The sequence below is a fragment of the Lynx rufus genome, unplaced genomic scaffold, assembly GCF_022079265.1.
Source record: "Lynx rufus isolate CCGP_SWC_20201006 ecotype Redwood Valley unplaced genomic scaffold, mLynRuf1.p SCAF_11, whole genome shotgun sequence".
Lineage (NCBI taxonomy): Eukaryota > Metazoa > Chordata > Mammalia > Carnivora > Felidae > Lynx > Lynx rufus.
Window position 1 is genome coordinate 59,671,735 of NW_025814825.1, and position 58,656 is coordinate 59,730,390.

Sequence of the window (58,656 nt, forward strand, 5' to 3'; positions counted from 1 at the left end):
TGACTTGCATCTGTCCCAAAGGAAGCACCGAAGACTCTCAGGTGGAAGATCAAAGATGAACTCCTTTAGGTAATAACAACGTTTTGAGATAATCATGCACGTGGTGAGAAACTCAGGCGCTACAAAGCCCCTCTCTCACCCAGGACTCCCACACACCCCCCGCCCCGGTGCTACCAGCTTCTCGCGTCTACGCTCCGGAGCTATTCCGTGCATGTACAAGCACGCCTCCCACCCGTTAACAACTTTCCAAAGGAATCTGACGCGAGTGATTGTATTCTAATTACTTCGGCTCTTTGCTTTTTTCACGTAACCGTGGGTCTGGCCGCGGGCTTTCCGCCAGCCCCGCCTTCCTCGCAAGGCTGCACCGGTCGCGCGTGTGGGACGCGGGGGTCAATTCCAGGGAAATGCCCGCCCCCCTCCTCTGGAACGCATGACCGAGGGGCCAGCGGGTCCCCGGCTCGGCAATCTGGGGAACTTCCTCGGGCCCGCGCACGCGCGCGCGCGGGGCCGCCGCAGGTTCCCCTTCGCAGAGTCTCCCTCTTAGTTTTAGGCTGGCGAGGGGCGTGCGAGAACCCGCGGGCGGGAGGGGCGGGAGGGGCGCGCGGAGCCGGACACCGAGCCCCGCGAGAGGGCGGACCCGCGCGCCGCCCCGCCCGCGCCCCGCGAGCCGCGCCGTGCCCGGGCGCGCCCGCCCTGCCCCCGCCGCGGGCGGTCCCCGCTGCAGCCGCCCGCCCGCCCCCCGTCCGCAACCCCCCCCCCCCCGGCCGCCGTGCCCGTCCCCAAGGCGGCTCGTCACCGCCGCGAGGCCAATGGGCTGGGCCGCGCGGCCGCGCGCACTCGCACCCGCTCCCCCTAGTCCCTCCCGCGCTCTCCCCGGCGCCGCTCTCCGGCCCGCGCCCAGCCCGCCGCCGCCGCCGTCGGAGCCGCCATGCAGCCCCCGCGCGCCTCGTGCCTCCCGCCGCCGCCGCTGCTGCTGCTGCTGCTGCTCGCGGCGCCCGCCCCGGCGCAGCCGTCCCGGGCCGGACGCTCGGCGCCTGCCGCCGCCGCCGGGTGCCCGGAGCGCTGCGAGCCCGCGCGCTGCTCCCCGCCGCCGGCACACTGCGAAGGCGGCCGCGTCCGCGACGCGTGCGGCTGCTGCGAGGTGTGCGGCGCGCCCGAGGGGGCGGCGTGCGGCCTGCAGGAGGGCCCGTGCGGCGAGGGGCTGCAGTGCGTGGTGCCCTTCGGGGTGCCCGCCTCGGCCACGGTGCGGCGGCGCTCGCAGGCCGGCCTCTGCGTGTGCGCCAGCAGCGAGCCGGTGTGCGGCAGCGACGCCAACACCTACGCCAACCTGTGCCAGCTGCGCGCCGCCAGCCGCCGCTCCGAGAGGCTGCACCAGCCGCCGGTCATCGTCCTGCAGCGCGGCGCCTGCGGCCAAGGTACCTGCGCGCCCGGGGCTCCCCGCTCTCGCCATCCCGGCCCCGGCGGGCCGGCCGGGCGAGCCGAGGGGCGGCGAAGCGTCGCGGGGTGTTGGGGCTCCCACCTGCTGCGAGAGGCGGGGCCCCGGACCCCCGGTGGGGGAACTTTCCGCGGGCCCCCTGGGGACCCAAGCTTTGCGCCCGGCCCGGGGCCGGCTCCGCGCCCGGCGGGTGCCCCGCGCGCTCTGGGCGGCAGCCCCGGGTCAGGGTGACGGGGCGTCCCGCCCGCTGGCCGGCTGCTGGGTGCCCCGCGAGGCACCACAGCGCCCCGGGGGAACACGGACAAACGAGACAGGAGTGTGCGCGTAGAGTTGAGAGGGATTGGGAAAGGTGCCTTGTGTCGGAGGCGTCGGGACCGCCAGGACTCATTGCTGTCGCTTTGCCTTCCTTCTACTTCTCTGCATTCCGCCCCCCACCCCCCTGGCGCCTTTAGAGTTAAGCGTGCGTTCGTCTTACTATGGATCCTGTCCCGGAAAACTTTCCCGTAACTTTGTATTTGAAAGGAACGGTGTTCCCGCCCGCTCCGCGGTTCCCCCAGATGATCTCGCTGGGTTGGCACCGCTTGAGCCCCGCAGACTTTGCAGCGGCGTGGCCGCCTGCCTGCTTCCCGTGTTTTGAGCCAATCCTACAAAAATGAAAGTGGCTTTTTTTTTTTTTTTTTTAAATAAGCGGAACGGAACTTTGGATCGCGGAATCTGAGGCGGGGAAGGGGTGGGGGCAGGCGGGTTAGGGATGAAGACGTGAACCCCTCCTCCTTACTTTCGCATCATTTCTGGCTCAGCGAGACCCGTCCTGGCTGGGGAGGTGCCGGTGACCCAGCGAAGGGTGGGGGAATTGTCTCTCTCGCGGGACCTTCCAGAGGGATGCTTCTCCGGGCGGAGAGACCATGTGGAAAAACAATACGGAGTTCAGCTGCGGCCAGTCCAGCGGTGGAGGGACGGGCCGGCTGTGCTTGGCAGCGCACTTGGCCGCAGCCTCCTACCGCGGGCAGCGCATGGGGAGGGAGGGAGGCAGGGGAGCCCAGCGCCAGGAAGTGGTCTAGATTTTCTTTGGAGAAATATGGTCCAACACGACCAACTAGGGCCTGGCACAGGTTGGCTCCCACGCAGAGAAAGGTGCCAGAGCCGTGGAGGAGAAATTGGAGGTTGTGTATTCCAGCAGCACAGGAGCAGGGAGCCCGGCCTGCCCTCGGGAAAGAGCCTAGCCAGGGGGGAGGCAGGAGACTTCCCTCGGAGAGAAGTGGTCCAACAGCGACTGAGGTATGGCTGTGACAGTGCACAGGTGTGAGATTCCCGTTTCACAGATAGGGGAACTGAGGCTCAGTTACTTGCCCACGGCCACTCAGCTGGAATTTGAACCCAGACAGCCTTCCCTGGTGCCAGCCCCAAGGCTGAGAAAGAGAGGTCAGACAGGGTGACGGAAGTTTCCCGAAGGCCGGGAAGTGCATCCCGGGCGGCCTGCTCAGTCTGGGCAAAGCCTGAAACTTGCTTGGGAGCTGGTGAATAGATTGGTGTGGCTGGGGACATTAGGGGCGGGCAGTGAGAGTGACTCAGGCTGGTGGCACAGAGTCCCGGGCCTGAAGAGGCCGGCTGTGCTGTGTATTTGGATGTTCTTGGACCAGGGGCAGCTTAAAGAAATCCCGGCGTAGGACTCACCTAGCACCGGAGCGCAGAACTCGCCAGGGTGCGGAGTGAGGGCCACTGCAATAGTCTGGGTGTGGGGTGACGACACTGAAAAAAGCATCTGGCATATTTTTGTCAAAAACAAGCCAGCTGTTCCTGTGTGTAGTCTCACTGCTCGGGGTCTTGAGTCATTGGCACCGTCTGAGCACCTGATTTATTGCTCGTGGAGTCACTTAGCGAGCTTCGCAGTTGGCAGAGGCATTAATAGTCGCCGTGTGGAGAGAAACAGGTCCTTGTCCGTGGGCCATCAGGCCCACAGCAGGCTCCCAGACAGCGGCCTTGAGAGGAGAGAGAGACAAGAGGGGGCGAGGCTATTCTCACCCTTTTTCTGCAAGTATTTATTGAGCGCTGCGGTGTGTCAGACGCCGTGTGCTTCTCTGCCTGGCACACGGGAGGCACCCGGTAGATATGTGGGCAGGTGATGAATGAATAAGTGAATGCATCGGGAAATAAGAGGTGCCTGAGACACAGGGCCATCCAGACTTCCCCTAATGGAAGGCCTTGCTTTTCCCATCTGCTGCCCACCCGCGCTCCACTCCTGCCGTCTAGCACTCCACCCTTGACTTCCCAGAGGTGCCTCTGCGGACCGGAGCCTGGGAGCCAAGACTTCATTCAGTGGAAGCCTGGCCCGCGAGCAGGTCACTTGACGTCGTTGTTGAATGAGGTGAATTGGCAGCCAGTTCTGGCCGAGAGGGTTGGCGGGAATGCTCTCTCTTTTCGCTGGGGTGATCGCGGGAGGCCTGGAGTTGGAGGGAGCCGTGCACGGATGTGGGGAAGGAGCTCCCGAGACAGGAGCGGGCTCCATGATCTCCGAGATCCTCTAGAGGGTTTGTCTGGAGCAGAGAGCGAGCGGGGAGCCAGGAGGAAATGCCCGCAGACCAGCGGGCCCTGAGTTGAGCGGCTCTTTAGAATCATGGTGGATGGTTGGATGGGGGAACGTGTCGCCACTGAAAAGAAAGCACTTTTATCTGTAAGCTGTTTAACGAAGAGTTCAGACAGCGTCTCCTAAAAATGGTTCTGGAGGTGAAGGCAAATCATCTATTTCAGAAATCTCGGGCCACCGGGGTGGCTCAGTCGGTTAAGCGGCCGACTTCAGCTCAGGTCATGATCTCGTGGTCGGTGGGTTCGAGCCCCGCGTGGGGCTCTGTGCTGACAGCTCGGAGCCCGGAACCTGCTTCCGATTCTGTGTCTCCCTCTCTCTCTCTGCCCCTCCCCCGTTCATGCTCTGTCTCTCTCTGTCTCAAAAATAAATAAACATTAAAAAAATATTAAAAAAAAAAAGAAATCTCAATGCTGCTGTCAGGGTTTGGATGGGAAAGTGTCCAAGTATGAGAACAAAGATCTCTCATCTTTCACCACTAGCAGCTTGGATTCATTTAAAGCAAAAATTCGCTGCTGTCAGGAAATTATAACGGAGAAAGGAATTGCAAGTAATATAACAGTATAATAATAAAGGCTAACATATATTTAGGGCTTATTCTGTGCCAGGCATGTGTCAACCCATTTGACCCTCCTAGAATCGTGTGAGGAGTGTGCTCTAATCTTCCCTGTGTCCCAACTGGGAGACAGAGTCACAGAGAAGTTCCTTGTCCAGGACTTGAACCCATGCATCTAGTCCAGGGCGCATTCATAATCACCGTGCTGTGCTGTTGACAGAGAAACTAAGATTATAAGCCAGCTCCAGCTGAGCCGTGGCTAATAGCTGGAATAAACAGTGCTCCAGATGGCCATGGCCTTGAGATGAAATGTAGGACACCTCCCAGCTCTCATTCCACAGGCACGAGAGTTGAAGGACATGGTTGCCCCAGTTGCCGTCAGTGCAACAACGTTTGCTACAGAAAAGCAAAAGAACAGAAGGGGCTGGAAGAGAGGTGTTTCCAAACCAGAACCCTCGGCCCCAGACTGCTGTTGGGGAGAGAAAGTCCCCCCTGGATTCCCAGACATTGCAAAAGTCTAGCCAGCACTACAGATCTCTGCTAAAAATGGACGAAAAGCCAGGAAAGAGGCCCGAAAAAGACTTCTCAAAGGAGCAGGCTACTCCGTTTCTACCCCTGGCACCCACCCCAGGAGAGCCCACCCCACCCCAAACGGCAGCCCAGACAAGCCTGGAGCTCTCCCGTCCTCGTTCTGGTCCTGGTCCCAACATCGCCGTCCCCCCCCCCCCCCGCCCCCCAAATCTCTCCTCCCCCACCCTGATGAGGTGGAGCCTGGCTGTGCGTTCCTGGTAAAGAGCCACCAGCTTGGAAGAAGAACCGTCTTTTCCACGGTTCAGAAGGCTTTGCTCTCTCCGGCTGGTTATTTGCCTTTATTCTCTTGTCGGTTTTGCTAAAGAGTTAAAATATTAAAGTTTCACAAAATTAGTAAGTTAACAGTGTCGAAAGCCAAGCGTTTGAGTTATTTCATTCCGTCCAGAAGAGCTGTAAATAGGTTGCATTAGAGCTTAAAATAACCGCATTCAGTAAGCGATTCTGGTGGGGACCATGGGCTAACTGTGGTCAGGCGTCCGACAGCCTCCGGACTGCGGGGCTGGATTCTGAGTCCATTTGGAGTTGTGTGATCCTGGACACTGTTTCGTGCCTTGGATTGAGAGATCAGACTTTCCATGGGCCTGTATATCAAGTGAATAAATAGCTCTGGTCGGGCTTAGTTTGAAGAAGAAATCAAGCTTGGCAGCGGCTGAGGGTTCCTTGGAAGGCCAGCTGGTGTGGAGGGACTGGCGGGCTGGCCCCTGGCTCTGACCCTTCCTAGACTGTTACCTCAGCAGGTGACCAGCCCCCGACATCTCAGAGCCTCAGCAGTGAGGGGATTGGGCCAGATGATCTCTGAGGTCCCTTCTAGCTGGAATGGTCTGTGATTCTTGTAAGAAAACTAATCTAAAAACCCGTGGTCACGTGGCCCATCTTGGGCCTGGTTCCCTTGTACGTTAGCTTTTGCTGGCTGGGGGAAAATCCCTGGTTGACCATCGTGGTGACATGCCCACCCCTGAGATGTGAGCTCCAGTGAACCTGGTGCCTCTCCCTGCTTTTCCCAGAGGCCCCACGGCTGGGCTGGAGTGGGATCCTTCTCGAGTCATTTCATCTTTCTTTCCCACCTTCCTTGCCATTAAAGAAGAAGGAAAAAGGGAAGGAAGGAAGGAAGGAAGGAAGGAAGGAAGGAAGGAAGGAAGGCTGGCTGGCAGGCAAGAAAGGAGGCAAGAAGGCAAAGAAAGAAAGGGAGATAGAATTAACATCAACAGAGGAACTGAGACGGGTACCAATTCCAAATGCTTTTCCAAAAGGCCCCCAGAAGTGATAGGGAAGTTGGTGTGACCCAGTGCTGCTGGGTGACATGTGTCTAGAGCCACCGATGGTCACCAGCTAGGATAACACAGCACCAGACCGAAATGAGTGGCAGCGAAGAGGCCAGGCCACTTGCTGCTCAGAGGGTACAGAATTTAGCGTTTGGAATTAGTGACGTGGATTCTATTTCTAAGTTTCTTCAGAGCATTTATGGAACACCTACTGTGTACTCAGAAGGGGGTCGAAGGGAGTAAGGCTAGCAGCCCACGATCTCAAGGACTTCGTGCTGGATCACGTGATACCTGGCCTCAGGAGTCGGATCAGCACTTTCTAAACGTGGGACTTCGTGTGTGTGACGTAATCTCTGTAAGCCTCAGTTTCCTCATCAGTGGAATAATAATAAAAACAATAGTACCTGCGTACATATGTCCTTGGGTTGCTGGGGGGTGGAAGCTCTTAATTATGTGAAGTGCTTAGAAGTGTACCTGCTGCGTTACTAGGACCCAATCAGCATTAGCTGTAATAATAGAAACAGTCATCATTTTTGAGACATCTAACAGGGAGTCAGCTCGGCGGGGCGAGTGCTTGTAAGGATCATGTCTTCCTGGGGATGAGGTGGGCAGGTGGGTTACAGAAGGCTTCGCAGAGAAGGAAGGTGGTGGGGGACATGTGTCCTGGAAGCTGACTTGGAATTTGCCAGTAAATATGTTTGAAAGTTTCTCTGGGCAGAGGGACTCAGACGCCACTGTCCCTGTTACCCCGTGAACCCCCTGGTCCTTGCCTATGTGTCATTTGACAAGTGTGTGACTTTTCTTTCTTTCTTTCTCTTTCTTTCTTTCTTTCTTTCTTTCTTTCTTTCTTTCTTTCTTTCTTTCTCCTTCCTTCCTTCCTTCCTTCCTTCCTTCCTTCCTTCCTTCCTTCCTATTTAGTTTTGAGAGAGAGAGAGAGAGCGTGAGAATGAGTGGGGGAGGGGCAGAGAAAAAGGGAGACACAGAATCCGAAGCAGGTTCCAGGCTCCCAGCTGTCAGCACAGAGCCCGATGCGGGGCTTGCTGCACCCACCAGCAGGGAGATCATGATCTGAGCCAAAGTCGGACGCTTAACCGTCTGAGCCACTAGGCGCCCCTGTGTGACTTCTCTTGAGTGAAGAGCTGGACACCTGAGCTTTTACAGATGTCCCCTTGTTAACCCTGCCTGGAGAGACTTTGTGACTCTCAGGAGATGGCAGTGTTTAGAAGCCCTGAGAGCTTCTTGAATAATCCTTGTTTTGGGAGCGTCTCACATGGAAAGATTTGCCACATTGAGGTGTGGGAGCCTACCGGCTACCCTATTATTTGAGATTCCTGGGACAAATTGTCAAGTAAGCGCATTGCATGAACATGGTCCTCCCCAGCATCACGTGACCGTGGCCCACTCCCTCACCGGGGGCTGATCCTGCGCCCTTGGGCACATGCTGGTTTCGGAGGACACGTTGTTGTGGCTGGAATTTTTGATAGTTTTCAGATTTGAATAAACCCTAAGTGAGTCAGAGGCTTGTGCAATGCCTTCAGGCCTCAGGAAACATCTTTTTCATTAGTTGTGCAATCAGATCTTGAGAAGAAGACGGTAGGCCTGTGTGTGTGACGAGCTGTTTTCTTCTCAGGGTTTGGCGAGGTTTGCGGGACGGTTCCCTTTCACATCGTCTCGGGTGAGATTTCAGCAGCTCATCTAGCACTTGAGTCATCTCGCACCCCGTGACTGGGAGAAGCCCTGTCTTCGGTGCCACTATTCCAGGTGGCAGTCACCACTTGGTGGGGATGGATGGACACAGAGTTCTGCCAGTTGGGGTTGCCCAGGCAGGCAGCTGCCAGCCAGATACGGAGGAGAGAAGGCTCAGCGTCTAGCGGTCACATCTGGTTTTCTCTGGCAGAGTGAGCTAGCCGGGGGGCCCAGGGACCCCAGGACGGCCGGGTGGTGGGTCACAGCCCTGGAGAAACAGTGACCCCCAAAGAGCTGCCGCTGGGTGTGCTCTGGGAGGGGACACTGTGCACCCTGAGTTAGGGGCCTGCTGCCTCCTTGGCCACTAGGGCCACCCAGGGAGGGAATGGCATTGTCCTCGCTTCCCGGCTCAGGAAACAAGAGGAGGGTCCAAGCAGTAGGTTGTAACTGACCAAGGCTCCCTGGCAGGACGAAGCAGGGCTGGGATTGGGACCCAACTCTGTCTTACTCCCAAACCATTTTGAGACTTCTTTTTTATTTATGTTTTTTTTTAATTTATTTTTGAGAGAGAGAGAGAGTACAAGTGGGGTAGGTAGGGGCAGAGAGAGAGGGAGACAGAGGGTCCAAAGCGGGCCCTGCGCTGAGAGCAGAAAGTCCGATGCGGGGATTGAACTCACAAGCAGTGAGATCATGGCCTGAGCCGAAGTTGGACGCTTATCCGACTGAGCCACCCAGGTGCCTCAAGAGTTCTTTGCCTCGAGTGTTACTTAGAAGACTGTTACTGAATCTCCAAGTATTTGGGGGGGGGGGTGGTTTCCAGCGATCTTTTCTGTTCTCGATTTCTAGTTCAGTTCCACTGTGGTCTGAGAACATACTTGGTATGATTTCTGTTCTTTTAAGTTTGGTAGGGTGTGTATTCTGGTCTGGAATGTGGCCTGTCTTGGCGAGTGTTCCATGTGAACAGCAGAATATTCTGCTGTGGTTGTCAGATGGAGTGTTTTATACATGCCAACTAGGTCTAGTGGACTGATAGTGCTGTTCAGGTCAACCCTGGCCTGACTGATTTTTGGCCTGCTTGGTCTGTCGGTTCGCGAGACAGGTGTGGCAAAGTCTCCTGAGTCTGCTCCAAAGCCCTGACCCGCTGTCTCCTTTGTGACCTCCCGGTGTCAGGAGACCTGGGTTCTCGTACTTGCTTGGACCTTTTGGGGGAGTTCTGAACTCCCTTCAGCCTCAGTTTCCTCATCTGTAATATGGGGATAACGATGCTGCCTAGGAGACCTCAGAGGGACACTGTGAGAGTCAGAGGAGAGAGCGGCTGTGAAGCTGGGTGGTCATCTGGGAGTCCTGGAGCATTGCACCTGCAAGGAATTAGGACCCTGAATTGGCACTTCCGGACTCTTCCGGGGCTCCTGGTACAACCAGCACCAAGCCGTTGAGCCAGAAGGATGCAAAAAGTAATATGCTTCCTGTGTGTTTAAGACATGGGTCTCCTCTGGGCGTGTTCCCCCATCCCACTGAGACACGATAGCCCTTGGCCAGGGCGACTGAATTATTCGTAAGCACTGATGTTCTGTTTCAGGGAAGCCAAAGGCCAGGTCCACTACCATCAGCTCTTAAGGGAAGAACACTTTGGCTCAAACCACTAGGAATCGGGAATTATGATACCGAGCACACTGCCGTCTCCACTGTGCCTCCTTAGGCTGAGTTTCTGTCGGACATCTGCTGGCCAAGAAGTGGCCTGAATTGAGGTTCTCCAGCTTGAAATTGCTGGAGAAATTCATCAAATGTATGAATCTGTATTCCAAGATATGACACTTTTGACATTTTGGGTTCTGAAAACCAGAGCCCAGTATGGGTTCAGCCCTCACCGGAGAAACCCAGGAGAAGTCTGATAACAGCTCAGAAGGCACAGGAGGAAGGGCAAGGATTGGAGACTGTCGAGAAAGGACCCACGTGCCCTGATTCCTTCCTGTGTGTGTGTGTGGGGGGGGGGGGCAGTGGTTCTGTGGTGTTCTCAGACACAGCCATTTCCTTGGAATGCCCATCACTGGCCAGCCAGACAGTCCTTCGTCCTCTGAAAAATACTGTGGGCTTCCACAGCCCATCTCTGACCACGGCCGCACCTCATTTTCATGTTTTCTGGGGTTTTGTGGACAAGAACAACTCCTTCCCTTCCGAGGGCTGGCCATAGTCCCCAAGTGCCTCGTAGAGAGGACCGAATCCCAGAGCGTGCAGCCTGAGTGTGGAAGGGCCTTGCAGGTCTTGTAGCCCAACCCTTCCCTTTACAGCTGGAGAAATGGGCACCTAAGGGAAACATGACTCACGAGCTGCCCAGCTCGTCAGTGGGGAGCCAGTGTGGACTCCATCCTGAGGCCCTTCCCACGTCAACCACGCCTTCCTGCTGGAAGCAAATGGGTGTTTGGGAGAGGACAGGGCCCATCCATGTGATTTTCCCATGAGGCTGAGAAGCAGTGGGTACTTTGGCTTAGTCTCCCAAAATGATGCTAAAGATAACTGCCCCCCCCCCCAAAAAATGATCTCCCCTCCAAAAGAATGATCTCTTTCAGTTGGAAGATGACCCCTTCTAAGCACATATTATTAATGCTTCTGAACTATAATTATAGTGCTCTCGCTGAGGGGAAAGAAAAAAAAAAAGACCAGTACAAATATCATGGTGGACACGCCACATAAATCGGGGCTGAGATGCTTCCTTGTCTTTTAAGCTGCGGTTAGATTTTCTTTGAGATGACTATACCAAGTTTTCCCTCTCTTAGCATCAAGGCTCTTTTCACTTTTTATTTCTTTTACTGGACTCTGTAGACGTCTCAGGACATGAATTCATACATTTGATGACACGTTTTACCGTATCAGGTTTTAAAAATTATAAATATAGTCTAATTACATCGCAAACAAAGAAAACTGGCAAAAAGAGCCACAGTTTGGCATCTCCATCATTTCTGTCCCAAGCATTACCAGCGTCTGGTTACCGAGTCCCCGCTTTGTGTCTGTTTGAGCTGTGGTTGCTGTGGCAGGGGATACTGAAATGAACACTTTCATGCTCTTGGTTACTTTTGTATCTAGGGTTATTCCCCAGGGCAGATATTAAGAAGTGCGACGACTGGATGGAATAAGGCTTTTTTAATGCCCCTCTGTGTATATTGCCAAGTCGTCTTCCTAGAGGGTTGTACCCGTGTTCGTTGCCATCAGCTGTAGAATTAGCAGCGTCTTAAGTCACTGAAAGTTGAGACGGGCAACAAGAAATTCCCCTAAAAGAAAACCTTCAAGATAAATGGAACAGGATGATGCCAAATGAGTCATTCTTTTCACTGAATAGATCACCTGGTTGGTCTTTCAGTTTGTTTGTTTGTTTGTTTGTTTATTTATTTATTTTTAATGTTTATTTATTTTTGAGAGTGACATAGAGCATGAGCAGGGGAAGGGCAGAGAGAGAAGGAGACACAGAATCCAAAGCGGGCTCCAGGCTCTGAGCTGTCAGCACAGAGCGCGATACGGGGCTGGAACTCACGAACCGTGAGATCATGACCTGAGCCAAAGTCGGATGCTCAACAGACTGAGCCACCCAGGCACCCTGGTCTTTAAGTTGTTTTTATTTTCAGGTGGATGCTTTTAAGAGATAATCAACGTTTGGGGTAGAGTGAACACATCCAAAAATTTGGTTTTTACCCAGTGATAGAGTTGTGATCCCAGACTGTCTGACCTGGAAGCGGTCCTGTGTTTGTTAGGTCATCTTATCTGACCCTACTGTTTTCAGTGAGGAGCCAGGACCAGCCAGGGCATGTGAAGGTCCGAGGTCACAACCTAGGCTGTGACCGAGGACTTGAGTCCCTGGACACCCAGCCCAGGCCTCTCTGCACTGAGCCTCCCAGATATCCAGTTCTGCCCAGGATGCAGGAGGAGGCCAGGATGTTTTTGTTTGTTTTGCAAAGGGAAGAATATGTTTATTCAAACGTTTTGTACACACAGAAATATGACATGAGCCACAAAGATAAAATCCACCTTTCTAGTCGCCCCATTAAAAGAGTTAAAAAGGGGGGCGCCTGGGTGGCGCAGTCGGTTAAGCGTCCGACTTCAGCCAGGTCACGATCTCGCGGTCCGTGAGTTCCAGCCCCGCGTCGGGCTCTGGGCTGATGGCTCGGAGCCTGGAGCCTGTTTCCGATTCTGTGTCTCCCTCTCTCTCTGCCCCTCCCCCGTTCATGCTCTGTCTCTCTCTGTCCCAAAAATAAAATAAACGTTGAAAAAAAAAAAAAAAAAGAGTTAAAAAGGTACAAATGACATTTTTTTCTTTTTTATTGTAGTTGTATTGAGGCGTAATTCGCATGCTGTGAAATTCACCCTTTTAAAGTGTATGGTTCACAGTTTCTGTATATTCTTAGAGGGGTGCAGTTATCACCGTGGTTGAATTCTATAACATTTTCATCACTCCCAAAAGAAACCCAGTACCCAGGGGCACCTGGGTGGCTCGGTCGGTTGAACGTCCGACTTTGGCTCAGGTCATGATCTCACGGTTCGTGGGTTCGAGCCCCCACATCAGGCTCACTGCTGTCAGTGTGGAATCGGCTTTGGATTCTCTGTCCCCCCCCTCTCTCTGCCCCTTCCGTGCGGTCTCTCTCTCTCTCTCTCTCTCTCTCTCAAAACTAAATAAACGTAAGAAAAAAAAAAAAAGAAACCCAGTGCCCATCAGCACACACTCCATACTTTCCCTCTGCCCAGTCCTAGGCAACCACTGAATCTGCTTTCTGTCCCTCTGGATTTGCCTGTTCTGGACATCTCCTACTAACGGAATTGTACCCCATGTGGTTTTTGGTGACTGGTTTCTTTCACTTAGCATAATGGTTTCAAGGCTCATTCACATTGTAGCATGTGCCGGTGCCTTAGTCCATTCTATGGCCACACCAGACTCTCTTGGGTGGATATAGGAAGGCCAGACTTTGTATTCTATCGATTCTCCCTGACGGGGAGTCCTAATCCCAGCTGGGAAAGTCACGTTGAAAGTCTGAACTGTTGAGGTGGCCCTGGCTTGTTCTATTGGAAGAAACCAGAGCACGTGACACAGGAAGCCAGCATTGAAAACAGCAATATATGTATTTTTTAATTTATTTATTTAAATTCAAGTTATTTAACATACAGTGTAGTTAGTGATGGTTTCAGGAGTAGAACCCAGTGATTCATTACTTACATATGACACCCAGTGCTCATCCCAAGTGCCCTCCTTAATGCCCATCCCCCATTTAGCCCATCCCCCCACCCAACACCCCTCCAGCAGCCCTCAGTTTGTTCTCTGTATTTAAGAGTCTCTTATGGTTTGCCTGCCTCTGTTTTTTTTTTAATTCTATTTTTTAAAATTTATATCCAAATTAGTTAGCATATAGTGCAACAATGATTTAGGAGTAGATTCCTTAATGCCCCTTACCCATTTAGCCCATCCCCCCCCCAAACCCCTCCAGCAACCCTCAGTTTGTTGGGTCTCTTAGGGTTTGTCTCCCCCTCTGTTTTTATATTATTTTCCTTCCTTTCCCCTATGTTCATCTGTTTTGTCTCTTAAAGGAAACCGGGAATATTCTATATGGATGGGAATTATATGCTGACAGGAAGAGATCAGGAAATGCACTTCTCAGATTTATTAGATCATATAACTTTGTTGGGAGCTGGAAAGGATGTCGGAAATGGTCTAGCCCACCCCCTCATCATCTTACTGCTGAGGTAACTGAGGCCCAGAGAGGGGAAGTAGTTTGTCTCGGGTCTCAGGCCCCACTTTTCACTTCTTCCTTGAGCCAGAGATTCCCCCTGGCTTCTGTCTCGGTTTCCTAAGTTACCCTCCTTCTCCTCCTTGTATCGGGCTCATCACAGATGGGTATGGGGTACTTCCTGGGAGGAACTGTCCCCTTCCTGGATGGAGGGCCTTGGTTCACAGTCACATCCCTCCCTGTGCCTTCCCGGTTTCCCCTGGCTCCCAGGCCCACCCTCCTCCACCAGGGGGCCGTGGGAGGGGAACCATGACCGCTGAGGGGTGCGTTCCGGGGGGGCCCCTTGAGCAACTCCGCGGTCGCCTCCCAGCCCCACTGCTTACGGAGGCAGAGCTGCCCTGGCCGCTCCAGACATAACAAGTAGGAGCAGTCGGAGCAGGAAGAAAACCCAAATGAGAAATCTGGGAAGGTCAAGACCGGAGCCAGATGCTTATCAAGAGGAACATTAATAGTGTTTTTGTGAACTGAGCGGTCAGCCGTTTCCCTGAAGGTAATAAAAGACACATCATGCTGGGCATTCAGGAGACTTCGGGGGGGAAAAATCGTGCGGTGGAATGGATCGGACACTTTTCCCCCAGCACGGACAATAATAGGTCGGGAAAGACTGTCAGAGGCCGCAATACTGACCAGACCCGAGCATTCACCGAGGTGCGCAGGGAAGGGCTTTTTTTTTTTTTTTTGGCCGATGAAACTGAAAAGTAATGATCAATGACAGGCGCCATGAAAACATAGACACGTTGTTCTGGAAAAGGCACCTCTTTACTAGTAAAGTTGAAGCTGCAACACCGAGCCGCCCTTGTGACTGACGGCACATTTAGGGGTTCGCAGCCAACTGGCCAGGTGCCCCCCACCCCCAGAGCCCGTGGTCGGTCGGGAGAGGCAGGCTCGGGCTCAGGCTTGTCTGGGGCAGGGTCGGAGTGTGCGCGCCCCTTGTCTTACCCCTGCATCATCTGCTGCCCGGCCTCTGCAGGCGGCTCCGTGCTCAGGGCCCCGTGGGGCTGGGGGGCACCTTCGCGGTCTGAGGGCTGGCGTCAGGCGAGCTTTTCCCACCCTCGGCCGTCTGGGAGACTGCGCCGGAAAGGGGGGCTGCCAGCATTTGGAAGCGCCAGTGTGGGCTGGAAATTGAGGCCAGGCTCCCAGGCTCCGCCTCCTCTTCCTCCTTTCTTCATTATGAGGAGAGAAATAGGTCACCCTGGACGCTCCTGAATTTCATTTCTTTATTTCTGTGCAGAAGACAGGGAGCATGGGAGTGCATCATGCAACCTTAAAAAAAAAATAGTAATAATAACAGTGGCTCCTTGTGAATTCAGTGTATTATTATTTTTTATGACTTTTTAAAAATGTTTTTTAATTTATTTTTGAGAGAGAGAGGGAGAGTGTGCAGGATCGGCCAGGGTAGGGATAGAGAGGCGGGGGGGGGGGGGGGGGGGGACACAGTTTCCGAAGCGGGCTCTGCACTGACAGCAGAGAGCCCGATGCGGAGCTCGAACCCCATGAACCGTGAGATCATGCCCTGAGCCAAAGTCAGAAGCCCAGCCAACCAGGCGCCCCGTGAATTCAGTTTATTTTAACAAGGAGGGGTCCAAGGGCCTTTGGCCTTGAGAAGTTTGACTCTAGAACTGTGTCTTCCGTTTCCTTCTTCCTTAGATTTGCAGACGGTGGCCCTGATGATGCACAGGATTTTCAAGTTTATTTTAGACCTCAGCCTCTGCTGCCGTGGCCACAGCCAAGTGATACCTGTCTCCCTCCTGGGCATTTTTCTCTGCAAGGTTCAGAGCAACCTCGTTGTGCAGGGGCCCCTCTGCGTCAGGCCCCCAGCGTCCTGGAATTTGCAGTCACAGCACTGATTAGAATGGGGGTCTGGTTTCCCGGAATGTGCAAAGTCTCACTTCTGTTTCTGCTGCCTCCACACCCCAGACCAGCGCTGGGCCAGCCTCTGGGTTGGAGCTGTTCCTGACAAGCTTACTTGGAATTTAATGGAGTGGGACAGACAGATCGCAGTCGCTCAAACTGAAAACGTGGAGAAAATGAGTTTTTCGGGGCACCTTTGCTGCCTCCACTGGGTTATGCTGCTTCTCCTCCCAGGCAAGCCGCTTGCAAACAGGAGGCCCCATTCCCTTTGCACATCGTGACTCGTTCCCCATTAGGAACCTGTTTAAATTGATTCTCTGCTGACCCTCAGGGAGAAAGTAGTGAAAGTTCACTGCAAGGCGAGGAAGCCTCCTTCTGTTTCTCCGCCCGCCCGCCGTCTGGCTCCTGTAATTCAGCCTGCTGCTTCTCTTTCTCCCCCCCCCCTTGGCTGGTCTGGCCTCTCCCACCCCTCTCACAGTCATTCTTGAATTCATCATGCAACCTCACAAAGAGAGCTTTTCTTAGTGAAAAATCATCCCCCTTGCCCTCCCTGAATGTGGACCAGCACCTCTCCCAGCTGCACGGTGTCAGGTTAGTTACCCGCCTGCTTCCTAGTCCCGTCTCCACGCCCCTACCCAAGTGGGAACAGGTGGCCCGCTCCTGCTTCAGGTGCCCGCACTCGGCAGAGTTGTGGAGCCCAGTTCCAATGCTGACATCAAAAGACCCTGATGCGTTGGGGCGCCTGGGTGGCTCAGTTGGTGAGGCATCCGACTCTTGATCTCAGCTCAGGTCTTGATGTCAGGGTCATGAGTTCAAGCCCCGCGTTGGGTGAAGCCCACTTTAAAAAAAAAAAAAAAGGTCTGATGTGGCAAGCGGGGTGGCGGGGGGACCCGTCATTGAGCAAAAGCACAGCGTCCCCACCATCATAGCGTCGGGCCATGGCTCATATGTGTTGGCCTTGGCTGCAGCCCTCTCATTCTCTGCTTTGTTTTGTCTCTCTGAGATTGATGTCCTCACCCCATCAGAAGTGCGGGGACCTTGGGCGCAGGGCAGTGCAGCGCTGGGGAAGTAGGAGGAGCATCGGCGGGACAAGCTTTGGATCCTGACTGCGTGTGCTACCCACCCCCCACCTCCCCCTGTCCAGGCTCCACTTGGCCTCTCTGTGAAGGTGCCAGACTGTGAGCAGGACAGAGCAGGTGGGAGAGCAGGCCCCGGGCATGTGCAGGTGATGTGCCAGGACTGGAATTTCCTCCTGCAGGTCCCCTCTGGGTTTGAGCCCGGATTTATTTACCCAGCAAGTAGCCTCTTGGTAGTTACTCTTCATCTAGCCGTGCTAGGGACGAAGAAAAGTTCAGATGTGCCCCTCGGACCATCAAAAGGTGAAAAAGAGGCCAGCCTTCAGCATGCAGCCCCCTGGCAATACATTCTGGGGGTGTCCCTGGATCGTCAGCCTGAATTGTGGCTGCTACTTGGAGGAAGGGGGCTCCAGAGGCTGGAACTCATATGGAGTGGGGGGCTCCTGTTCGAGCGTTGGGGCTGTGGGAGGGTGGCTGATGACAGCTGAGAGTGTGTCCCAGACCCCGCAAGCAACTGAGCCATTCCTAAAGACTATTGAAATGTTTCATGACACCCCACTGGGGGCCGATTGACAGTTTCTGAGCCCGTGGGAGCCTGGCTGGAAGTGCCTCTGCTGGTGGCCAGAGTACATTTCCCCAGGCTTTGGGGCTGGCCTTGAATCTAGAGCATGGTGGGTCCAAGCTGGTGTCTTAGGGGTGATTACTTCTCCTGGTCATCACCTGGCCCGGGGCCCGGGGTGTCCCTTCAGGTGAACACGGGAACAGGCTTTCCTCTGGCCTTCATCTCCGACCTCTGCATGGTGCGTTTTGTGCCCTTGCCTTTGAAAGGACTTCGTTTCTTTTGTCACTTGTGCCCGGGCCCGTGTGACAGAAGGAAGAGAAGGGCTGGACCGGAAGCTTGAGGGAGGCAGGGGCGAACGGAGGAGGGCCAGCTATCCCCGCCTGCCCTCCCGCGGTCCCTTGGCGAAGAAGGCTCTGGCCAACTCGGGCCCTGTTGGCTGAGTGTCTCTCTTCACATTTCGTCTTTTCCCCTGCGTCCTGCTGATTGTTGGAGCTGGTCTGTGCTGGGATTTGTAGGCTTGAAAGGACCGGTACCTTTGGTGGCACTTGAAGTGGAAGCAATCAGGTGACACATCACAAGGGATTTCTTCCCTTTCTCCTCGGGGGCAGGGAGGGACCCTGGAAGCCACCCAGTTGAGCCTCCTTATTTTATTATTTTTTTAAAACTCTATTTAGTTTTTGAGAGAGAGAGAGAGAGAGAGCAGGGGAGGGGCAGAGAGAGAGAGGGAGAGAGAATCCCAAGCAGGCTCCGCACCGTCAGTACGCAGCCAGTTCGAGTGGGCTCGAACTCACGAAGTGTGAGATCGTGATCTGAGCCGAAACCAACAGACGGATGCTTCACCAACTGAGCCCCACCCGGTGACCCCGCGCCTCCTTATTTTAAAGTTGAGGAACCTTCAGCCCCAGGGCCTTGCCTGTGGTTGCGTACTTGTCTCACCCACGTGTGAGGCGTGCCCGGCACTTTGGACCACGGAACGGGAGTGCCCGCCTCCCGGCACATGGAGCGCCCGTCACCCCTGACGGCTGCCTGTGGGCTCCTGGGCTCTGCCAGACTCAGTATCTCCATCGGCTCCTGGGCAGCGGGTGCTGCCTCTCAGTACTTCTGCACTTTGGGTTTTAAATCAAATGAAATGAAATGCAGACAGGCCCGGCGTCATGGGCACGCCTCTTGTGCAGTCCGTGCTCCGACGGACCCCACACCCGGGTTAACGCCCCGTGGCCACCGTCTTGGACTTCTCGATAATTCTGGAGCAAGGAGCCCCTGCAGTTTCATTTTGCACAGGGCCCTGCGCGTCGCCTCTCCGGTCCTGAATGTAGGACAGGGCATTAAAATGCCCATGATTTGATCAATCTCCTCTTGCAACTGGTTTGAATTTTGGGAACATGCTGTTCCCTGTGAATAAAGGGGGATTCATTTCTTTTCCCTCGAATACACTGTGTTCTGTTTTCCAAATTAGCTCTACTTCTCGATTCTCTTGAGAAACTGGAAGGCGCGATTGTTCTTGTTGGAAGCCAAGGCTGGATTGTTAGTCCCGAGTTCTGGCCCTGAGCTCTCAGGCACGAAGTGGGAAGCCTCTTCCTACAGCCATGGGGCCGCAGGGGGCTGGAGGCCGAGGGAAGGGGCCGGCGCCTGGAAGGGAGGCTACGGCCGCAGAGCACAGGGGGAAGCTTCCCGCCCGTGCCACCTGCCAGCTCTCAGGACGTGAGCAACATGCTTCGCTTCTCGGCCTTACGTCTCACATCCTTCATTTTTCCATCTTTCCGGAGACTGGGCATGGGGTTCACCCTAGAGGCTTGCAGGAACATTTAGAGATAATGCTTGTTGAGTGTCTCGCATTCTGCTTGCACGTAGTAGATGCTTAGTAAATGAGTACTGGTATTATTCTCATTGGTGTTATTATTTTATTGCCAATATTGCGGGTTAGGTGGGACTGGCCCAGCTGTATGGGAGGAGAATGAGGATTCCAGGCAGGAAGGAAAATAGTGTGAGTGCAGGGGTGGGTGGGGTGGAGCGGAGTGGGCCCGGGGGCTGGTGAGAAGTTTGCAGCAGCGGAGGGTGTATCTCAAGGGGTCCTGGGAGAGCGAGTTGGGGAATCAGGGCAGTGGGGAGCTGTGCTCGGGAGATGCAGACCAGCGTGGGGGTCCTGCAGGAAGTTCACACCCCCCAGGTGGTAACCGTCATTTCGGGGGCAACACTGAAAACGGGCCGGGCATGCCTGAATGAGAATGCAGAAACGGGATTCTGAGAAGTCTTAGGAGTGTGGGAGGAGGCGCTTGGGAGCCCTGAAATGCACCCGGGTGGTGCGCAGGCTGAGAGCTGGGAGATGATAATGGCCTTGAGGGCAGGCTTTGTGGGCACTGTCCCGCTTTGGACTCCCCACCACCTGGACGAGGTGGTACTATCTTCAGGATGTAGAACGGGAGACTGAGGCTCGGACAGAGAGAGAGCCACTGCCGGAAGTTAACACGGCTGGAAGGGGCAGCATCAGGATTTGAGGCCAAGTCTGGCTCTGGAGTCATCCTGGCACTAATGGCAGCCTTGTGATCTTTCCCAGCGTCGCTGACGCTGCTAGGAATCTTCTGGGGCTGGAGCTCAGCCCGGCACCCCATCTGTTCCCTGTAGGTGCGACCCGGAGCTGCCAGGCCAGATTGGGAAACCGCGGAGCCGAGAACAGGGTCAGGGCATCTGAGATCCGTGCTGGGATTCCTGGAGCCAGGTCTGTGGTGGCAGCTGCCCCCGGGGCGGCCCCGGGGCTCTCCTGGGACTGCCAGGAGGGCTCCATTGGTCCTCCTAAAGCAGATGCCTCCCCTGCTAGCCATGGTGTCTGGACGGTGACCGGGAGTCCTGGTGACTGAGGCAGCGCATCCCGTAGATGTAGCTCAAGGGTCCCCCACTCCTCGCCTTACACGGCGAGCCAGTCACGAGCTCCAGAAATCCAGGGAGCTGGGGAATGAGTGGGACTCAGGCCTGCTACTCGGTCAGGAGCTGGTCCTCCCACCTCCCCACTGACAGGTCCAGGGACCTGAGACATAGACAATTCAGGAACCTCTTTGCGGAAAAGAATTCAAGGGGCGCCTTGGATGGCTCAGCTCGTTAAGCATCTGATTCTTCATTTCGGCTCAGGTCATGATCTCACAGTTTGTGGGATCGAGCCCCACGTCGGGCTTTGTGCCGACAGCGCGGAGTCTGCTTGGGATTCTCTCTCTCCCTCTGCCCCTCTTCAGCTTGTGCGTGCGTGTGCGTGCGTGCGTGCTCTAAAAGATTTAAAAAAATTTACAAAAGAAAGAAAAAGTTCAAAATTATAGAGCCTTGGATCACCTTTCATATGACAGTGAGTTTGTAATGTTTCCTATGGAGAGAATAGAATTCTTTATTGTTATTATTATTATTATTAAGTTTATTTATTTTGAGAGAGAAAGAGAAAGCACAAACAGGTGAGGGGCAGAGAGGAGGAGAGACAGAATCCCAAGCAGGCTCTGTGCCATCAGCATAGAGCCCGATGCAAGGCTTGAGCTCAGCTCATACCCTGAGCTGAGATCGAGTCTGAAGCTTACCTGGCTAAACCACCCAGGTGCCCTATTGTGATTATTATTAATTTAGTCTTTCCTCTGGCATATTTCTCTGCTCCCATATACTTTCATACCCTGTACAACCTCTGGCCTGCACTAAGGAGCTGGCAGGAGGGAAGTATACGAGTTTGATCTTTTCCTCTTGCCCCACATCTAATCTTTACCAGACATTTTTGCCTTAAATAGGAACACACGCACACTTTGATGTTTTTAAATTTTTTTTTTTTCAACGTTTATTTATTTTTGGGACAGAGAGAGACAGAGCATGAACGGGGGAGGGGCAGAGAGAGAGGGAGACACAGAATCGGAAACAGGCTCCAGGCTCCGAGCCATCAGCCCAGAGCCTGACGCGGGGCTCGAACTCACGGACCGCGAGATCGTGACCTGGCTGAAGTCGGACGCTTAACCGACTGCGCCACCCAGGCGCCCCGATGTTTTTAAAGCACATGTCTAATTCGGTGCTAAATCTTCGGAGAGGAGCATAGATAAAAGTCCACCTGTTGGTTCGTAGCCCCCACATTGTGATTTTTCATTTTCACTGCAACACATTTTTCTTCACTGTGATCACGTATGTCAGATTCTTAACCTAGTGCCTGGCACTTTTCAGCAAACACTTAATAATGGAAGTGTCTGTTACGCTAATTTTGATACTAATTAATGAAACTGAGCAGGCTGTGTGTATCTCTTTCTTCCCCCCTGTGTAGAAGTTTTTGAAAGTAGGTAAGTATTATCTGTAAAACTCCGAGGAAGATGGGGTTCAAGGAAGCAGCATTTACGGAGCTGTGTGTTTTCCTAGGAGTTTATACAGAGGAAAGAAAAATCATTTATTATCTTTGGATGAAATCCTGGCAGTTTTAAACTCATTAAATAATAGGAAACGTTGGCTGCTCTTAATGGGTCATTTGTTGTGTTAAACATTAGTAATGATAAATATTTATTAGGTAGATGGAAAGGCCTGTCCTGTAAAATGCTGTGACTCATTATTCTAATCCTAGTTATTCACAGTTTTTCAGTTTAAAGTGAAATATTTACCTATTATGTATTTAATATTTTTGATGCTATAATTGGTATTTAAAAAATTTTAATTTCCAACAGTATTTAAAAAATTTTTTTAATGTTTTTATTTATTTTTGAGAGAGAGAGAGAGAGAACATGAGTGAGGGAGGGGCAGAGAGAGAGGGAGACACAGAACCCGAGGCAGGCTCCAGGCTCCAAGCTATCAGCACAGAACCCTACGTAGGGCTTGAATTCACAGACCATGAGGTCGTGACCTGAGCTAAAGTCAGACACTCAGCTAACTGAGCCATCCAGGCGCCCCAATAGTTTATTGTTTTTTAAAAAGATGTTCATGGGGCGCCTGGGTGGCTCAGTCGGTTGAGTGTCCGACTTCGGCTCAGGTCATGATCTCACAGTTCGTGGGTTCGAGCCCCGCATCGGGCTCTGTGCTGACAGCTCAGAGCCTGGAGCCTGTTTCAGATTCTGTGTCTCCCTCTCTCTCTGCCCCTCCCCTGTTCGCGCTCTGTCTCTGTCTCAAGAATAAACAGACATTAGAAAAATTAAAAAAAAAAAAAAAAAAACTTAAAAAAAAAAAATGTTCATGACCTGAGCTGAAGTCAGACACTCAACTGACTGAGCCACCCAGGCGCCCCAATGGTTTATTGTTTTTTTAAAAAATGTTTTATTTCTTTTAGAGAGCGAGCGAGAGAGAGCAGAGGCAGGGGAGGGGCAGAGAGAGAGAGAGACAGAATCTGAAGCGGCTCTAGGCTCTGAGCTGTCAGCACGGAGCCCGATGCGGGGCTCGAACCCGTGAACCACGATATCATGCCCTGAACTAAAGTCAGACGCTTCACCGACTGAGCCACCCAGGTGTCCCCAATAGTTTATTGTTAATACATGGAAATACGATTGTGTGTATTGACCTGTGTTCTCTTGTGACATTGACAAACTCACTCACTCCAGCAGGTATACTTCAGATTCTTAAGCAATTTCCGTATGGACTATCGTGCCGTCTTCAAATAGTGGCAGGTTTATGTTCTCCTTTCTAATCTCTATGCCTTTAATTTCTTTTTCTAGCTTAACTGTTCTAATTAGGACATCAATACAATACTGAATGGAAGAGTGAACGGCCTTGTCTTGCTCCCAGTTTTAGAGAGAAAGCATTCAGTCTTTCACCATTGAGAATGATGTTGGTTTCAGGTTTTTTTATTAATCCCTTTTTATCAGGTCAAGGAAGTTCTCTTTCTGGTTTGCTGAGTGTTTTTGTCACGAGTGGGCGTTCAGTTTTGTCCCATCTTTTTGCAACTATTGGGATAATCGCTTGAGTTTTCTTAGCATCACATTGATTAGTTTTCTGATGTTAAGTCTTATCGATCCTTTCTGGAACAAGCCCCACCTGGTCACGATATGTCATCCTTTTTGCTGCCCTTTGTGCGGGTTAGCCTTGTACGCTGGGGAGCACAGGTCAATATCCAGGCCAGAAACACTGGCCTGCCACACAACTTGCCCTTGATCTCTGCCTCTGCAGCGGCGGCCGTGATGGCCCTGGGAGGAGGAATTTCCAGGACCTGAACAAATTTGCTGAGGTGGGGAGCCTGGTTCTGTGGACAGCCTCACGTCTCCCCTTAACTTCTCTGCTGTACCGCCGAGGCGTGTGGTGTTCACACCTGTCCAGAGCTGTCTCCTGAGCACCTTTACCGTAAAAAGAGCAGCACTGTTTAGTTTTATTTTTAAACTCGACACTGCGACTTGGCCAAACGCTTCATATACAGTAGCTCATACACTCGGCCTCAGAACTGCACTGAGGCAGGTTTATTGTCACCCCCGTTTTCTGGACAAGGGGGATGAGACTTGGAGGAGTGAGGTGACATACCGAAGGTCGCACAGCAGGTAACTGCTGTGCCGAGCGCCACACTTACTCTGCTGAGACCACAGCCTGGCTCTTAGCCATTTTCCCCAGGCTTAGTGGCCTGGATGCCCCGGCCCTCCATCCGTCTAAAATCACCTAGATTGTGGCAGAGCCAGCCGGGGTCCACCTCGGGGAATTCTCCACCTCGGGTGACCCCTCTGGAAGGAAGACAGTTGGCTGGCAGTTGAGATGTGAACAGGTGAGCCAGCCAGGGTTTGTAACGACCAGGGGGCCGTGCCAGCCTCCTCTAGTTTGATGCACAGCCTTTGACATGGAGTGGGACTCTGACCCTGAGCCATGCTGGTCTTAGAGACATTTCCATTCCTCGTTCTGAAATAGCATTTCGAGAAGCCAAACACTTCTTCTCTGGTTTCACATTTTGCCCATCTTTGAACAATCAGTTGATGTTCCTTATGATCATTGTTTCTGCTCTATTTCATTTTCCCGCTGATGCGGGTCCCCTTGGTGATGGCGGGGGGGGCGGGCGGGGGGGCACTGGTGGTTTTCTCATCAAAGCTTCACAATTAAGGCTTGTCAGTTGGGCTCTTCATTATGGTCCGTCCTCCCGCTTTTCCTCCTTTCTGCGTACTCATGTGCAGAGTTTGGAGAGTCCTGTGCCCGGCCTCAAATTCCACAAGTTCTTTATCTTGCCATAGCACATTGGGGTGAGAGGGAGAGACGGGGATTAGATCACAGAATGTTGGAACTGGGCTGGATGGACTTTGCAGCTCATTCTAGAGGCAGTCGGCCCCATTTCACAGATGGGGAAATGAAGGCCACCCAGAAGATGGAATGGGCCCTGGGCCTTCTAAGCACCCAGGCCTGTGTCCTCGCTGATCTCCCATGTTGTTTTCCTGGAATGCACCGTGCCTGGAGCCACTTTCTCTAGTTTATGTGACAAAGCAGCTGGTTCTCACAGGACCTGGAAAAACCCACGTTCATTTTTACCCCTGATGCAGCCAAATTCTCCCATGCCTACTCTGGGAAGTCAGAAAGAGGAAGTGAATTAAGGATCCTTGCTGGTAAGACTCTTGTGATTGAGAGGGTCCCTGAAACGCCATGCTGACCTGGAGGTTGCTGGCCTTTTGGCGCTAAACCTCCTTTTGGCCTTTCCCAGGAAGCTGGCCTGAGGAGGCCCAGATGCGTTTGTTTACAGCTGTCTCTGGGTGATGGTCGCCAGGTTCTGTGGTCAGAAGGAATGTTTCTGTCCCCTTATTTATATCTCCCTTGAGAGCCCTTGGGGAGACAGACCAATCAATTAACCACCACTACCTGGAAACCTGGGAGATGGCAGATATGTCTGGGGCTGGTATTAAGAAGAAAAGTTGTAGGGGTGCCGGGGTGGCTCAGTCAGTTGAGCGTCGGACGTCGGCTCGGGTCATGATCTCGCGGTTCTTGAGTTTGAGCCCCGCATCGGGCTGTCTGCTGTCGCGGTGAAGCCTGCTTCGGATCCTCTGTCTCCCCCTCTCCCTGCCTGCCCCCTGCTCGCGCATGCTCTCTCTCTCTCAAAGCTAAACATTTTTTTAAAAAAGAAAAAGAAAAGTTGTAGATTTGCCCAGATTTCCCCATTATTTATACTCTGTATTAAGAACATGTAGTGGGGCGCCTGGGTGGCGCAGTCGGTTAAGCGTCCAACTTCAGCCAGGTCACGATCTCGCGGTCCGTGAGTTCGAGCCCCGCGTCAGGCTCTGGGCTGATGGCTCGGAGCCTGGAGCCTGTTTCCGATTCTGTGTCTCCCTCTCTCTCTGCCCCTCCCCCGTTCATGCTCTGTCTCTCTCTGTCCCAAAAATAAATAAAAACGTTGAAAAAAAAATTTTTTTAAAAAAATAAAAATAAAAAAAAAAGAACATGTAGTGTCGGGGCACCTGGGTGGCTCAGTCGGTTAAGCGTCCGACTTCGGCTCAGGTCGTGATCTCGCGGTCCGTGAGTTCGAGCCCCACGTCAGTGTCTCTGTTGACAGCTCAGAACCTGGAGCCTGCTTCTGATTCTGTGTCTCCCTCTCTCTGACCCTCCCCCCATTCATACTCTGTCTCTCTCTGTCTCAAAAATAAATAAACGTTAAAAAAAATTAAAAAAAAAAGAACATGTGTCTGTGGAGAAGTCATTTAAGGTCTGTGAGCCTCAGTTTCCCTAAATATAATATGGGAACAATACCTGATTTTCCTCGCCCTTAGGGAGGCAGGGGGAATAAAAGTAGGGTACTGCATGAAGGGGCTTTAAAAGCAAAAATGATAAAATGATGCTACCACGAACTTGTTGAATTAGTTTTCCTTATCTGGTGGGTGCAGACCTTCTGACCTTAGAAAATCAGGATGTGCAAAAAGAGAGTGGATTCCAGCCCTGGAGTAAAGCAGCTCAGAGCCCGGCAGCCCGGCCACAGAGGGGCCCTTTGCTCATCGATGGTCTCTCACTTCTCAGAAGGGAAGCGTGGGAGAGGCAGGCTGGTCCCCTCGATGTCCCAGGGCCCAGCGGTATCGAGTTGCATTGCTGAGGTCTCTGGTGGGGACACGCAGCCGTGGGTTCAGCACAGTCTAGACAGGGAGCCACCGGGGAAACCTGTGGAGACGAAACTCTGAGAGCCACAGGCACTGGCAAGGCTCACAGCTTTCACTGCCGGCCCAGAGCCTGGGAAGCGGCTGCAGCCCTTGCTCACGGGGAGGGAGGCGTGTGGGTGTGTGAGTCTCTGTGTGTGTGTATAAGTATGTGTATGTGTGTGCACATTTATATGTGTATGTGAGTGCATGTGTAAATGCGGGTGAGTGTGGGTGTGTGGTTCTGTGTGTGTGAGTGTATGTTAAGAGTGTGCATATACGTGAGTGTATGTGTGTGGGAGTGTATATATGTGTGCATGTATGTGCACGTATATGCGAGTGGGTGTGAGAGTATACGGGCATACGTGGGTTTGCATGAGAGATGGAGTCTGTGCATGAATGTCTGAGTGTGCATGTGTATGTGTGGGCTCATGGGTATGAGTGTGTACGTGTGGGTGTGTTTGTGTGCACCTCTGTGCACGTGTGTTGGGAGTGGGGCACACAGGCCCTATCTTGGGTTAGTGACGGACGGTTTTGCAGGCCAGTGGTTTCTTTAAAAATATATATTTTTTAACATTTATTTATTTTTGAGACAGAGAGAGACAGAGCATGAACGGGGGAGGGTCAGAGAGAGAGGGAGACACAGAATCCGAAACAGGCTCCAGGCTCAGAGCTGTCAGCACAGAGCCCGACGCGGGGCTCGAACTCACGGACCGCGAGATCATGACCTGAGCCGAAGTCGGACGCTCAACCGACTGAGCCACCCAGGCGCCCCCAGTGGTTTCTTTTTAAGCTGCAGGGTGGTTTGTGAATCCCGCTGAGTGAGCTGTGACAGGGAGTGACAAGTGAGGGGGACAGATCCGTGCTTCTTAGACCATCTGTGGCAAAGGAACAGATTTCGTTTCCTTTTATTCCCTATCCATCATGGATCAATTAAAATGAATTCCTACCAAAATGTCGTAAAAAGGACACAAAATATAAGCCTCAGTTTAAAATGTTTGGATGCGCCAGATGGAAGGTTACCACTGTAAGGGCTCCTGCAGGTTGCCTGTCAGTGTCTGCATGGGACCGAGGGGCCATGGCGCTGGCAGGGCCACTGGTCCCTGGAGCCTGCTTTGTGTCGCATTGGGCTAGGCGACTGGCCCGAGGGAGGCGTGGAGAGAGCCAGGAAGGGGTTCTTTGCGGCAGACTAGCCTAGAACCGCCCTGGTCCATGAAGGCAGAGAGACATGTCGAGGGATGTCAGCAGGTGGCATGAATTTGGGGCCAGAGCAGCAGGCTAAGGGAATAACTTCCTGGGGCTACCCTGCCTCTGTCACCACCCGTGCTAGCAGGATGGGTGTCCTGGGACCTGAGTCTGTAGTAGCTCCTTTCTGCACCAGATGCCATGGTGTTGGCAGAAACCAACTTTCTGGCCTTGCTGGGTGAGAGCCCTACACTGGGATGTGGGATCGCTTTGTCTGAAAGTAGCTTTGAAATGGGGGCTCACTAATTACAGGGTGCATGTTTATATAGAAATTGCGGTCGTTTGATTTCTCTTTCTTTTCCCCCCAACAGTATCAAGGCACTTCTTGTGCCTTCTGGCCTGGGATGTCCCAGGGTGTTGGAAGAAACCAGGCGTAATGGAAAGTTGCTCTGGGGACAGACGGTGGCCTCTGTTCACCTTGTGGTATCAGTGGGAAAGACAGGATCTGTGCCTTTGCCTTAATGCCTTTTCATGATAGTGTTTTCAGTCTATAATGTCTAATGGGCATCTCCTCCAAAGCAACCTCAGCCCTCCCCTCGGTGGTGGCGATGTGCTGGGAAGGGCTGGCAGGGCTGTGGCGGAGGGTGGCGCCGGGACGGTGACCCTGCGTGCCACGGCCTTTGCAGGGGGGCCGCTAGGAGGTCCAGGTATCGGCTGGTGCCTCTGGCTCAGCATTTTTGTAGCGAAGCTGTTGGAAGGAAAGAAGCAGAACAAAGAGGTGCTCTGTGATGGGTGTTGCTTCTTACCTAAGTGGACGTTTCCTTGAGAGCCGCAAGGATCTTTGCAAAGGAGCTCAGGTCTGGGGTCTTGTCCTCGCTTGTCCAGGTTTCCAAAGGCCCCGGGCATATATTTTGGCTCCTCCTCACCCATGCCTTCCCCAGGAACCCACAGCACAGAGCAACAAGGTCTTGAAGTGCCCTGTCTTTGCTTTGTTCCCAGGGCAGGAAGACCCCAACAGTTTGCGCCATAAATACAACTTCATCGCCGATGTGGTGGAGAAGATCGCTCCTGCTGTGGTTCACATCGAGTTGTTCCGCAAGTAAAGAGGGCCTTCTTGTTTTCCCACAACCTCTGATGCTCCCACCGAGATGCACTGCCGTTAGCAAAGCATCAGAGCTATCTCTGAGGCACTTGGATTTGTCCAAGTGCCATTGACTATATTCCTACGGGAAGATAATGTTTCTCCCTTAGTGGGCTTTCCCTTTTGACTCTTTAAGGCTACATTCTTGACCCTCCTAGAGGAGTTAAGAACCTCTAGTGCTGAAGAGAGCCCCTAAGAATATTTTGTAAGTGGAGTTTTTTGGAGCTCGCAAAAGTCAGTAGCCTTCCATTGTTTTGAATGTTAAATAGACCGTTGATTGTAAGGTGTTTCAGGCTTAACCGGGTTCTCCTCTGGGTTCTAGGCTTCCTTTTTCTAAGAGGGAGGTGCCAGTGGCCAGTGGGTCTGGCTTTATCGTGTCCGAAGATGGACTGATCGTGACAAACGCCCACGTGGTGACCAACAAGCATCGGGTCAAGGTTGAGCTGAAAAATGGTGCCACCTACGAAGCCAAAATCAAGGATGTGGATGAAAAGGCAGACATTGCGCTTATCAAAATTGACCACGAGGTACGTGCACTCCCCATCTGCAGAACTCAGTTCCCAGGTCGCAAACCTGGGAGCGTTTAAGAGATGCTGCGAGTATGGCCTGGGCTGGGTGAGAAAAGGGGGCTCACGGAAGCTCCTTTAATAAGCAGACTATAAGATCAGAGTTTTAAAAATAGAAGCTGACGTTTTTATAAAAGAAAGCAACAGGTTTATAAAGACATTAGTAGGTAAGCAGTGAACCTTGAGGCTCCCTTGCATTCCTGACCTCCAGGCAACTATTGTTACAGATTTGTTTTCATTTGTGCATTTCAGCAGATTTGAAAACAAACCAGGTCTCCCAGATTGGTTTTTTTCAGGGTTACTAGAAGTGTTTTAGAACAATGCTCCATTCTTAAAAAAGTTTTGGAAACCTTGAATTAAAGCACCGCTGATGGATTTCTTCCTTACAGAACTTCTCAGAACTTTTAATATGCTCACGGGCACAGGAGTCTCCCACAAAAGGGTGTATACTCCAAATGATAATCATCTGAGCTTAGGACTTTTTTTTTTTTTTGGCAAAACTGAGACATAGTGAGCTCAGTCTGGGAAATGCTGTGTTTGAAAGCGGTTTGCTCTCTGTTTAAGTATTCTCCTTGCCGTCGTTTTTGCTCTGTTGATTTGTTTGGCAAGTCTTCCTACCTGAAATCAAATCCAGGTCTTAGGGGCCATCACCAATTCCCGCTTGATGGTGTGTTGATTGGGGAGGCTTGGTTTGCTCTGTGGTGTGTGCAGTGAGATTGCATTTTCTGGTTGCTTCGTGCCCTTGTGATCTTGCAGACTTCATAGGGAAGGGAGACTCTGGGGAGGCTGGAATCCTGTTGGCCCAGGAAAAGGTCCTAGACTGAGAGCCAGGAGGGGTCTTTTTTCCCACCTCTTTACCTACCTTTGCCTGCTTGTGGGCTCTGAAGGCAGACCAGTGGAGTATGACACAGGCTGTTTGTTGTCTGTGCTGTTTATCCGGCTCCGTGCCTGGTGGCCTTTAGCAAAGTCTCGATTGGATATTATTTCTGTTAGGTAGCTGTGGAATTTCTAGCAACATCTCTCTTTGAAGATGTGTTTATTGGTCACAATATAATCATAATAACTTCTACTCAATGAGCTCCAGTGCTGATCCAGCCTCTGCCTTCATGCATAACTTCCACCTAATCAACAAGATAGCTGTATCGTCCCCATTTTATAGTGGAAGAAACAGGAAATAACCTGCCGGAAGTCACACAGCTGTGCTGCCATGAAACTAACCTTTCAAGCCAAGCCAGGCTCCTGACCCTCAACTGCCCAAGGCTGTGGCCTTTACCGAAAGAATGGAACCCAGCCTTTTGGGGGAGATCGGATGGCTGGGCTTCAGATAGCCCACGGGAATGCTGGCACTTCCCTATTTAGGAACGTGCTGCTCGAAAGGTGTCCAGGATGTGGTAGTCTCATCGGAAGGAGGCTGGCCAGAATAGCACATCCTGTGGCCACAGGCAAGACTTTTCAGCTCCCCCCCAAGCTCCTGGAAGGCAGCCAGCAGTCGGGGCTCTCTGCAGGCAGGGTGCTGGCCCGGATGCTAAGTGAGCTGCCGCCGCTGAGTAATTTTGTGTTTGGAATGCGTGGGCACATAATGTGCCTCTGGCCAGGGGGATATTCTTTTCAGATTTTGAGCCAAGGTGGAGACTGTATCCTTGTGTCATCCCTGACATGTCCAGGCAGGACGTGAAACATCTCAACAGACCAGCTTTGCGGTGTTTCCGACCCAGCCCTTGCACCCCCCCCCCCCCCCCCGCCGCAGCCCCCGCCGGGGGTCCGGCCCTTCGCCCGGCAGCACAGTTTGCCATGTGTTTCCAGCTCAAGAGAAAGGTGCTTAAAATTTAAAAGCTGAGCCAAATGTGGCTCTTTAAAAAGGAATCGGAAATGAATGGATATTAAATTGCAGACACCCACACAAGAGACTCGCTTCCACTTACTAAACTGCTTTTTTTATTTTTTGCTGATAGTAGTGGGAAGCGGGGAGAGTAAAACCATCTCTTCAGCTCTTTCCCTTTTGTTCCCGTAGTTTGATGATTGATTCTTTAGGAGGGGTCAGAGACTGGCTTGGAAGGAGGCTCAATTTAGAAGGAGCCTCTCCTCTGGGCAAACCCAAATCCGCCCCAGCGCACGATTTAATAACCTGCAGGCTGTGGATGGGATGTGAGTTTGCACGGAGTCACTCTCAGGAATAGCAGAAGAGAAGAAAGCCAGTGCGAAAACTCAGAGCAAGGAGGAACAGAACCGGCAAAAACTGGGCCTGAGGATCGAACATCGTTCCAAATGGTGCCTCGGGGGACTGTGGCCCAGCTGCCCCCGGGGCTGTTTCCTAATAACCCAATGAAATTGATGTGATGGCCCGCCAAGTATGTGGGCTGGGTAGCTAACTTGGTGGCTCATAACCCGGGGCCATTTCTTACTCGGAGTCCCCCCCCCCCCATCGTGATTTCTTTTGGAGGCTCTCCATGACTTTAAACAGCTCTTGTCCTTCCTGAGTGTGGTATTCTCAACACTTTTAAGGAATAGAAATTACCATGGACATCTGTTGTCATGCCCCTTGTCATCTATCTGGCCGCCGTCTCCTGGGAACAGCAGCTAGCATCTTCTTTGGGGTCTGCTTCTCCCCCGTTGGGCAGTCTTGGTGGGACCTTATGTCACGGTACCCCACCCCCCGTGGCCCCGTTAGATCAAGCAGGCCCTCCCCTCAGGGGTGCACCTGTCTGTCGCCCTCACAAAAACTGCAGGGGCCACACGGGTGGAGCCCCTGCTGCTGAGACCCCCAGGCACTGTCTGAGTTCCAGCCCTCTCTGAGCCCAGTCTGTCTACTTTTCCTTCCATTCTTGGAGCTCCCCTCGCGTCTCCAGTGAACCCCCTTTGGCTTGAGATTGCCAGCGACATGTCTGGGCTGGCGACCAAGGAGCTCTGTTTTTGCTTCTCACGGCTGAGAAGACACATGTGCACTCACTTTCCCTGCTGAGTTTGGAGACGGGAGAACTTTCGGAAGAAGGCTCGCCAGCAGCCGCGTGGCCCGGTCTGTCCCCCTGTCCCCCACCCCCCAAGCTGGGGGAGGAGGGTCACCCGCCCTTCCAGGCCCATTCTGTGCTTCTGTCCTAGGTTTTGCACCTCCTCTTTCCTGGGGCCAGCAGTGGCCTGGGGAGGGAGCTCCAGCTGCAGGAAGTTGGGACAGCGGGTGCATGCAAACATTTTAATAGAAAGCAGCTTTGAGGGCAGACTAGCTCAGCTTCGGATACAAACTGTTTCCAAGTGTGTTTAACATGACACTGGCCGTGTTTGCAGAACATTTAAACATTTCATCCCCAGGCAGCATTTTGTCCGTGCAGTCTCCTCTCTGAGCGGTTCCGAAAGAGAGAGAGAGTGGGGTGGAGAGACAGGCAGAGAAGGAGAGGGGGTGGGTAGAGAGGCAGAGGTAGGAAAAGAGCGACGTGGTTTCTCTAGGCCAGACTCCAGGGCAGAAACCCTGGGGATGCATTGAGGGGAAATCTCCTTTCGTTACAGCGGTTTTCCAGCCGTGTTGACGAGGAAACACCAGGCGAAAAAGCACACGCCTCCCTCGCTGGTTCTGACTTTCGGACCGTGTGCTGTGTCCCCTTGATGCATTTCCCAGTGCTCTTCCGAAGAGAGCTTAGCTCCTCTCCCGGGGCCTCGGAGACCTGGCCTGATGGGGCGCGCCTCCCCCAACCTCATCTCCCCCCTCGGCCCGCCCGCCACCCACTCTACTTAGCCTCTTTCACACCAGTGCTGTTTCTACCCGGTGTGTGTGGGGGGGTCTTGGCCGTGCCTCCCCCCGCACCCCGGGGTATCTCCCTGCACCTCCTCCAGAGCTGGCCTTCCCATCTCTTCGGGGCTCCTGCCAAATTCTGCCTGAGACAGCCCCTTCCCCGACCCACGATCCGAGGGGATGCCCACATCTCAACCCCCAACTTGTCACTCTGAGGACAGTCACGCGTCACTGTTCATACCCCCCCGCTGCTCCTCTCCTTAGCATAATCTACTGTTGCCTTATTTGTTGATTGAAGTTTTTCCTCGCCGGCGGGAGCGTGAGGGACACGCCTGTCACACTCACATGTCAGGTCGTAGGTGCTGGGCACCCGTGTCCCGGTACGAATCTAAGTGCCCTCTGCTCCGAGGAATGCCAGAGCAGGGAGGCACAGGGCTCCCGTGGTGGCCTGCGTCCCACTGTCAGATGAGGGTGTGATGGCCCACGCTCCCCCCACCCTCCTCAGCCAGTGCTCATCGAATCCCGAGGCCCGTCTGCTTTGGACGGACACCCGGCTTTGCCTGGGCTCCCGCAGCTCTGTGGTCTTTGGTAACTCAACGCGCTGCCGAGGCAGTTAGGTTTCCTGTGGGCGCTTTCCCCTGACGCCAACAACCCGGGAAATACGTGGGAGCGGCCAGGTTGAGGCTTGGGAGGTGTTTTTCTTCCCTCGCCCCCAGGCCCGCGTCCGTCCCCGGCCACGTTGGGGCCGGTTGCCGCCTACAGGCCAGACTCGTTTGAAGTGGCCCAAGAGGAGGACTTCTGGGCAGGGGGGGGCGGCTGCTTGGTTTTCAGAGGGTCGTTTTGCTGCTGAGCCGGCCGCTGGGGCAGGAAGAGCTGCCGGCTCTGATCCTGTGCAGCTCGGGACAGGGGTCCCTCGGGGTCGAGGGCCCCGGGCCTTCCCCGCACGGGTCCCAGTGGCCGCTCGGCAGGGTGTCTTCTCCAGGCCCCTGTCTCAAGATTTGGCCCGGTGCGTGGCGGTGAATCCACCCCGAGGAGGGCCCAAGGGGGCCCCGGGACCGTGGCGAGGCCGGAGGTGGTGTGGTGCCAGGCGTGACTCATGCCCGCCCACCAGCTAGCTCTCCTCTGGCAGCCTGATCGTCAGAAGGCGCTGACTAAGCCGTGCGAGCCGTCCGAGAGTGAATCAGATAACGCGGGGCCTGGACTGGCATGGCCTCCCATCCTTTGGAGCCTGTCCCTCGCCCTCGTAAAGCGACTGGGAGCCTGGGCTGTGGATCGCACCACCGTAGCTACCCTCTTATTTTGCTTCTGTGTTTTTCCCTTTTGGATTCTTTCCCCCACTCCCTCCGTGCTGGTCGTTCTGTGGTCTCGCTCTTTCTCTCCCGGAACTCCCCAGGCCAGAGACGCCACAGACCCTGTTGGCGCCCCAAGGCTTCTATTACCGTATTGATTTTTACCAGTTTTAGGGGGTGGGAATCAATATCTCATGAGGTAATGGAAACCCGGGCAGCGAGGTGGAAGCCGGCCTTCATTCCTCCGTGCGGCCTTTGTGCAGAGGCTGCTGGGGACGCGGCCCCTTATGTTCTGACTGCAGCTCCTCTTGGAATGTGAAAATGTTTCAGTTCCCCAAACTATCAAAACCGGAGCCCTTGTGTGTTCTCTGGCCCCGGTTCAAGAACTTAGCTGATTGTTAAGGAAATTCTTTGGCTATTTTTTCTCTTAATATGGTAATGCCTTTTTTCACTTTGGCGCTCTCTCCTCAGGGAATTGGATTAAGACTATTATTTATGGTTGTGACAAAGCAGTTCCCAGGTTTTCAGTTCCCTGAATTTGTAGGTGCCCCATCGGGAGTGTCTCCTGTCCCCTTCACTGCGTGGGGGACATCCGCTGCTCCCGTTTGGCAGTGTAGTGGATGTGTCACGATGCGTTCGAGTCCAGGCTTGGCCAGCTGCGGCCTGCGGGCCAAATCCAGCCCTCCACCTGTTTTTGTAAATAAAGTTTTATTGCAACAGCAGCCATGCCCATTCCTTTATTTACAGTCTGTGGCTGCTTTTGCCCCGCCCCAGCAGAGTCCAGTAGTGAGGATGGAGACCACAGGGCCTGTGAAGCTGAAAGTATTTCCTTTTTGGCCTTTCACAGAAAAGGCTTGCCAGCCCCAGTGTGAGGCGATTAACACCTTGTCCTAAGGAGCTGAGTGTGCTGGGGGCTGAGTGTGCTCCTAAGACCCATTGAGGTGCGGCTCTAGGTGACCAGAGGCCAGAGAGGCTGATTTCATCTGCCCTTTCTCTTGGGGCGTGTGTGTGTGTGTGTGTGCGTGTGTGTGTGTGCGTGCGCGCGCGAGTGTGTGCACGTGTGCATGTGTGAATTGTGCTCTTTTTTGCTGCTGCTTCCGCAGCTTCGGTTTTGCTGGATTAGGCAGAGAGAAGCCTTGTTTTTGCCCATTTCTCTGTATTCTCAGTGCAGCGTTTCCGTGAATTCCAAGATGTTTTGAAAATGAGTGTCCAGTGTTAAATCCTAAAGATCTTTACAGTCTGGTTTGTTCACTGTCCTCAGTTACTCTTTATTCACTCACGGATTCTGTACGTCTTTACCGAGCGTCTGTCTTGGCCAGATGGTGTGTTAGGTGCTGAGGATGTACCAGCACGTGGGCAAGAGCCGTGAGAAGGCAGTCGAGGGTGGGAAACAGGACAGGTGGCGTAAAAGTCGGTGACAGGTGCAGAAAAGGAACAAACAGAAGAAGTAGAAGGCACTGGGGGCTGGGAGACCTCTGTACCTATTGCAGACAAGGAAGCTTACATTTGGAGGTGACATGACAGGAAGGGCAGATAGGGCCAACCCGGGGGAAGATCCGGGCCAAGCCTGGAGCCTCTGGACCTCGGACCACGTGCAAACTTATTTCTCAGTGAGTTTATTGGAGCCCTTCAGAACTCAGCCGACATTTCTGGCTAGCTGCTTTTTCCGCATATTGTCTACATTTCTTATGGGCCTTGTTCTTGGGAATTCCTGGTCATACTCTGGAAAGCTCCGCTCTCTCATGTAGTCAATCTCCTGAGAGTCTGAAAGTGCTGAGGCTTCGTAATGAACTGGTTGCCTCATTCCACGACAGTGTAGATGCCGTTTCCCAAAACTGCTTTCCCACCACCATCATGACCACCTTCCGTGGCAAGGGAGAAATAAGGCATTCTGGTGAATTGAGGACTGATTATTTTAGTACATGTGCTAATTAACAAGTCACTTTTGCTAATGAAGGCTCCAGAATCTGGTGATGACAGCATGTGACTCATGGTATTTCCCTCTTTGCTTTGGTTACCAGGCAGCTCATCGAAACCATTGGCTTTGTGGTTAGAATATTCTCTGTGACTCCATTTTATGCCACGGATATATGTTAATTAGCTTAGTATAATATATCCCATGTCACTGACCGTGTCAGATTATTTTTACGTAGAGGAGGTTACATATTAAAAAACATTTTAGGGGCGCCTGGGTGGCGCAGTCGGTTAGGCGTCCGACTTCAGCCAGGTCACGATCTCGTGCTCCGTGAGTTCGAGCCCCGCGTCAGGCTTTGGGCTGATGGCTCAGAGCCTGGAGCCTGCTTCCGATTCTGTGTCTCCCTCTCTCTCTGCCCCTCCCCCGTTCATGCTCTGTCTCTCTCTGTCCCAAAAATAAATAAACGTTGAAAAAAAAAATTAAAAAAAAAATAAAAAACATTTTAAACATTGAAAGGAAAGGTATTTCCTTGGGATTCTCTGCGTACAGGACGGCACAAACTCTAAGTGGTCACGGGGAGTAAGGAGCCAGTTCAGTTCAACAGACATCGGGTGCCTGTGGCGTGCTAAGCACTGAATCCACCAGAGAGGGACCACTGCACTTCTCTTGGGGAAGGATCTTTTTTTAAAAGAATTTTTTTTTAATGTTTTTATTTATTTTGGAGACAGAGACAGAGCATGAGCAGGGGAGGGGCAGAGGGAGAGGGAGACACAGCATCCGAAGCAGGCTCCACGCTCCAAGCTGTCAGCACAGAGCCCGACGTGGGGCTCGAACTCACAGACCGTGAGATCGTGACCTGAGCTGAAGTCGGACGTTCAACTGACTGAGCCACCCCGGCGCCCCTAGGGAAGGATCTTTTGAGATCAGTTTTTGGGGATGGGCCTTTAAAGACCTGGTTTTCTTTCATTTCTTTCGTTTTTCAGTTGCCTATTCATTGATTTTTATAATAGATGCTTAGCCACCAATCACTATTATCAGTGAAGCTGAAGTCAGCATTTGATAAATGTGGAGGCATCCAGGGGCTGGTGTATGAAGACCAGGGTTACGCTTGACGGAGGCGATGTTTTGCCTCCTCTGGATGCCACGGAATAAGTACAGTCACTGGCCACTGGGCTCCCATGTAGAACTGTTGACATTTTGTGGCTTAAACAACAGGAGTAAGGGAATTTTCGAGATGCCAGTGTTTATAGCCTGAGGGAGACTAAATATTCTGGTGGGGTTCACAGACAGGGACGAGGGGGTTGCTGGCCTGCTCCTTCTCTTTCTGTTCAGGCTTGACCATGCTCTCTTCCTGTCTCTTTCTCCCTCTGCCTCCCCCACTTCTCCCGTCTCCCCCACCTGAACCCTCCCCTACTCCCATCCGTGGAACAGTCTTAGATGCTGACAGCACCCCCCCTCCAATGCCTCTGCGACCTAGTTTGCTTTTCCATGGTAAGCAGGCAAGTTAGTGGCTCTGCTTCTCGCTGGGTATGGGGGACGTGCTATTTTCTCCATTGCATATTTTTTTTTTTTTAAAGAAAATGAAAGGTTAGCATAACTGTTTCCAGAAAGCACATGGAATCACTCAGTTGAGTCCCAGCCAGCCGCTGCAACATTAGCCTTTGAGGCACACTGCGGCCGACACACGCAGGACCAGCCTGGGGCTCCAGCCCCTTGACAACGAGTGTGCCGGGCGGCGGAGAGGCAGCGGCTCCCGCCGACTCGGCAACGAAAATATTTTTGTAACAGGAGCACTTTATACTTTCCAAGGAAGAGAAAGAAGTAGTTCACTTGCCTCATTAGGTTAAAAACATTTTTTTCCGTTCAGTTTTATGGTTTGTTTCATTGGCCTTCTCTGTCAGCTTCAGGGCAGGAGTGCAGTGGTTTGAGAGCATTCAAGGGCTCGTGGGCAGAACCCAGTGTGGCCAGACGCTGAAAGACTGACAGGCCATTGCCTTTAGGTCCTCTCTAGATGACTACAGGCTGAGCCAGCATCTGGAGAATTCCAGGAGTCCCCTCTCCTCTTGAGGCAGGCGCTTGCAAGGACCATCTGCCCCCGTCGGGGACTTGTAGGAAAAGAGATTTATTAAGGACGGCGGTGCCTGTTTTGATCTCATCAGTTTTAACGGTTGTCTGCTAATAGGTTTTTTGGAAATCAGCCAGGTCTTTGGGAAAGAACCCTAATTGTCAGAGCTGGAATGACCTTGGACATCACCAGCCTCCAACAACCTTATTTTAGAAGTGGCCAAATCCGGGACTCAGAGAAGTCAATCAGGTGGCCCAAGGTCGCAGAGTGAGTTAATACAGAACCGGGTCCAAACCCGGCTGTCCCGCTGCCTGGGACATTGTGCTCCTGGGATACGCGGCGGCCGAGGGGGCACGTATGTGCGTGTGCGTGTGGCGTGACTGTGTCTGAGTCTCCACTTGTGCACAACCCTTGGCTGCTGCTGGAGAATAAGCCCAAAGGAAGCCATCACCCAGGACGTTACCCAGCACAGACCCAGCCTTCCTTCCTCGGGGCTTCCGGTGGTTGTGATTCACGTTCAGCAGGAGTCCAGGCCCCACGCAGAGTCCTCGAAGCAGGTGGGGCCACACAGCCCTGCCGCCAGGCCCCGGCCCAGGCTTGTCTGAGGATAGTTCAGCTTCCCGGCACTGGAGACACAGCATGGCCCAGGCCCTCGCCCCGAGGACTCGTGAACTTGGCCTCCTCTGGCTGCTTTCTGTGCTGATTGCCCTTCGACTCCCCAGGTGCCCTGTCATGTACCATCTCTCCTGCCCTCACTCGCCCCTGTGGGAAGGTCCTGCACCATGAGCATTTGGGCAGTGGGCAGGGTAGGCCGGAGAGAAGGTCACTTGGGTTGGAGGCAGAGGGAGGATTCTGGACCTGGGACCTCCATCTCCTAGCTGTGGGAACGTCGTTGTCATGGGCACGATGGTCTGTCCCACTGAGCGTCTGGTTGTAAACTTTTTTTAAAATGTTTATTTACTTTTGAGAGAGAGAGAGAGAGAGAGAGATGGAAACAGCGCGAGCAGGGGAGGGGCAGAGAGAGAGGGAGACACTGGATCCCAAGCAGGCTCCAGGCTCTGAGCTGTCAGCACAGAGCCTGATGTGGGATTCTAACTCATGAACCATGAGATCATGACCTGAGCTGAAGTTGGGCACTCAACAGACGGAGCCACTCAGGCTCCCCAGAGTGTCTGGTTGTAAACGTCAAGCAGATGACAGAGCACGACGCACGTAGGGCACGCATACAAGGGGTGGGTTAGGCCAGGCTCTGCTTGGACCATTTGTGTCTTGCACGAACACAGACATTTCGTGACCATTACTTGTTTTTGAGGCAGATTTCTCCTTTTGCTCCCATCCCAACCCCACCAAAAAACCGCATGAAGGAGCATATACTTAGTAGAGCCCTTCCCAAACATTGTTAGGTATTAGGATGGCTTCGCTAAACTTTAATATTTATTTTTGAGAGAGCGACAGAGAGAGCGTGAGTGGGGGAGAGGTGGAGAAGGAGACACAGAATCTGAAACAGCCTCCAGGCTCTGAGTTGGCAGCACAGAGCCCGATTCAGGGCTTGAACTCATGGACTGTGTGATCATGACCTCAGCCGAGTTGGACACTTAACTGACTGAGCCACCCAGGAGCGCCTAGGATCGCTGCTCTACAGTGAACCATTTTCCCCTAAGCCTTGGGGGTTGCTGATGGCTCCCACCCCACAGCCCTCTTTCTCCTTGCTGCTACAGCCCTGGTCTGTCCAACCATGATCCACCCCATTCCTAAGGCAGACAAATTCTGGAGAAGCTAAGGCAGTCATGGGGGCCATGTTCCCCTTGTCAAAGCATGGTTGAGGGTAATCTTATGACTAATTGCTGGCCGATGACCCAGGAAGAAGAATGTGCTGGGCCTCTGGATTCTTTGCTCTTCTGAAGAGACACACAGAAGAGAAAAGATCCTTTTACATCCACTGGGCATAGTCCTGTCTTTACATAACACTTGGAAGGCAGGTGGCTTAAGTTGATCAGACAGAAGGAAGGATGTCCATGAGTCTTTGAGGTGGTCAGCCCTGCCACCATCTTGCCCTTGAACAGCTGGACATTTACTCCATTTTGAGTAGGGTTTTCTGATACTTGCAGCTGAAAATACCCTAATTGAAACACACAAATCGTTTTTCGTGTTCATCTATATTTAGCCTTTATGGAACATTCTAGACCGAACTGACCTTGGCAATGGAGATTTGGACCATGTGCTTTTTTACTGCCGTGTGACTCTCTAACCCATCAGGCAATACGGCTGGAGGGGTGGGCACGGATGGATTTCATTGATCTTCTGTGTTCACTGTGCCGGGCACTTAGGAGACGCTCGGTGAATGCTTGTTGAGAAAGTTCTCTTTCATGGTGGTGGTGTTTCGCGGGAGTGCTGCCAGGCCTGCTGGTTGTTTGTTTGTTGTAATTAAATGAATGGGAGAGCCTTCTTTAATCACGCTCTACACTCACCTCCCCCAAGTTCTAGCATTAAGCCTACCTCACAGTCAGTATCCTGCCAATGGCTAGTGTTTAGTAATTTAATACAGACCTGGTGAGTCTGGAGTCCACACCCAGGACTTCTGACAACCTCACCTGGGCTGTTTCTCCCTCCGCCTGGATGGCAGTGCGCTGAAAACTCAGGAGCTAGGGGGATTCGTGTTTTCTTTTTTTTTTTTTTTCATTTTTTTTTTTAACGTTTATTTTTGAGACAGAGACAGAGCATAAACAGGGGAGGATCAGAGAGAGAGGGAGACACAGAATCTGAAACAGGCTCCAGGCTCTGAGCTGTCAGCACAGAGCCCGACGCGGGGCTCAAACCCATGGACTGTGAGATCATGACCTGAGCCAAAGTCGGACGCTTAACCGACTGAGCCACCCAGGCGCCCCTCGTGTTTTCTTAAAGTCACTCTTGGTGGTGCTGTTGTGAGGATGCTGTTTAGTGGTCTTGAGTCACATCCAGATAGCTCCCCCGCCCCGCCCCATGAGCATGAATGTGACCTTGAGAACTGGGAGCATACCGGGCACGCTATGAAATATCCCCGGTCCTTGAAGGACTTGGGCCAAACATGAGACTCAGGCTCTCTGGGTACAGCCTGAGGGCTCCTTCTCAGCTCTGATACGGAGCCTTGGAGTCTCGCTGCGGCCACTTACGAGCTCAACCCCCCGCACCGCCCCCCCCCCCCGCACGCACACACACACACACACACACACACACACACACACTGCTGCGGTGTGCATACCCGACAGGTTTTCATCCACCCGGTGGCTAATGGATCCGACGTGGGAATAGTTGCTGCTCGCACCCTTGCTTCGTACCCAGTGGAGGAGAGATGCCTGTGTCTTAACATCGCAGGCGTGCTGTGTGCCCGGGATGGTGAGCTGTGGGAAGGGGCTGTCAGGAGAGGGGCTGGCTTCTCCGACAGGCCCTGTGAAGCTGGGGCCGCTTCAGAAGGAGACTCAGGCGGAGCGTCTGCTCAGGAGCCTCGAGGCAGCTTTGATGTGGGTGTCTCTGGAGCCAGCCTTCCGGCAGCACTGCGGAGTTAAACCAGGAGCAGGCTGAGCGGTCAAGGCCAATTCGTGTCTTGGTGCTTCCAGCCATATCTGCGTTTCATCCCCCCCGAGGCCCCCTGTGGTCCGTGTGTCTAGACAGCCATGGGATAAAATGCTCAATTACTGAGTAGGAATTTGGCCAGCACAGAGGTATAGCTGCGTTGGGCAGACAGACCCGAGGTAAAGACTGATCAGATGAGCCTACTTGTCTCCGGAACAGCCAGAGAGCCTGATGCTTGTGGGGCCAGCAGCCCCTGCGGGGAGCAGGGGCCAGATGGCCCTGCGAAGGCATTTTGACTTCATGGAGAGCTGTAAGCCTGGCCTGACCCACATTCCCGCCCCACGTCACCCCTTTGCAAAGATCTCTGCCTCCACTTAGACTTCAGGGTAACACGTACTAGGAGCGCAGGTCTGAGAGTTGGGAAGCCTGTTCTCTTCTTTAGCCAGGCTGCTCATGAGCTGTGACGAGTCACTGCGTCTCTGGGCCTCAGTTTCCACATCTATGAAATGGAGGGGACGCAGGCCCTAATTCTCAAGGTGGCCGTGAAAGTGCTTTGTCAGCCGGGAGGAGGAAGGTTCATTCCCTTCCATGTCAGTAGAGGCTTCGTGTTAAAAACCCCACCCCCTTGGGATATGTCCGCTTGCTTATTTTTGTCTACGATTGTCCTTCGTGATCCAGGAGACGAGTGAGTAACAGCTTACACAAGGTGAGGGTTGGCATTGCCCATTGGTACCATTGGTGCAGGTTTGGCCTCTTGGGATCCAGGGTTCTTTCCCCCGGTTGTGTTCCAGGGAGGATTGGTTCCTGGGGAGACTTGGGCTAGTACCACTGGTGTCCACTTGTCCAAGCCTGTGTGGTCCCTTGAGTGTGAGGACTTCACCGTGCTGAAGTCCCCCAGGCCCGGCCCTCCCTGGTGATCACGGCTGAGCACACCCAGGCCCCTGGAATTCTCCTCCCCTCATGGGGGCGGGGGGCGGGGGGGGTGGTCTCCTCTGTCCTTACAGCTTCTGCTGACCCCAAAGTGTTTGTCTCCCTGCCTCGTCCTCTGCCTCGAGCTCGGACTTGGGAAAGCAGAGCTCAAGGGGTGTCATCTTCAGAGCCCCTCTGCCTCCCGAACCCCGAGAACTGGGAGCCTGGGCCTGGTTCCCTTCCGACGGGGTGCAGGTGGAATGCAGGAATCGAGGGTGTGCCAAGGCTGATTGAGAGCCCCACGGCAAGCCCTGCCCCACGGAACTTTCTGATGCGGTTCCCAGTTTGTGTCTGAGCTGATGTGGGCTGGGCCCACCTCTCTGTTTGAACTTGATCTCTTGCCTTGGAGTTGGTGAAAAGCAACTGTTATCTTGGGCAGCCAGACACAGCCAGCCCCAGGATCCTTCGCCGCCGTGTCCCCTGGCCCAGCCCCGAAGGAGGGGTAGTGTCCCCAGCAGGCCTCCCCCAGAGTGGCTGAGTATACGTCACTGGCCCTGCTCGCCCACCCGCTGTGACTGCTGGATGAAGTCATTCCTGGCAGGGGTGGCTGGCACGGGCCCAGAGTAAACAGGCCGAACTGAGCCGCTGGTGTGCCTCTGGACGCCGAGGAGCTTGGGGGTGCGGGGCCGCGGGCCTGCCCCTTCCAGAACAGCACCGTGCGCTCCGGCCTCGGGCGACCCCAAGGGTCACTGGTAGTGTAGACCCGTGCCACCTGCCTCTTCCCGGCTGGGCGACGGCAGACGAGCTTGTGGGAGTTTAGTTGGCCAGGTTCCCCCATTGGGTCTGCACAGATCCCAGTGCTAGTAACGATAACTAACACTTAGACGATGCTGACACGTCCCAGTCACATTAGGTACTTAACATGAGCCAGGCGGTATTCACGGTGTTGTTCGGGTCTTGTCGCCTAATTCTCACAACTCACCCGTGAGAGAGCTGTGCCGCGTTATTCCCATTTTCCAGACGACAACACTGGAGACCAGGGGGTTATGAACTCGCACCAGGATCTAATCAGGATCTAATCTGTGCCCTTGACAGGCTTCTACTGCGCTTCTCGCTGTCTGTGCTCTGAGGGGCGTTCCTTCTCATTGCCATTTCTCGAAGTCAGCGTGAGGTCTTAGATCCCTTCTTCAATATTCCTTCTTCCTCCGTGAACTTTCTGAGCCAGCGTCTTCCTTATTGGGGGCGGGAAGGGGTCTTTATGGCTTAGCGCCGTGTCAGAGGATGAGGGAATCTGGGTTTGGGGGCACAGTCCGATGTATGAATCTCTGCTCTGTCTCGAGTCACCCAGTCTTTTGGGGCCTCAATTTGTCCATCTGTTAAATGGGCACCTCACCTCATCCGCTGGTGTCTGCTCTCTCCGTGTCAGAGCAGATGCTAAAATAACCCTGGTTTTCGCCCACCCCATCCTCTCGGGGGGCCCCCCTCATCTCTTTCTTTCTTTGTTGAGGTGGATGTGAGGGGGCTGGACGTGCATGAGGCCTGGGCGGGGTCTCGGCTTCCTGGGCCTGGTTCCCGTTGTTTGGGCAGCCGCTACCCTGCTCTTGACTCAGGGAACAAAGGCGAGAGGAAGGTTTGCTTGGCTCAGGAAGGAAGGGAGGGGGAGAGCCTCAGGCCGTCCCGATGGAAGCCCAGCTCTAGGCCTGGCTACTCCAGCTGGCCTCATTTTGCCCTGTTTCAGTGTGAAGAGTTATTTGGAGCTTCTGCCTCTGCCGGAGCCTCACAGGGCCCTGGGGATCAGGCTCGCGGGGTTGGTCAGTTCACCAGGGCCGTGCGGAGCAGAGGTGGTCGATGGGGCGCTCTTTTCAGGCGAGGAGAGAGGCTACTTCTGGGGCTTTGGGGCTGGTGGAGGGGTGGGGGAAGCTGGATGCCTCGCCGCCCCCTCCCGCTCCCTGCGCCTCTCCAGAATCGCTCTGCACTTAGCACAGAGATGCACCCAGCCGAACCCGTGCGGCTCTAGCCTCAGTGCTCCCGATTCTCCAGGACTCGGACAGAAGCACCTGTGATGAGCGGGGGTGGCTCCGCCCTTTCCTTCCACCCCATCCACCCCAAGGCTGTGTAGGCTCAGGATCCTTCTGTGCGTCTTCCCTTTCTTCGGCAGCCTTGCCCCAAGTCCAGACTTTGTCTCCTATCCCCTGGTCTCAGGGTCTCACAGCAGGTCTGTGCTAATAGTCAAGATGGGGCGCGACCCCGCGATGGCCTCTCATGACCTTCCGTGTTCTCCTTGGTCAGCGGCTCCAACGCTCACTTGTCCCTCAGCAGCTTGCGACGTGCTGATGGCGGTGGGCGGGAGGGGACGGGAGGCCCCGGGCCTGCCCTCACTCCCGCACGAGGCCCGTCACCGCCCGACACTCCCCGACGCCTGCGCGTCGTCCATTCTGCTAACCAAACGCAGCAACGCCAACCTTGTGGTTCCAGGGCAAGCTGCCTGTCCTGCTGCTGGGCCGCTCCTCCGAGCTGCGGCCGGGGGAGTTCGTGGTCGCCATCGGAAGCCCGTTCTCCCTTCAGAACACGGTCACCACTGGGATCGTCAGCACCACCCAGCGCGGTGGCAAAGAGCTGGGGCTCCGGAACTCGGACATGGACTACATCCAGACCGACGCCATCATCAACGTGAGTCCCGTGGGGTCGGGCAGGTGTTTGGAAAGCTGGGCTTAGGAACCTGGGGTGGAGCCAGGATCCTCGAGGTGCCGGCCAAGGCGTTACCTCTGAACCCCTAGAGCGGCTGAGGCCTAGGGCTGGTCCTCGGCCTCAGCCATCTCCAGGGACTCCTGTGAAGGGGACTTTGGATACGCCAAGGTCTGCAGCCCAAGGGGGCTCCCCATCCCACCGGAGGGGCCGTGGCTCCTCTGCCCCCAGGCCGCTCAGCGGACCCGATGTTGAGGCTCTGTGCAGGACGGACGTTCACCCTGGTGCCGGTGCTGTCACCCCCGGGGGTGCTCGCTCTGCCTTGTGGCGTGGTCTGAGTGTTAGGCCCATACTGTTCCATGTCTAAGGAGGCCAGGCCTTGCTCCACACCATCTCCTCAATGGAACCTTTTATAAAACCACATTTTTTCCCCTTCGGCTGTCTCCTTATAGGATTGGCCTTTCTTTTTTTTTTTTTTTTTTTTAATGTTTATTTCTGAGACAGAGCATGAGTGGGGGAGGGGCGGAGAGCAAGAGGGAGACACAGAACCCGAAGCAGGCTCCAGGCTCCGAGCTGTCAGCACAGAGCCCGACGCGGGGCTCGAACTCACAGGCCGTGAGATCATGATCCGAGCCGAAGTCGGTCGCTCAACTGCCTGAGACACCCAGGTGCCCCATGGATCGGCCTTTCTAAAGAGCAATGTGTTTCCCCCTACATCTGTCTAATAAATAAGAAACAGTGTGTTTTGTGCATTTGCTGCTCTAAAAGGCTTCATTCCCAAACTTTCTTGTGATCCGCATGAAGTAGTGGAAAAAGAACAAACCATGTGGATTTCCAGCCACAGCGGTGAAGTGGGGATCGCATAGCGGGGGTGGGGGGGGGTGGGGGCAGGTTTGAAATACCGGTTGGTAGCCAGTGTGTTGCCGGGAGAAGGAAGTGGGTGTTGGGTGTTTGAGGGGGGTCATAGTTGGCCTCTGGGCTTTGGAACCAAAAAAAAAATTTTTTTTTTCCCATTTATGGCACATCTAAAACTTTCTGAAAATGTTTAAGGCCCCTTTTTCCAGCAGCCTATTAGGTTGACAGGAACAAATCCAAGGAGAGAACCTGCCAGGCAGGGAAATGCACAGGGCCATGTAAAGACATGAACTCATAACCTTTTAATTTTTGCTTAATTTCAGTATGGAAACTCGGGAGGACCATTAGTAAACCTGGTAAGGCCTTTTTTTTTTTTTTTTTTTTTTAAATCTGTGTACATGTTTTTTTGTTTTTTGTTTTGCTGTTTTTTGCTTTCTTTTCAGACATGAACTTGCCACAGCACATTATCTGATTCTTTTACAGTGAAATCTGTGAGTCTGTACCGCATCCTTAGAAATTACCCTTCTTATCTTTTCTGGAAAGAGTAAGGCGTGTGGGAGTCGGGGTTGGAAGTGTTATGCCAGCAGACATGCTTGGGTTTCAAAGTTACAAGTAAATTCAGTGGAATTTGGGTCCAACCCAGGAGCAGCCAAAGGGGGAGGCCTTTCTTTTGAAGGTGTCAGCAGCTCTGGCCTGTTACAAAAAGGCACGGCCTTCAAATGAGGTCCCCAGGCCGCCACAGGAGCTGGCTTGGCTCGTCCACAGTCTTTGTCTTGGCCAGGAGCCCTCCCTTAAGACCTAGCTGAAACGAGGAGTTGCCCCCGCTCACAGAGATGTCACATAAGGCTATACTTAAATACATAAGCATGAAAAGGGAAGCTTTAGAATCTGTCAGAGTGGGGCCCACGCAGCTCAGGGGTCACCCAGCCCTGTTCTCATTTCCCTGCATGGGAAATCGAGGCCGTCTTTAGAGAGGCCCTGGGTGGCAGCGCCTGCTGCAAGGTTCTCGGTGTCGGGGACCGAATTCTCAGTGTTGCAGGAACTGTACAAGGAGAGAATTTGTAGTCGCTTGGCACTTGTCCCTTATCAGCCTGAGCTAAACAAACCATTCAACAAGGGTGTGCAGAATAACGGTGAAGGGGTCTTGTCATTCCACGAGTAGCGTTCGCCAAACTAGGAATCTGTCTTGAACGAGAGCACAGCCCGTAGACTGGCTTCCTCCGTGATCTGAAGCCGGTCTGTGACAAGCAGAGGAAGCGAGGCGGGGCCTTACCCTGCAGCCCCTGTAACATCTGTGGCTGCTGAGACAGCCCGGAGATAGCACTGTGTTTTCCCGGTAACCCCTAGTCACTAAGGTCGTCCCCCTGGGTGTCAGCAGAGGAATCTTTAGACCATGGAACATGGAGGAAGCTGGAGGCCGTGGACAGCCACCTAAAGGACTCTGAGGTTTCGGAAATGTTCCCTGGGAAAGGAGCAGGGAGCACCTCGAAACCAGCCTCTTGAGGCTGTTTTTGTGGTACGGTGCTCCCTGAGGACAGAGCCTCATGTGTGTTGGCTCGTACTGCCCAAGTGATGCCTCTCCCCCTGCGGCCCCGGGACCCCCTCCACCCGGTTCCCCCTCCCCACCCATCCACAGCTCAAAGACTTCCTTCATTACAGACGATCTGTTCGCTTTTGGTGCGTGTCTTCCGGTAAACCTTCGTGGGCTCAACAGGCTGTTTCCATCTTGCCTTTCAGGATGGCGAAGTCATTGGGATTAACACTCTGAAGGTGACAGCCGGAATCTCCTTTGCAATCCCATCAGATAAGATTAAAAAGTTCCTAACCGAGTCCCATGACCGACAGGCCAAAGGTAAAGCATGGCCCCGCGTGGCCGCGGGTGGTTCAGGCAGGCCCGGCTGCACCCCTGAACGTCAGCTAAGCCTTTTCGGATCGAGAAGGAAAATGGGATACACGTTGTTAGGCCCCTGGCATTGGGTCACAGAAGTCTGACCCTTTTTGGCCGTGAATGTTTCATGTGGTTTGGTTTAATATGTACCAGTCATGACCCTAGGTGATTTCTATACATCGTTTTATTTCATTAAGTTCTTTTGCCCTCTCAGGAGGGAAGCATTAGTCCCATTTCAGTGATAAGAAAACTGAGATTCAGGGAGATCGTTCATTCCACACATGTTTGTTGACCCGTATCTGCTTGGGGTTAGGCTGGGGGTTCCATGGCTCCACAAGGTCCCCGGCATGTGTGATGTTTACACTCTGACTGGAGGAGGAGGGAGGGTGATACTAGACAAACATGCAAGGTTTCAGATACCAATGATGCTTCCCTGAAAATGAAGCAGGGTGGTGAGCTGGGGGAGTGCCGGGAGGGGGACATTCCAGACCAAGGAACAGTGGATCCAAGGCCTCCGTTGTGGGCACAGCACACACAGCGAGTGGGTCACGTGGCTGGAGTGCAGTGAGGTTCAGGGTCACACGGATGGATGCAGAAAGCAGTTAGCCAGGGTCACGGAGACTTGACCTCTGTGCCGTGGTGGCCATGGTGAAGGCCTTGGGTTGTATTGAGAACAGGGACTGTCATGATCCGGTGGACGTCTTTGAAAAGTCATTGTCATGGCTGCATGGAGACTCCACTGGAGGGGCTGGGCAGAAGTTGTAGGACCAGGTGAGAGACTCTCCTGGTCATCCACGCCAGGGTGGGACGAAGGGCTCAGATTCTGGATTTATCGGAGGGCTAGAACCCTCATTGGAGGTCAGGATAAGGCAAAGAGGAAGCAAGTATCACTCCTCGGTTTTTGCCATTAACAAAAATGACAGGACTTTCCCCAGGTGCCATGGCAGGTAGGGGTCTGAGAAGGATTTGAACCACATCGTCAGCATTCCCCCCCGTGGCCCTGACTTTATACACTGCAGGGATTGAACCTCACAGCTCCTGGTGTCCCCAGTACAGCTGCCAACTGGGCTGACCTGTTGTCCTTTTGTTGTTCCACCAGGCAAAGCCGTTACCAAGAAGAAGTATATTGGCATCCGAATGATGTCACTCACATCCAGGTGGGTAAGCGGGTCTGTGTGTGTATCTTTTTTTTTTTTTTAATTTTTTTTTTTCAACGTTTATTTATTTTGGGGACAGAGAGAGACAGAGCATGAACGGGGGAGGGGCAGAGAGAGAGGGAGACACAGAATATGAAGCAGGCTCCAGGCTCTGAGCCATCAGCCCAGAGCCTGACGCGGGGCTCGAACTCACGGACTGCGAGATCGTGACCTGGCTGAAGTCGGACGCTTAACCGACTGCGCCACCCAGGCGCCCCTCTGTGTGTGTATCTTAAACTTAAACCTAAACTTAGGAAGGCTTTCACTGGCGCCCTGAAAGGGAAACCTCATGCTGCCTTAAGCATCTCGGTTTCTGGTTATAATTGAGAAACATCAGGAAAGAGGAGGGGCCATTCCCCCGGGCCTCTGGTTTTATGCTTCATTTTGGGGGTTTTGTTTGTGTTTGGAGGGAACAGGTCCTTCCTTCTAGAAGATTCTGCCCTCCTCTTTGAAGGCAGGCCTGGACAGTGGGGCGTGTTGGTCACTCTCCCTCATGCCTTCCTTTTACCACTTGTTCCGTTGAAACCCACATTCCAGGAGTGCCCCAGCACCTCCCTCAGCCCAGAGCACCCTGCCTTTTGGGAGTGCGACCGTGTGTGGGCTGTGGCTGCCGGAATGCTGGGTCAGGCTTGTTTGCCGGAGCCGGTGGAAACTGTGGCATGCGGCTGCCAGGCTTATAACGTACTGGTGTTTTACCCTTGATGAAAAAGTCTGGTATAACCACACGAGTCCTGGTAACTAAGGGCACAGTGGAAACTCTTGCAGGTACAGGTAGCAAAGAGCAGAACGTATTCATGTCGGCATTAACATATGAATTATCGTAATTAATTTACTATTAATTGTGACCATATTACTATCCTTTAGATGCATATTATGAATGGTGGTGTCGTTTTTAGCACTCCACAATGTATGGACTGATTTGCTATGACTCAAATGTGAATCAGTTACTTGTCTTGGAACTGTGGGCGACGCAGGTATGGGGAAGGAATATACACCCTAGCATTTGGCTTCCTGAGTTCTTGTCCCAGCTGTGCGACTTCCTGGCTAATGACCTGGGGAATGACTTGACCTCTGTGCCTCAGTTTCCTCCTCTCCGGGACCAGGATAGCAGTGCAGGCATTTTGGTGGGTGGTGAGGACCGAGTGATTGAACGTGTGCCCAGGCTCGGATCCACGGGTGGTGGCACGGGTCGCCAGCCACAGTGACACCAGCCACTGTATTTACTGCACATTTGCTCCGCACCAGGCCAGGTGCTGTGTCCAGACCATCTCACCTAATCCTCAAAACGACCCCTACATCATAGAGTATTGTCATTATTCCTGTTTTGTAGGTGAGGAAACTAAGGCACAGAGAGGTTAAGCAGCTGCCCAGGATCACACAGAAAGTGGCAGAGCTGGGGCTCCAAACCTGGGCAACCGCTGCACCATATTCACTCCTTACGTTACAATAGTTACTATTAAATCATTGGTAAAATTAAGAATAATAATAATTATAAAGCACCGTACTTCGTGTCAGCCAGTAGATCTTTGACTCTAATAGACATGTAAGCGAAGCAGAATCAGACCTCCTGGGGCTATTTTATTTCAGATTCAGGGATCAGGAGGAGAAGCTGGGTGAGAGCTGAGTCTCAGCCAACAGAGGCCCCTTGTTACTTGATGTTAACGCAGGTGTTTTCCTCCCGAGCAGCAAAGCCAAAGAGCTAAAAGACCGTCACCGAGACTTCCCGGATGTGCTTTCGGGAGCGTATATCATTGAAGTCATTCCTGACACTCCAGCGGAAGCGTGAGTTAGGACTATTTTCTCTTTGCCGGATTATCCCTGCGGTTCCTGGGGGCGGTCGGGGGAGGCTGTGTTCTTTTCATGTCGGCTCAGGTGGTGGTGAGGGTCCCTGATGAAAGGGTTGGACACCCTTAGTCCCACCAGCCGGGCCCTTCGGGCCTGGTTCAGCTCAGCACTCATTAGCAAAAGGGTGCTTCCTGTCCTCAGAAGTCCTCACTTCATGAGAGGTGATTCAGGTGGAAGGAGCGACATCTGACTCTCATGAGTCTCTGGGGCAGGCCTGGCTGGGGAAAGAGGGTTGAAGGAGCAGTGGCCCTGAGATCTTGGGCAGTGGTCCCGTCCTGGGCCGCCAGACAGAAGCCTGGCATAGAAGCCTGCCTTCTCTGATTCCGTCTGTTACCGACCAGGCCATACCTGTCCACACCTCCAGAACAATAACCCAGGTAACATCCAGGTAACATGAAAAGAAGTAGCTCAGCAGGCAGTCAGCACTTCTTACTTCTTCGGACATAATATGCAGGGAGAAGAGCTAGATGGGGTGGGGCCTGCAAGCTGTTCCCTGGGGCCCGGATCTGGCCCGCCGACTGCTCCGCTTTAATATGACCCGTGGGCGAAGGATAGATACTGCATTTTTAAACGGCTGAAAAAATTTTTAAGCAAGAGTATTTTCTTCTGATACATAAAAATTGTACAAAATTGACATTTCAGTGTCCGTAAGTGAAGTTTACTGGAACACAGCCAAGCTCGGTAGTTACACACTGCCTACAGTGGCTTTACGGCCACGGCAGTCGAGTTGAGTTGTGACGGATGCCACGTGGCCTGCAAGGTCCAAAATATTTCCTATCTGGCCCTTTACAGAAAAAGCTTGCTGACGCTGTGCTAGACCACTAAAGGACCGTAATAGCTTATTTGACACTTATTTGACTCTTGCTTATTTGTAAGAGCTAGAGTTACAGCAATAGTAACACAAAAGAAGGCGGAACCATTCCACCTGCTCCTCAGGGGACCGTCCTCCGAGTTGTGATGCCCATTACAAGCAAGCTGGCCACGGGCACGACACATGGTAGACGATACATGGTAGCGGCATATCCTTGACCTCCTCTGGGGTCAGTCGGTCATCCGATCATAACAAGTGCTGGGGAGCATTTCTGCCATGGACAGGACTGATGATTTGGCCTAAAACCCTCAAAAGGAAATGACGCAATCCGTTGGTAGTTGAAGCTACTGTCGTGTGAGTTCGCCATCACCCCACCCGATGCGCTCGGGGCTTCTGGGTTCTAAACTGTGCCTCTGTCAACGCACAGTCGAGTCCCTCTCATGGCAGTTAGACCCGGGGGAATGGAAGCGTTACAATCGTGTTTCCCCTTGTGTTGCAGGGGTGGGCTCAAGGAAAATGACGTCATAATCAGCATCAATGGACAGTCGGTGGTCTCCGCTAATGACGTCAGTGACGTCATTAAAAAGGAAAGCACCCTGAACATGGTTGTCCGCAGGGGCAACGAAGACATTATGATTACGGTGATTCCTGAAGAAATCGACCCGTAGGTAGAGGCATGAGCTGGATTTCATGTTTCCCCTCAAAGACTCTCCAGTGGACGGTGCGTGATGACTCTGGGCTGGTGGCACAGGACACTCAAGACTTCGGACCACCATGTTCCTTGTTCAGCAGAAGCACCCTGGCCAACAGAATCCTTCTTGATAGTTTGCAGGCAAAACAAATGTAATGTCATAGATCCGTAGGCAGAAGCTCGCCCTTCTGTATTCCTATGTATGCAGTGTGCTTTTCCTTGCCGGCTTGGACTGTTCCTGCTTAGACAGTCAACATTTGTCTCTCCCTTTAACTGAGTCATCATCTTAGTCCAACTAAGGCAGTTGATATAACGCATAGGTGGAGGAAGGCCCCACGGGAGCCAGAATGGTTCTGGGCACGTTTTTGCTTTCCTCGCGGTCAGCACCCGGAGGAGATGGACGCCAGAGACCACAGGCCGGTGACCGTTGGCTTCCCAAACGGCCGAAGTTGCCTCTTTTAGGAATCTCTTCAGAACTGGGGGCACAATGACTTTGAGTTTGAGCTATTAAAGTACTTCTTCATACTCTGCCTTGTGGCTTGCTTCTTTCCCATTCCCTGTGAACAGCTGGTGGCTGTCTCTTGGAAATGATCGTAAGGTCAACAGGTCCTCATTAAACCACATTGTCCGCACAGGGTTGAGCTTGCAGGCTTACCGGTTATTTCCAAATCATCACGTGGGGTTTACCAGCATTACTAACAACTGTGCTTGGCCACTCTGGCTTCATAAAATAGGGTTTGAGGACAGTCGTACTTGCATCTGGAGCTTTCCAAATTGACGAGAGTTTGTTGACCTCATGCATCATGCAATCAGTCAACAAAAGATTTTCTCGGCCTCCGCTCTGTGCCAGACAGGGTGCTAAGTATAGAGGGATCAGCGCAGAGCAGGATGGACCCAGGCCTTCTGTGACCCAAGAACTCTCTTATCTTAAGTCCCCAGAAAGTACAGGCTGAAGTTGATTGCAGTTGTCCTGGGCTCTGACCTAAGAACCAGACCGTAAGCCTTGGGAGGGGGAGGAGGGCTAGAGCAGGGCTCCCCTCGACGCGTTCTCAAACAAGTGCAACCGTAAGCGGCCGGAGGCGCCTCTTGTCTCTGGGAAAGCTCCCAAGAGTTGGAGACTGGACCCGTGTAGACCGCCACAGAAATTTAGCTTGAGAAGTTAGCACGGGCCTGCGTCGCTGTGGGGAGCACACACTGGGGAGGAGGCTTTTTACACCGGGAGTGGAGGATGAGGCTCTCTACTTGTCAGCTGTAAAAGGGGGGGCCTTGGACAGGATGGAGGTTGGGGTCCCTAGATGGAGAGCTTAATCCTTCCTCGACCAGATCTCCGAGGTCTGGTTCATAACAGGCTGTAGAAGAACAAGGGCCCAAGTTCAGTGGAGGGGAAATCCGATTTAGCAAGACCCTCATCAGTAGTGACGCCAGGCAGCCGGGTGGCTGTGTGCCTTCGCGGTCTGTTTAGATGACCTTGGAAAGTCGGAAGCAGCCGACTTGCGTGTGGGTTTTGCGCTCCCTCCCTCTCCACCTAAGGTGATGACTCAGAGAATGGCTCCGTCCTCAGATGTTTTTCCCACGGGCCTGCTCCTGGGTGGGCCCCAGGGCTGAGGTACCACTGCAGGTGGGGAGGGCGCGCTGGGTGGCGTCCAGGTCAGCGGCAGCCCCGGCCGGAGCCCGTCTGTCTCCAGCCTGTCATCCACTCGGGAGATCACAGAGGGTTCTGCTTGAAGGCATAGGCCTGGAGCCCACGGGCTCAGCCCTCTGCAAACACTGTAAATACTGAGCAGCAGTTCCGAAGGGCCATGGGACTCTGGTGGGGGGTTGGGGTGTTGCCCGCAGATGTGGTCGTATACGAGGCCTCAGAGAGGGCAGCTTGGCGCACGGTCGACACGTAATGGGTCCAGTTCTGTGGCTGCCCTGAGCTGTGGTACCCGGTGTCCTGTGGGGGCTGCTCACCCGAGCACCCCGCGCTCACGCGGGCTTTCTCAGACCCTCTTAGGCCAGCCGTTGTTTCCTCACCTTGCTTTGGGTTCTGATGGAGGTTTTGGCCATATCAATTAGCCTTAAGGTCCGGGAGGCAGAGCTGAGTTGAAGGGGCATCGCTCCTGGAGCTAGGTAAATGTGAGCTCAGCTCTGGGGTCCGCATCTTACTGGCCGCGTGACCTTTGAACGAGTTATTTCACCCCTCTGTGCCCGTTTTTCCATCTGTACCACTTCCTGTGTCTGCTGTGGCGAGTGACACAGTGGCACACAGTGAACGCTCTAAATATTAGTGACATGGGCGTTCCTTGATGTCTTGGAGCCTCAGTTTCCCCCTCGGTCAAGTGGGGAGTAAGAGCAGTGTCCCCCCTTGCCCTGGAGTTGTGTGCGTCAACCGTGAGGGCCTGCGCTTCTAGATAAGTGCAGCTGCTCCCGTTTTTATTGTGATTAGCCTGCTGTCCTTCTGATTCTCAACTGACAATTTCAATAGTTAACATCTGCCGGGTGCTTGCCGTGTGTCAGACGTCGTGCCGAGCATTTTACATTTACTGGCTGTTTGGGCCTCAGATCAGCCCTCGGGTGGACGCTATATTTACCTCTTTTGACAAGTGAAAAAATTGATGCCCAGAAATTAAGCATCTTGCTCAAGTCACGGAGCTAATAAGCGGGCGGCTGTGACGTAAACCCAGGAGGCCTGAGCCCATGGTCTCTGTGCGGCACTGCCTGCCCACCTTTGCCTCCTTGGGACTAAGACTCCCAGTCCCTCCGCCTCGGGGCAGGCCTGTGTCCATCTCACTTCTAGAAGGTGGTCATGGGGGCCTGCAGCCTGCTTGGTTTCTGGTTCCTCCAGGGCCTTGCAGACCCCTCCGTGGTCCCCTAACGGCCCTGCTGGCTGGTGGGTTGGCAACGCCCCCTTCTCTGTCCCCTGAGGAATTCCTACCCACCCGGTCTTGGCTCTGTGGCTCCAGTCCCTGCTTCCGGCTTGTGTGAAACCTTGAGCGACGCCAATGGGCACGTTTACGTGGCTTGATTGGTCCCTGTCCCACCCTCCCAGATGCTTCCCTAGATGCACGAGCCGGGAGAGAGGCCACGGTGCGAAGGGGTCTCCTCACCGTCTCTTCTGGGGCCCCGCCGAGTGGGTGCTGTGCCCGGAAACTGTACGTGGTCCTGGTCTTTTCTGGCTCCATTTCTTCAGCTGCAAACTTTGCAGAATGCTCATGTCTGGTGGGTGTGGGGAAGGGCAGCACGTGTTTTTATGAAAACTTGGCACGGTGCTTGTCTTTACCTGGTCAGCACCTCAGGCCTGAGCCTTGGACAGTGGGGTTTTAGTTGGCCGGCAAGGGCACTGGGCCCATTTCGGTAGATGCCACTCAAGTGAGGCCAGCTTGAGGTTGTGCAGGAGGGGGCACATGTGGGTGAACGAATGGCCCTGTGCAGGTTCAAGGTTACTACGTGAAAGCTGCCTTCTCCCCCGGAGGTGGTTCCAGATGAGGCCAGAGGTCTGATAGTGGCAGGATGGGTCAGTGGGCTTCCGGAGTTCCCTGGGGCCCTGGGCTGAGCAGGTGGTAAGGCTCAGTGCAGAAGCGTTTTAAAAGCGAGCTGATGCCTGGATGTCACTCTCAGCCATCCGGGTGACGTCATTGACGCAGGTGGGCTGGAGGGTGAGCCTGCCGTCAGGGCTGCCCTCTGTCTCCTGCCCCTCCCCTCCAGGCAGCTCCTCCTTGCCCTGAGATGCCTGGGCTCCCCCTCTCCCTGTACCTCTGCAACTGTCTCCCCGGGCCGCACGACCCTCACCAGCTGTCCGGTAGGGACCGGACCCCACACGGCTCTAAAGAACTCTCGCTAGAACTGACTGCCTCGTGAGCTGTGACTGCCACGTGGGTCTGACGGAACCGTCAGGATGCTGGCTTGGAAAGTCAGTCTCCTGTTTTAAAATACGTGCTGTTGGTTCCATTTTAGGGCCCTCCCCGCCCCGCCGCGCACTCAGCCACAGTCCACAGAAAGGAATCTGGCTCAGCGGGAAGCCAGTTCTTGGAATCAAATAATCCCTGCGTGTTGAAGCACGCATCCGAGGGCCCCGGGCTTCGCAGGGTGCTGGGGCTGGTTCTGCAGGAGCCAAGTGGGCCTCCGACCCTGTCTGTGCCCTGCATCTGGGCCCCAGTTGGGCTGACTCATTGTTCCCACAGGGGACTGGACGTGGCCTTCCGGTGCTTCCGTCAAGATGTGGGCGGAGCACACTGAGCAGAGGCCTTCCTGCCGTGAGGCAGCTGTTTTATTTCGCGCTTGTGAAAGTGATGGCCTCAGCGTGGTGCCTGCCAAGGATCAGCGAAGATCAAATGCAGTAAACACCCACGATTGCATTTTTAGTTTAAAAACAACTGAAACGCAGCTCAGATTCTTTATGGAAATGGATTTCTGTCCAACGTGTCTCACTGGGTCAGGTAAGATCTTGGGCGCACACTGCCCGAGGTGCACACACTGCCTTTCAGGCCTCCTCCTCCTCCTCGTGCATCCCCACGGTCAGGGTCATCAGCGCCACCTGCCACAGGAGTGTGCTGTATGCCCATTGCTTCACAGCCATCTGATGATGCAGATATTGTTAGAATACATGGGGGGACACTGAGGCACAGAGCATCGAGTAACCAGCCTGAAGTCACACAGCGAGGAGGACGGTAAAGCTGGTGCATTGGAATTTCGATGGCTGGCTCTGGAGTGCTCTCTTTCAGCCACTAGGCCTTTATACACTTTTGCTGATGATGCCCAGTGACCTCTGTAACAGAACTTTCCATTGGACTGTCTCTGAAGCGGTAAAGAAAGGCTGGCTCAAGGGCTGGTTTGTAAGCATGACTTTGCAGAACTAGAAAGCCACCCCCCCCACCCCCGTTTCATGGGCATCACCGCCATGAAAGGGCATAAACGCTATGGGCAATAAGGGAGCCTGGGGGCCCCGCAAACTCCCAGCTGGCCCACCTATCTTGTATTTTTTGCCCTGTGCGCTCTCCCAATGAGCCAGTAGAGTGGGAACACAGGGTCTTAGATGATTGCCAGGGTAAAAACACACCTCACTGTCTAAGGCCCTGCATGGCAGATACTGAGCATAAAGAATGCGTCCTAGAGGAGCGCCTGGGTGGCTCAGTCGGTTAAGCGTCAGACTTTGGCTCGGGTCGTGATCTCGCGGTTTGTGAGTTGGAGCCCCGCTGACAGCTCAGAGCCTGGAGCCTGCTTCAGATTCTGTGTCCCCACCACCCCTCCGCCCCACCCCTGCTTGTGCTCTGTCTCTCTCTGTCTTTCAGAAGTGAATAAACATTAAAAAAAAAAAATGCGTCCTAGAAACCTCAAGGAAGAGAGGGTTAATAAATCATTCATGTAGAACTCAAACCTCCTCGGAAATCCCGACAATCAAGGATCCTCAACTTCTAGAGCTATTTTCCGGCTTATTATCCTTGTCCCTTCCCTCGTAAATTAATTGCACTGACATTTAATGACTGGAATCAACAAAGGTGGAGTCGACGTGGAAGATTCTGAGCTGCTTTGTTGCTTTAATGAAAGTAGTTCGCAGTGAATGGAGTTTCTTGAGAATGTTTTGTCGAATTGCGGCAACTGAGTTAGGGGCTAGTCGAATCTGTTTCACTTTTGTCTTGGTCATGTGCCCGTTCCTGTGACTTTTATCCAGCACTGGTTTTGTGCCTGGCACTGTGCAAAGGCTTTACAGCCACTATCCCGGCGAATTCTGAATTCGTGACCTGCGGCCCCTCTTCTCAGAGGAGGAAACTGAAGCTCAGAGAGGTGGCTTTCCTTGTTCAATGACACACAGCGAAAGAAGTCAGAGCCGGGAGTGGAAAGCAGGATTCTGCCTCCGGAGCGCCTGAGCTGGTTCCCACGGCAGCAGCCACAATGCATCCTTTGGGTGGGCATCTGCGGAATCTTGTCCTGGCTGCCTCAGTGGTCTGAGCCCCGAGCCCTATCCCTATGCTGGATTAAGGTGGGGAGGGGGGGCA

At 53.5% G+C, this 58,656-nt stretch overlaps 1 protein-coding gene across 1 annotated transcript; it reads left to right on the plus strand.

The window, feature by feature from the left end:
• The first annotated feature begins 928 nt into the window (after positions 1-928).
• HTRA1 (HtrA serine peptidase 1) lies at positions 929-53,181 on the plus strand. The gene is made up of 9 exons (XM_047072749.1): positions 929-1,415; positions 28,555-28,654; positions 29,019-29,223; positions 45,186-45,380; positions 46,574-46,606; positions 47,988-48,102; positions 49,238-49,295; positions 51,021-51,116; positions 52,490-53,181. Exons 1-9 carry the CDS (start codon positions 929-931, stop codon positions 52,656-52,658), a joined length of 1,458 nt encoding a protein of 485 aa, XP_046928705.1. The 3' UTR covers positions 52,659-53,181.
• Positions 53,182-58,656: the final 5,475 nt, after the last annotated feature.

Coding starts and splice junctions, on each gene's coding strand:
- HTRA1 (XM_047072749.1), top strand. CDS start 929: ATGCAGCCCCCGCGCGCCTCGTGCCTCCCGCCGCCGCCGCTGCTGCTG. Junction 1,416..28,554: donor GCGCGGCGCCTGCGGCCAAG/GTACCTGCGCGC, acceptor CTTTGTTCCCAG/GGCAGGAAGACCCCAACAGT. Junction 48,103..49,237: donor CCATGACCGACAGGCCAAAG/GTAAAGCATGGC, acceptor TTGTTCCACCAG/GCAAAGCCGTTACCAAGAAG.